The following is a 72,089-nucleotide window of genomic DNA, read 5'->3' as shown; positions in this document are numbered from 1 at the left end:
GATACAAGTTAATCAGGTTCAATTCAATAGTATTTACTGAGCGCTTACTAAGTGCAGAGCACTGTACTAAGTGCTTGGAATGTACAATGCGGCAACAGATAGAGACAGTCCTTGCCCAATGATGGGCTTACAGTCTAAACGGGGGAGACAGACAGCAAAGCAAAATAGAACAAAACAAAAACAAGACAACATCAAGATAAATACAATCAAGGAGATGTACATCTCATTAACAAAATAAATAGGATAATAAATAATATATACAAATGAGTACAGTGCTGAGGGGAGGGGAAGGGGGAGGAGCAGAGGGTGGGAGGGGAGGGAAGGGGGAGCAGAGGGAAAGGGGGGCTCAGTCTGGGAAGGCCTCTTGGAGGAGGTGAGCTCTCAGTAGGGCTTTGAAGAGGGGAAGAGACTTAGTTTGGCAGATGTGAGGAGGGAGGGCATTCCGGGACAGCATTAGGACGTAGGCCAGGGGTCGAGGGTGGGACAGGCGCGAACGGGGGACCATGAGGAGGTGAGCGGAAGAGGAGTGGAGTGCACGGGGTGGGCAGTAGAAAGAAGGGAGGTAAGGTAGGAGGGCGCAAGGTGATGGAGAGCTTTGAAGCCAAGAGTGAGGAGTTTTTGTTTCTTGAGAAGGTTGATAGGCAACCACTGGAGGTTTTTGAGGAGGGGAGTGAGTGACATTCATTCATTCATTAGTATTTATTGAGCGCTTACTATGTGCAGAGCACTGTACTAAGCGCTTGGAATGTACAAGTCGGCCACAGATAGCGACAGTCCCTGCCCTTTGACGGGCTTACAGTCTAATCAGGGGAGACATGCCCAGAGCTTTTCTGTAGAAAGATGATCCGGGCAACGGAATGAAAAATAGACCGGAGTGGGGAGAGACAGGAGGAAGGGAGATCAGAGAGAAGGCTAACACAGTAATCCAGTCGGGGTATTATGAGAGCTTGTACCAGCACGATAGCAGTTTAGATGGAGAGGAAAGGGCAGATCTTGGCGATATTGTGAAGGCGAGACCAGTAGGTGTCAGTGACGGATTGGATGTGTGGAGTGAATGAGAGAGCAGAGTCACGGATGACACCAAGGCTGTGGGCCTGTGAGATGGGAAGGATGGTCGTGCCGTCCACAGTGACAGGGAAGTCAGGGAGAAGACTGGGTTTGGGAGGGAAGATAAGAGCTCAGTTTTAGACATGTAGGAAGACAAGGAGCTCACTTTTAGACATGATGGACACAGTCCCGGTCCCTCGTGGGGTTCACAGTCTTAATCCCCATTTTACAGAGGAGGGAACTGAGGCACAGAGAAGTGAAGTGACTTAGGAGTACTTCCAGGTTAAAGGCCACTGCTGCTGCTCTCTGCCAGGGGACACACATGTTACTTCCAGGTTAAAGGCCACTGCTGCTGCATTGGTTTTTCAGGTGAAAAATTTGTTAAGTACTATGTGAGTACTATGTGATTCTATTTATTGCCATTGTTCTTGTCCGTCTGTCTCCCCCAATTAGACTGTAAGCCCGTCAAAGGGCAGGAACTCTCTATCTGTTATCAATTTTAACATTCCAAGCGCTTAGTACAGTGCTCTGCACATAGTAAGTGCTCAGTAAATACTATTGAATGAATGAATGTGTCAGGGGCCATCCTAAGCGCCAGTGTAGATATTAGCTAATCAGATTGAACCCAGTCCCTGTCCCACATGGGGCTCACAGCCTCAATCCCCACTTTCCAGATGAGGTAACTGAGGCCCAGAGGAGTGAAGTGACTTAGCCAAGATCACCCGGGAGACGAGTGGTGGAGCCGGTACTAGAACCCAGGTCTCGTAGGCCCGGGCTCTATCCACTGGGCATTCTGCTTCTAGGTGGTCCCAGCAGGGCTGAGGTGTGGCTGGGAGGGAAAACCTGAGAGTGGGGTGCAGTGCTAAACATCCATTCATTCATTCATTCATTCAATTGTATTTATTGAGTGCTTACTTTGTGTAGAGCACTGTACTGAGCGCTTGGGAGAGTACAATGCAACCATAAATAGACATATTTATTTACTGCCCACAACAAGCTAGTTCCCTGTGGAACCTGTCTAATCTGTGCTTTCAACCAGGGTACATACAAAGCTCGTAACAAACACAGTGATGAGAGCACTGCTGTTGAAGTCGGCTGTGTGCCAAGCTCTGGGACAAATACAGGACAATCGTGTTGGACACAGTCCCCGTCCCACACAGTGCACACAGTCTAAGTAGGAGGGAGAACAGGGATTGAATCCCCATTTTACAGATGAAGAAACAGAAGCCCAGAGAAGCTAAGAGATTCACCCAAGGTCACAGAGGAGACGGTAAATATCATTAGCGACAGGCTGATTAATGACAGGCAAGGCATATTCATGGGCTTGAGCTGTGACTGACACCTGCAAGATGGATAATCTGTTTGGAAATTCCTGAAGTGGTTTCAGTTGAATGCCTATAGCCCGTAGCTCTTTCAGCGGGCTCCTTGACCAAACGCTCCAAGCTGAACAAAAGCTACTTTCTGTGGAATTAGTTAAGCCACTTATAAGAAACAGCAACTTAACCACCAATTGCAGATACTCAGACAAGTGATGAGGTCTAAGATAAATGAGGAATGTGGTGGGGTGTCTAATATATGAGGTTTTTAGATGAGGCCTACACTAGCAAATTCTATGTGTCAAAGGGGAGAAAAAAACTTCTTACCTTCCAAGTCCAGGAATTGAATTTTTTGACCTCAGTTAGTGGAATTATTGGCTGGTTCAGGTCTTTTCCTCCCTTCTTTCCCTCTACGTGACCACTAAAGACATTGAAACAGGAAGGAGATTCTCTGAAAACATGGTGAAACCACCCTCTTCTTATCACTCCCCTCTCTTTGGAGAGTGGAAGTCGGTGGGGGGAGAGAGAACGTAACCTTGTGTCCGATAAATAGAAGCAGAAAGCCAAGTGAACAGAGCTCGGGTCTGGGAATCAGATGGATTCTAATCTTTGCTCTGCTGATTGCTTGCTTTGTGATCTCGGGCAAGTCACTTCACTTCTCTGGGCCTCCATTTCCTCACCTGGAAAACTGGGATTACTTGTTCTCCCTCCTACCAAAACTGGGAGCCCTGTCTGGTACAGGGTCCTTGTCCAACCAAATGAACCTAAACCCAGCACTTAGAACCGTGCTTGACATATAGTAGGTACTTAACGAATACCACTGAAAGAGAAAAACACCATGCCTTCTCCCAATCCAGGTGCTGGCCAACTCAGTGAAGGAGCGCACGGGAGTCGAGATCTTCCTTGATGTACTGGAGGCAGCCAATAAATCCTTCCTGACCAAAACAGTGTGAAGCTTTGGTGAAGTTTAGTGAGAGGTGCAACAGGGCTAGGATACTGGACATCTACCTCAGGTGGGTATGGTCGTCTGAGGCTGTTCGGGCCTGTCCCCAATTCTGACACTATTTTTTTATGGTGTTTGTTAAGCACTTACTATGTGCCAGACACTATGCTACACACTGAGGAAGATACGCTCATTGGGTTGGACATCATCCCTGTCTTATATGGGGCTCACAATCTTCATTCCTGTTCTACAGATGAGATACTTGAGTCCCAGAGAAGTGAAGTGTCTTGCCCATGGTCACACAGCAGACAAGCGGCAGAGCAGGAATTAGAACCCAGGTCCTCCTGATTTACAGGCCCGGCCTCTTTCAGCTCTCTCCCTCCAGCTTTTCCTTATTCTTCTCCCCATATATCCCAGTCCCAGTTGGCGCATTTGATTCTTCTCAAATAGGTGGCTTCAAGGGAATCAGTGTGGTCTGGGAGTCAGGAGGACCTGGGTTCTAGTCCTGATGCTTCCACTTGTCTGCTTTGTGTCTTTGGACAAATCACTTCACTTGTCTGTTCATCAATACCCTCATCTGTAAAATAAATCAACTGTATTTATTAAGAGCTTACTTTGTTCCTTCCCCTCCCCCATCCCTCATCCCCAACCATCTGGCCACCTACTTCATTACGAAAATTAACACAATCAGGTCTGATCTCCCCAAAGTCACCCCTCCCACTTCTCCATCCCCTCCCACTCCCAACACTCTCCCCTACTTTCCCATCCTCCCCTGAAGTATCCTCAGAGGAGACTACCTCCCTCCTCACAGGTGCCACCCCCTCCACCTGTGCTTCGGACCCCATTCCCGCTCACCTTATAAAAACTATCACCCCTTCCCTCCTCCCCTCCTTAGCTTCTTCTTCACTCACTTCTTCAACCACTCACTCTCCAATGGCTTCTTCCCCTCTGCCTTCAAACATGTCCACGTCTCCCCGATCCTAAAAAAACCCTCTCTCGACCCCACTTCCCCTTCCAGTTATCATCCTATCTCCCTCCTACCCTTCCTTTCCAAACTCCTAGAATGAGTCGTCTACACTCGTTGCCTTGAATTCCTCAACTCCAACTCTCTCCTGGACCCCTTCCAATCTGGCTTCCGTCCCCTCCACTCCACCGAAACTGCCCTCTCAAAGGTCACCCATGACCTCCTTCTGGCCAAATCCAATGGCTCCTACTCTATCTTAATCCTCCTCGACCTCTCAGCTGCCTCTGACACAGTCGACCATCCCCTTCTCCTCCACACTTTATCTCACCTTGGCTTCACAGACTCCTTCCTCTCCTGCTTCTCCTCTTATCTTTCTGGCCGTTCATTCTCAATCTCCTTGGGGGGCTCCTCTTCCCCCTCCCATCTACTAACTGTACAGGTTCTTCAAGGGTCAGTTCTTGGTCCCCTTCTGTTCTCCATCTTTACTCACTCCCTTGGTGAACTCACTCACTCCCACAGCTTCAACTATTATCTCTACACAGATGACGCCCAAATCTACATCTCCTCCCCTGTTCTCTCTCCCTCCCTCCAGGCTCGTATCTCCTCCTGCCTCCAGGATGTCCCCGCCCAGATGTCTGTCCGCCACCTAAAACTAAACATGTCTAAAACGAGCTCCTCATCTTCCCTCCCAAACTCTGCTCCCTGACTTCCCTGTCACTGTGGACGGCATGACCATCCTTTCCATCTCACAGGCCCGCAACCTTGGTGTCATCCTTGACGCTGCTCTCTCATTCACCCCACACATCCAATCCGTCACTGACACCTGCCGGTCTCACCTGCACAATATCATCAAGACCCACCCTTTCCTCTCTATCCAAACTGCTATCGTGCTGGTACAAGTTCTCATAATAGCCCGGTTGGATTATTGTGTCAGCCTTCTCTCTGATCTCCCTTCCTCCCGTCTCTCCCCACTCCAGTCTATTCTTCATTCCGCTGTCCGGATCATCTTCCTACAGAAAAGCTCCGGGCATGTCACTCCCTTCCTCAAAAACCTCCAGTGGTTGCCTATCAACCTTCGCATGAAACAAAAACTCCTCACTCGGGGCTTCAAAGCTTTCCATCGCCTTGCCCCCTCCTACCTCACCTCCCTCCTCTCTTTCTACTGCCCACCTCATACACTCCGCTCCTCTGCCGCTCACCTCCTCACGGTCCCCCGTTCACGCCTGTCCCGCCGTGGACCCGGGCCCACATCCTACCGCTGTCCTGGAATGCCCTCCCTCCTCACATCCACCAAACTAACTCTCTTCCCCTCTTCAAAGCCCTACTGAGAGCTCACGTCCTTCAGGAGGCCTTCCCAGACTGAGCCCCCCTTTCCCTCTGCTCCCCGCCCCATTCCCCCCCTCCTGCCCTCTGCTCTTCCCCTTCCCCTCCCCTCAGCACTGTGCTTATTTGTATATATTATTTATTACCCTATTTATTTTGTTAATGAGGTGTATATCTCCATGATTCTATTTATCTTGATGATGTTGTCTTGTTTAGTTTTGCTCTGTCTTGCTTTGCTGTCTGTCTCCCCCGTTTAGACTGTGAGCCCATTATTGGGCAGGGATTGTCTCTATTTGTTGCCAAATTGTACATCCCAAGTGCTTAGTACAGTGCTCTACACATAATAAGCACTCAGTAAATACTACTGAATGGATGAATGAATGCTGGGGGGGGCAAGTCACTTCGCTTCTCGGGGCCTCGCTTTCTCCTCTATAAAATGGAGTTTGAATATAATAATAACAATGGTGGTATTTGTTAAGCACTTTCTATTTGCAAAGCACTGTTCTAAGCGCTGGGGGATACAAGGTGATCAGGTTGTCCCACGTGGGGCTCACAGTTTTAATCCCCTTTTACAGAGGAGGTAACTGAGGCACAGAGAAAATAAGTGTCTTGTCCAAAGTCACACAGCTGGTAAGCGGTGGAGCCGGGATTAGAACCCAGGACCTCTGACTCCCAAGCCCGGGATCTTTCCACTGAGCCATGCTGCTTCTCTAATTCCTGTTCTTCCTTCCTCTAAGACTGTGAGACCAATGTGGGACGAGGGCTGTGTCGAGTCTGCGTATTGTTCCAGGGGCTCCGTAGAGTGCTGGGCACATAGTAAGCCCCTCACAAATATCACAATTATTATTACTATGGTTGGCCCCTTTTTAAATGGAGAAAGGGTGAGGATTCGAGTTTAGGGGAGCCATTGACAATGTGTTTCATGTTTAAAATTGTCTCCTCTGTGGGATTGTTATTATTATATTTGTTAAGTGCCTATTCTGGATTAAGCACTTTTCTATGTGCTGGGGTAGATGCACGTTAACCAGGTTGGGCACAGTCCCTGTCCCACCCGGGGTTCACGGTTTAAGCAGGAAGAAGAATAGTTACCACTCATTTTATAATCAATCAATTGTAATTGTTGAGCACATGCTCTGTGCAGAGCACTGTACTAAGTGCTTGGGAGAGCACAACGAATTAGCAGACACGTTCTCTGCCCACTACGAGTAGACAGTCTATGGGGGGGAGACATATTAATATAATAATAATGATGTTAGTATTTGTTAAGCACTTACTATGTGCCAAGCACTGTTCTAAGCGCCGGGGTAGATACAAGGTAATCAGGTTGTCCCACATGGGGCTCACAGTCTTCAACCCCATTTGACAGATGAGGTCACTGAGGCCCAGAAAAGTGAAGTGACTTGCCCAACGTCATACAGCAGATAAGTGGCAGAGCCGGGATTAGAACCCACAACCTCTGACCCCCCTGAATGAAGAGTTTACAATTCAGGAAAGAGGAGGCCCAGAGAAGAGAAGTGACTTGCCCAAGGTCCCACAGCAGGCAAGAGGCAGAGCAGGGATTAGAACCCTGGTCCTCTGACTCCTAGACTCCTCTTTCCACTGGGTCATGCTGCTTCTGGGATCACCTCAGAGTGCAAGATCAACATGAAAATATGACTTGATATTTTGTTGAAAAAAAAACAACAACAACCTGGCATCGCTTTGGGGATGAGAAACCCAGAGAAGCTGAAGAGAAACGCAGGCCACATTATTCCCCAGAAGGTCACCCATCGGAATAGACTCAGTCAGTTATTGCTCCCCTAGCTCAAATTCTTAAATATTAGGCAAGTTTGAGAATGAGATTATACATTCTTCAGAGCCAGGGGCAGAGCCTTTCACTGCCGGGTGGCCTAATGGATAGAGCACAAGCCTAGGAGTCAGAGGACCTGGGTCCGCCTCCGTCTCCGCTACTTGTCTGTTGTTTGAACTTGAGCGAGTCTCTCCACTTTTCCGGGCCTCAGCTCCCTCATCTGTAAAATGGGAATTCAATATTTTTTTTAACAGTATTTGCCAAACTCTCCCAGTGTGCCAGGAATTGTTTTAAGCACCGGGGTAGATACAAAGTAATTAGGCTAGATGGAATCCATGTCCCACATGGGGCTCACAGTCTTAATCCTCATTTTACAGATGAGGTAACTGAGGCCTGGAGAAGGGAAGAGACTTGCTCAAGGTCACCCAGCAGACAAATGGTGGAGGTGACATTAGAATCCAAGTCCTTCTGACACCCAGGACCGAGTTCTATCCACCAGATAACACTTCTAATGCCTGTTCTCCTTCCTATTCAGCCAGTGAACCCCCTGGCTTAGTGGGAAGAGCACGGGCTTGGGAGTCAGAGGTCGTGGGTTCTAATCCCGGATCGGCCACTTGTCCGCTGTGTGACCTTGGGCAAGCCACTTCACTTCTCTGTGCCTCAGTTATCTCATCTGTAAAAATGGGGATTAAGAATGTGAGCCCAACGTGGGACAACCTGATCAGCTTGTATCTACCCCAGGGCTTAGAACAGTGCTTCACACATAGTAAACGCTTAACAAATACCATAATTGTTATTATTATTATTCCCTGGGACCTGATTATCTAGTAGCTAAACCCCCGAGCTTAGAACAGTAACGGACACATAGTAAGCGCTTCACAAATACCATAATGATTATGACTGTTCTATTGTATGTGTTTAGATGGTGCAGATTACCTATCGTGTAACTACAATCCCATGTCTCCTGCCTCCAGAACATTTCCACCTGGATATCCCACCGGCACTTGAAAGTCAAAATGTCAAAAGCTGCACTAAACCCACTCCTCCTCCCTTTCCCATCTCTGCCAATTAACACCTTCAGCCTCCCTGGACCAGAAACCTGAAATCACAATATCATCCTGGACTCTTTATCTTTCAACTCTGCTACGTAATATCTCCCGGCTCTATCTCTTCCTCTCCACCCAAACAGGTACCATCCTGCTTCCAGTTCTTCCATACCAGACAGGGAACATGTCGATCAACTCAGTTATACTATACTCCCCCTCGTGTTCTGCACACAGTAAGCGCTCAATAAATGCCACCGCTGGTGATATTGCAGCTAGACTATTGCGTCGGCTTTTTTATCGGCCTCTCTCCCTCCAATCAGTCAATCGCATTCACTGAGTACTTACTGTGTGAAGAGCACTGTAACTAGCACTTGGGAGAGCACAGTACAAAGGAGGAGGTAGACATGTTCCCTGCCTGCTGGGAGCTCACAGTCTAGAGGGGAAGATGGACATTAATATAAATAAATTAGAGATATGGACCTAAGTGCTGTGGGGCTAAGGGAGGGGCAAAAAAAAGGAGCAAACCCAAATGCAAGGGTGATGCAGAAGGGAGTGGGAGATGGGGAAATGAAGGCGTAGTTGGGGAAGGTCTCTTGGAGGCCTCCTCAGCCTCCCCTACTCTCGCTACTCGCTCCCCTCGCTAGTTTCCTAGTGCAACCCAGACTGCACACTTCGCTCCTCTAAGCCAACCTTCTCGTTGTACCTCCGTCTCGTCTATCTCGCCGCCAACCTCTCACCCACGTCCTGCCCCTGGCCTGGAACGCCCTCCCTCCCCATGTCCGACAATGACTCTCCCCACCTTCAAAGCCGTGCTGAAAGCACGTCTACTCCCCTTTCTCCTGCCTCCCCCCACTCTCCTACTCCACCCTCTCTCCTCCTCAATCCCCATTCCCTGACTAAGCCCTCTTTTCCTTTTCTTCAACCCCCTTCTACGTCTGGGTTCTGATCCCGGCTTCACTGCTTGTCTGCTGTGTGACCTCGGAAAAGTCACTTCACTTCACGTTGCCTCAATTATCTCATCTGTAAAATGGGGATTGAGACTGTGAGCCCCACGAGGGACTACGACCAACTTACTTGTACCCATTCCAGTCCTTAGTGCAGTGTGTGGCACATAGTGTTACGGAATTAATCAGAGAAACGATTCTGATCTCGTAATCGCATGAGAGGGTTACGTGACCTTGGTGTAGAAATGAACAGGCTCAAGAGAGCAAGCCGAGAGAGAGCAGGAAAGGGCACAAAGTGGGTGCCCACCGGTTCACCTCAGGGGGGTATGAGTGAAGAACAGCCCCGAGCCGTCCCAACCTGGTACCTTCATCTGCGAGCATTTCCACGTTCCATCGACCGCAACTCTTCCAGCGTGCGCGAAATCCTACCCAATCCCCTTCACTGCCCGTACTCCAGCCTCCAATCAGAACCCCATTCTTAGGAGTGGTCCATATAAGGTAAGGTAATTGGCACATCGCTGCCCAAACTTAAAATGATTGATCTCCCACAGAAGGAGATAAAACGAGACAGGATGTCTAGGACAATATTGGAAGGAGATAGAACGGAGACAGGATGATCAATCGTCTAGTACAATCCCCCCCTTTGATCCACGGTGAACTAAACAACGTAGGATCCCAGGTCATTCCGATAATGGCAGGCGAAGGCCTCCTGAGTCTCACGAGATCGTCCACCCAGTCGAGGACCATCTGAGACGTAGAGCAGGAATTTGAGTGGGGGGTTGTTGATTCTCCGTGGGGTCAGGGCCACCACCCGCAGATCCCTCGCCCAGAGAACCATCCACGACCACTGGCTTGACCTGCGAGTGATGAATCCACGACGACCGCTCGGCAATGCGTATTGCCGAGAATGCGGTGAGGAGGACCTGGAAGGGGCCTTCCCAGGAAGGAGGGAGTGAGAGTTTCCCCGTCATCTTTTTAACCCAAACCCAGTCCCCAGCCTCAAAGGGGTGTAGGTTACCGTCTAAGGGTACCACTTGGCAGCCGATGGCTTCCCGCTGGAGGGCGTTCAATTCCTGCTGCAGGGAGACGAGGTACTTTGCCAGGGTTTTGTCACTTCCCATGAGAGTGATAAACTGATCCAGTCTTGGGACCTCCGCAGCGGGAGGGGGGTGACCAAACAGTAACTCATATGGGGAGACCTTCAAGTCCCCTCGAGGATGGGAACGCGATCGTAACAGCGCAATGGAGAGGACCTGAGGCCACTTTGTGTATGGAGACATATTTAATTTCCCTAACACAGTTCTCAGTTCCCGGTTAGACCTCTCAACTTTAGCTGAGCTCTGGGGATGGTAGGGAGTGTGCAGGCTCCTCTCGATACCTAGACAGCGATAGACAGCCAAAATGGACTCGGTAAAATGGGAACCCTGATCCGAATCAATGATGTAAGGGGGCCCAAAACGCGGAATAACCTCCCGTAACAACACCTTAGCAACTCATGCAGCAGTTGCGTGCCGGGCCGGGAAGGCCTCTAACCAAACTGTAAGGCGATCGACGATGGTTAGAACATAAAGGTACCCTTCAGCCCTAGGAAGGGTAATGAAATCCATCTGGAGCCCCTCAAAGGGATGGTAAACCCAGGCTCGGCCACACCGGGGAAGGGCCCGAGGTCGGTTGGCATTAAAGCTCTGGCAGACGGGACAGGCCGTCACTCTCTTGGCTACAGGATAGATAGCAGGAGCAAACCAGTGATGTAAAACCGCGGCAGCCAGGGCACCGGCTCCATAGTGGGTATTCTGGTGAACCTGTAGACAAACGACTCTAAGGGCACTTGCAGGAAGTGTAGGGCGGCCATCCAGAACCCAGAAAAACCCATTACGCTCGACAGCCTAGTATTTAGTGGGCCATTCAGATCGCTCCCTCTCTATAATCAGAAAACCGGGCTGAGGCGCGGTGACCATGGTGTTGAGAGCCTCCAGAGGAGGCTCGGGCGCATGTCGCGCAGCCCAGCGAGATGCTTGGTCAGCTTTATGGTTTCCCAGACTGAGTCCTTTCCCCGGGTGTGCGCTCTAACATGGATAATAGCGAAAGCAGTGGGAAATCTGATGGCAGCTCAAAGGCGGGCTGCTCGCTCACCATTAGCTACCAGCTTTCCTCCAGAAGTCAAGAAACCTCAGCTCTGCCACAAGGCACCGATCATATGACAAATGCCAAAGCCATACTTGGAATCTGTGTAAATAACAGCGCGCAATCCCTTAGCCAGGTGAAAGGCCTGAGTCAAAGCCTCGAGCTCAGCCGCCTGACCACTATAAGGGGAAGGGAGAGATCCGGCCCATAAAACAGAATCGTGAGTGACCACCGCAGCCCCAGTGTAGCGTTTACCCTGGTCCATAAAAGACGAGCCATCGGTGAACAAATCCACATCTGCCATCTCCAAAGGAGTATCCCGGAGATCAGAGCGGACCACCACCACGGTTTGAACAACCTCCTCGCGATTGTGTTCCTCCCCACCCCTAGCCAGGAGATCTGGGCCCATGAGTGCGGTGGGGTTCAAAACTCTGCACTTGAAATCACCAACTGCCGGAAACAGAGAGGAGATTTATGGAACTGTACTGAGCTTAACCGGTTCAGTTCCCTTCAGAAAACCCACGTCTGCACTCAACGAGGATTTTGTTTTCCAAGAACCCAGAGGTTCTTTGATCCACCTTTCCACAGGCTTTCAACCTGTGAGGCTGGAAAGCGTTGGCACGATACCGATGAGTTGTTTCTTTTTCCAGATTACTCGAACTTGGGGATTTTCAAGCAAGGCCAGCTCATACCGGGTTAAACGAGAAACTGACAGGGATTGTATAGCAGCACCCGTAGCAAAAGAACTACATCCTGCGGAGTGCACAGAATGACTTTGTGGCCCAGAAGGGTGTCCTGCGCCTTTTCTAAAAGCAGGACCGCTGCAGCAATACAGCGTATACAGGGGATCAGTCCCAACATCACTGGGTCGAGCTGGACCAAATAATATGCAACTGGGCGGCAGTGCGATCCCAGTGTTTGGCAGAGGACGCCGGAGGCCACCCCCATCTTCTCATGCACATAAAGTAAGAAGGGTTTTTCGTAGTCCGGCAACCCTAGAGCAGGGGCTGACTTAAGCTGACTTTAAGGATGTGAAAGGCAGACTCTGCCTCTAGGGACCCATCAAGAGAGTCAGGGGACTCCTTCTTCAGGAGCTGAAAGAGCGAACGAGTTAACAGTCCGAATTCAGGGATCCCAGCCCGGCAAAATCCTGCCACTACGAGGAAACCCCGAAGCTCACGCTTGGTGGTGGGCCGGGGCAAAGCCTGGATGAGGTTGGCATGACTAGGGGCAATCGCTCTCTCTCCTGCCCGAAGAATGAACCCCAGATATTTTACCTGCTTTTGGCACCACTGAACCTCTTACGGCTAACCTCGAGGCCAGTAGCAAACAAATGCTGCAGAAGCATCGGAGAGCCCCGCCTGCACAACTCCTCAGGTTCCCCAGTAATCAAACTATCATCTACATATTGAAACATTCCCACTCCACTGGGAAACCGGACCGGTAAAAGAGCTCTGGAAAAGATAGGGGAATGCACGAACCCCTGGGGCAATCGTGTCCGGACCAGCTGACGGTTATCCAAAGTACAGGCAAAAAGGTACTGGCTTTCAGGAGATACTGGGATAGTGAAGAATGCCCCGGTCAACTCAGTACAGGTAAATGCCCGAGCCCACGACCTAATTCTGCTAATTACTGAGGTTGGGCCAGGGACTACTACGTGAATAAGGGGGACATAAGCATTAATGGCCCTCAGGTCTTGTACGAAACAGTAAGTCGGGGGGTTCCTTGGCTTTCGTACTAGCAACACTGGAGTGTTGCAGGGAGAATTGCACTCAACGACGATTTTGTTTTCCTAGAACCCAGAGCTAATTGGATCCAACCCTGCACGCCCCTCAGGGGACACAGGATAACGCCGGACCCAGAGAGGAGATTTATGGAGCAGGGTACTGACCTTAAGGGGTTCAGTTCCCTGGAGAAAATCCCCGTCTGTCTGGCCAAATTTCCAAAGGCCTGGGGGCAAAGTAAGCAAAACGGGGTCATCGGTTTCCACGGGGACTTCAGCAACTGCCATCGGGGAGCCTTGGCTCTTTGGGCTCAGCAGGTCCCGTTTGCCAAGGAGACTCCCGATAGTTAGCGAGATTCCCCCCTCCTCACATTTAAGCGTTCCCTGGAGTTTACACTGGGGCTAGAAGGGCGGAATCTGCCGGGAGGGTAGAAGGGGCACCATAAACTGGCGGGAGCGGAGGAGGGGAGACCGGCGGAGGTGGATATAAGGAAGGTCCGAGGACCGGGCAGTCCGGGGGTTTTATCGGGACTGACGGGATTGCCGAGGACTGACCACAACTTAGGTAGCAAAGGTCGCTCAACGTCTGCCTTCTCTGGCGCGTTCGAATTAATTTTAGTAAAGGGGTTTTTATCTTCGGTTTACATGGGACCCGGCAATCTCTCTGACAGTTTTGCTCAACAATACCAGTAGCACATCTCATCGGGTCTTAAGTAGATCAGAATTTCATGTAAAGTCTGCAGGGCCGTAGGATCCAAAGTACCCCCTTCGGGCCAAAAATAGAGACCCTGTCGATCAGTTAAATTGAAGCAGCGTGGCTCAGTGGAAAGAGCCTGCGCTTTGGAGTCAGCTGTCATGAGTTCGACTTCCGGCTCTGCCACTTGTCAGCTGTGTGACTGTGGGCAAGTCACTTCACGTCTCTGTGCCTCAGTTCCCTCATCTGTAAAATGGGAATTAATTGTGAGCCTCACGTAGGACAACCTGATTACCCTGTATCTACCCCAGCCCTTAGAACAGTGCTCTGCACATAGTAAGCGCTTAACAAATACCAACATTATTATCTCAGTTGCTTTTTTGTCATTCCTTTTTCTTTTTTTAATGGAAGGTGACCTTGATTCCAGGATCGGGAGAACCTTTGAAGTACAGGAACCGTCTCTAGACTGACGAGACCCCATCCTTCCCTGTATCGGGAAGCCCCTTCCCTTAAACCAGGAAAAACCCTCTAGGCCGTCTCCCAGAGCCCCCTAGGACATCTCCTAGAGTGATCCTCTTCTCCGAACCCGGAAAAGTCCCCTCTCTGCGGGAACAGCGCAGAGAGTCCCCTCTCTGTGAAACACAGAGAGAATCCTACCCCATTACCCGCTCAACCCTCAGGCGCTCCAAATTAGACTCGAGAGATCTCAAGGAAGGGGTGTCCGGACCCTAAAAGCGGGCTTACTTACGGTTTTCCTGTAGGCGTGCTCGGGCACCTGGTTCCTGGAGATTCTCGAACTGGTCTGCCCAATCCTGAGCACAAGGGTCTCTTCGTGGTTGCCAAAACTGTTAACGGAATTTATCAGAGAAACGACTCTGATCTCGCCATCGCATGAGAGGGTTTCGTGACCTTGGTGTAGAAATGAACAGACTCTGGAGAGCGAGCCGAGGGAGGGCAGGAAAGGGCGGAAAGCGGCTGCCCGCCCGTTCACCCCAGGAGGGTACGAGGGACGAATGGCCCCGAGCCATTCCAACCTGGTACCTTTATTTGTGAGCATTTCCGCGTTCCACTCGACCACAACTCTTCCAGTGAGCGCCCCAAATCCTACCCAATCTACTTACGTTGCCCGTACTCCAGCCTCCAATCAGAACCCCGTTCTTAGGAATGATCCCTATAAGGTAACGTAATTGACACATCGCTGCCCAAACTTAAATGATTGATCTCCCACAGGACGGAGAAGAAATGGAGACAGGATGATGTCTAGTACAATATTGGAAGGAGATAGAACAGAGACAGGATGGTCAATTGTCTAGTACAGTATAGGAAGGAGACAGAACAGAGACAGGATGGTCAATCGTCTAGTACAGTCCCCTTACCTGTACAATGGGGTTTATGACTGGGAGTCCCAAGTGGGACAGGGACTGTGTCCAACCTGACTAACTTGTATCCACCCGAGCGCTTAGTACAGTGCCTGGCACAGAGTAAATGTTTAGCAAATACCATAGGAAAGAAACCATTAGGAAAGGGATGTGGAAAGCAGCGTGGCTCAGTGGAAAGAGCCTGGACTTCGGAGTCAGAGGTCATGGGTTCGATTCCTGGCTCTGCCACTTGTCAGCTGTGTGACTGTGGGCAAGTCACTTCATTTCTCTGTGCCTCAGTTCCCTCATCTGTAAAATGGGGATTAACTGTGAGCCTCACGTGATTACCCTTTATCTACCCCAGCACGTAGAACAGTGCTCTGCCCAGAGTAAGCGCTTAACAAATACCAAGATTATCTATTAATATTGTTTTTGTCCACCTGTCTCCCCTGATTAGACTGTAAGCCCGTCATTGGGCAGGGACTGTCTCTATCTGTTGTCGATTTGTACATTCCAAGCGCTTAGTATAGTGCTCTGCACATAGCGCTCAATAAATACTATTGAATGAATGAATGAAAGGCGGTATGAAGAAAAACAAATCCTGACCGTTTGTGGATCAGCCCAGAGAGCCTGGCATGTCGCTGCTGCCTCCTTCTGACATATTTCCCGCATGCAGTTACAACATATAACAACAATAACAACAACAACAATATTAACTGAGCACTTACTATGTGCCAAGCACCGAGGTAAACACAAGATGTATACGTTGGATCCGGTCTCTGTCCCACGCGGTGCTCACAGTCTCAGGAGTAAAGAGGATCTTAGACCCATTTGACAAATGAGGAAAGTGAGGGCCGGACAAGTTACGTGACTTACTGAGGGTCTCCCAGCAGGCAAGCGGCAGAGCCAGAACTGGAACCCTGGTCTCCTACCTCTCAATTTAGTGCCCATTCCATTAGGCCACTGCTGAAATCGCTTCACATACAGACTGGGGGCTCAGAAAGGCAGCGGAATCACCCAGGGAGGCAAGGTTCCCGCAATTCTCCAGCATCACATCCTAGTACAGGTTGCACCGGGCAGGATCCAGATGCTCCCACTCCTCCCTGGGGAAGGACACGGCCATGTCCTCGAATGTCACCAGTCCCTGAAATGCCATGAAACCTCTCACTCACTTCCTATTGCCTCGAGAACCAGCAAGAGAAGAGCGGGTGGAGGCCGAGGGAGGGGAACTGGCCAACTCAGGACTCTGAGTACGGGGAGTAAACACAGGGTGTTGGGTAGAGAAAGACAAGGAGGGAAAAGGGCTAACGGAACAAGGAGAAAGCAAACCGGACTGAGACCTGACAGAGGAAAAGAGGTAAGTTTCCGGGGTGAGAGTCTGCTTAAGAAATTCTAGGCTGTGGAAAGGATCCAACGGCACTCCTGGGCAAAAGGGAGTGGGAATGAGGAAAGACAGAAGGAATCACCACTCCCCTGAGCCCCGGCTCCCTGAAGCGCAGCTGTCATTGCCTGATTTCTTGGGCTTCCCTTGAAAGTGAAAGGGCGGAGACCTGGGAAGCAGACAGAGCTGAGAGAAGTACAAGTGAGACCAGTGACAACTGGCTGAATCCCTAAGTAAACAGGCCTGGGAGTCCCCATTCCCTTAGGATGAGTTTAATTCTAGGCAGCTGGAGAGGTAAACGGAGGCAAAGTGAGGGACAGGGAGAAAGGTGGAACAGGAGAGGCAGGTGCTTAATTCCCTGCTTCCAACTGGGTGAATGACTCAACCATCTGGGGCCGAAGATTTAGTCTTACTCTTACATTGACTCATTCCAAGAGATGGGACAGAAATCAATGGATCCGTCATTTTACGAAGTTTGGGGGAGGTGGAAAGCAGACTAGAATCCTAAAGGAGGGGAGTTTACTTTCCAGTAATGGTTGGAGGAGGTCTGGGTTGAGAAGAAAGACTTGCTACACTGAAACACAAGGTGTGAGAAAATTGAGGCTGAATGACACGACTTCATATCCTTCATGACTTGGGAAAGCAGCATGGCCTAGCGGAAGGAGCGTGGTCCTGGGAGTCAGAGTACCAGGGTTCTAATCCTGGCTTTGCCACTTACCTGATGTGTGAAGTTAAGTCCCTTAAGTGATCTGTGCCTCAGTTACTCATCTGTAAAATGGGGATAAAATATTTGGGAAGCACTTAGACGGTGGAGCCCTGTGTGGGCCAGGGACTGTATCTGATCTGATTGTCTTGTATCTCCCCCAGTGCTTAACGAAGTGCTTGGCACATAGTTAAGCACATAGTTAACGCCACAATTAGTATTACTATTCAGATCAGATTTATTTTTCCAAATTCTCAACTGAGCAGCATCTTAAAAATCTTAAATTCTTTCAAAAGTAACTGGGCGGTAGAGCTAACGAGAGAGAAGGCCAGAGGTTAACTTGAATCGCCGTTATGTTCGTGTGGTGTGAAAACTGAGAGAGGAGTGCGGAGGTGAAGGAAAGGGGAAGGGTGAGGTAAGGCTGAAGGAGAGAAAGTGCAAAGGAGGCTACAAGGAGCCAGGGAGGAGGCTGAAAGGGAGAAAGAGTTTTTCTCCAAATTCCTGAGAGAGGACATGATTAGAGTTTACAAAACCACGGAAGGTGGAGACAGGATCAACCAATTTTTGTGGTATTTGTTAAGCGCTTACTCTGTGCCAGGCACTGTTCTAAGCGCTGGAGTAGATACACGCTCATCAGGTTGGGCACGGTTGGAGAAGCAGCGTGGCTCAGTGGAAAGAGCCGGGCTTGGGAATCAGAGTCCGTGGGTTCGAAGCCCGGCTCTACCACTTGTCAGCTGTGTGACTGTGGGCAAGTCACTTCACTTCTCTGTGCCTCAGTTCCCTCATCTGTAAAATGGGGATTAACTGTGAGCCTCACGTGGGACAACCTGATTATCCTGTATCTACCCCAGCACTTAGAACAGTGCTCGGCACATAGTAAGCGCTTAACAAATACCAACATTATAATTATTACATGTCCCACATGGGGCTACAGTCTTAATTTTACAGATGCGGTAACTGAGGCACAGAGAAGTGAAGTGACTTGCCCAAGGTCACAAAGCAGACAAGGGATGGAACTGGGACTAGAAGCCAGGTCCTCCTGACTTCCGGGCCCGTGGTCTATCCACTAGGCCACGCTGCTTCTCAGGTTGATGGTACTTCTCTAGCAGAAGGTGGGAGATTCAAGAAGGAAACTTTTCTTCAACAGCCAGCGGAGAGCATATGGAATTTTCTATTATACAAAAGCTAAGCTGGCCTAAACTAACAGGAGGTCTACAAGGGAGTTGGATAAATTTATAAACAACAGGCACTTCAACATCCCAAAGCCACTGGAGTTCCACCACTGTTGGGAGATGACAAAATTCTGAGTTGGATGGACCTTCGATCTGATCCAGTATGGGGGATCTTAGGTTCTTATTTGAAGAATGGCTCTGCCCTCTATGCATTCGAGAAGCAGCGTGGCTCAGTGGAAAGAGCACGGGCTTGGGAGTCAGAGGTCGTGGGTTCTAATCCCGGCTTCGCCACTTGTCAGCTGTGTGACCTGGGACAAATCACCTATCTTCTCTGTGCCTCAGTTTCCTCACCTACCCAAGAGGGACTAAATACCTGTTCTCCCACTATTTTAGACTGTGAGCCCTACACCGGGCAGGGGCTATGAAAAGGAAGGTGGGGGGAGGGAAAGAGAGGGGATGGGGGAGGGAAGGAGAAAGAGGGGATGAGGAAAGGAGGGAGAGCATGGGGAGGGAGGGAGAGAGGGGATGGGGAAAAAAGGGAGGGAGAGGGAATGGGGAAAGGAGGGAGAGTGTGGGGTTGGGGTGGGGATGGGGGAAGGAGGGAGGGAGAGTAGATAGAAGAGGGAGGGAGAAGGGATGGGGATGGGGAAGGAGGGACCACCCCACCCAGCTCCCCTAAGGGGTCACGTTTACACTGTGCCCAAGTTTTCCACTGCCTGCACCAACCAGCAATTTCCCCTGCCCCAAACTGTCTGAATTCATTATACTCCTCAGATCTCCAGGCCTCCACATCCAAGAATGTTTCCCAGCCAGAGCATTCCAAATCACACCACTAAATGGCTGCCACACAGTCGAGGACTTTAAACATGAGTGGCAGAGAAGAGAACAATAGCAGGAGGGAGCAGTGGAGTCGGGAGAAGACATTTTTGGTATTGCCGCAGTGGGTTTCAGTGTGTGTTTTCATTAAAACAAGATTAGGGAAGAAGGACTCGTTCTTTCAATAAAGCAAGACCAAACTCAGCCTGCTGCATTAGCAGAGAAACTGCTGGTGAGCATGTTGTGGGCATCAGTAATACTACAGAGTAAGCTTTTCTGAATGTGTTTTGGAAAAAAACAGCGTGTTTTTCAAAGAATAAAGGAGAACTAAGTGGAACTGGGGAAGTTCCGAGTATTTATAAGTCAGAGGTGAAGAAGCACAGAGAAGGAAATGGTAAGAAAGGCAGAGTTCTGGAATCCCTACTACTATGCTGTGATCTTATTATAAAGTTTCCTGAAATGGGAGACTAGAAGTCACTGAAAAAGGAGGAAAGGGGTCGCCAAACTGAGAGGGCTGGCTTAGCATCTCGGTTGCTCACTTTGCCTCAGTTGTTCACTGGGCAAAGTCACTCAGCAGGCTTTAACGCCACATACTAGGTGACGTGCTGGGATACATGCAGTAAAAGGAGTCTCATTCCTTAAGCTTGATGAGCTAGCAATCTAACAACAGGCTTCTTAAGCCCAGGGCAGAAATTATTTCTCAAAAAGGATCGTGTGTGTGTATGTTGGGGGGTGGGTGAGGCTGGGGGGGGGGATGCTGGCATCTAATTTGGGCTCACCCTGCAGTAATAACTCAGCTATCTGTTGCTTATTATCTACATCCAGTCACACCAGTAGAATGTGCAGCACTGCTTCGGTTGCTTAATACTGAGAGACGGCATTCACCCAGAACCGTGTGGGTGGTGATCTGGTCCTGATCCTGGGTGATAACTCACGGGTGACGGATGAACTGGTTCTACAAACTGCCATCTGGGCAGTAGATGTGAGTACCAGACCCCTGAAACATTTTTTACTTATCTCGATCAAGCTAACTGTACTTCATCTTCGAAGAGGATGCCACGGATGGGGACATTCACTCATGAAATTGACTGAAAAGGTACTGACTCACTGGGTACACAAAATGGCTGCCCCTTATCCTGTTACCTCCCCCTCCTACCTTACTTCCCTGATTTGCTACAACCCGGCCGGCTCGCTTCGCTCCTCTGATGTCAACCTCTGTACCTTGATCTCGTCTATCTCGCTTTCGACCTCTCGCCCACGTCCTGCCTCCGGCCCGGAACACCCTCCCTCCTCATAGCCGACAATCACTCTCTCCGCCTTCAAAACCTAATTAACAGCACATCTACTCCAAGAGGCTTCCCTGACTCAGCCCACGTTTCTTCCTCTCCCACTCCCTTCTGCGTTGTCACTGCACTTGAATCCACACCCTTTATTAATCCCTCCCTCAGCCCCACAACACTTATGTGCAAATCTTACTTATTTGTACTAATGGCTGCCTCACCCTATAATAATAAAAAAGTAATAATTATAATAATAATAATATAATGGTGGTATTTGTTAAGCGCTTACTATGTGCCGAGCACTGTTCTAAGCGCTGGGGTAGACATAGGGGAATCAGGTTGTCCCACGTGGGGCTCACAGTCTTAATCCCCATTTTACAGATGAGGGAACTGAGGCACAGAGAAGTTAAGTGACTTGCCCACAGTCACACAGCCGACAAGTGGCAGAGCTGGGATTCGAACTCATGAGCCCTGACTCCAAAGCCCGTGCTCTTTCCACTGAGCCACGCTGCTTCTCCATGATGATATTTGTTAAGCACTTACTATACGCCAGGCACTGTACTAAGCCCCTGGGGTGGACACAAGCAAATCGGGCTCACACAGGGCTGTCTTCACCCCCATTTTACAGATGAGGCAACTGAGGCACAGAGAGGTGAGGTGGCTTGCCCAAGGCCACACAGCAGACAACGATGATGATAATGATGATGGTATTTGTTAAGCGCTTACTACGCGCCAAGCACTGTTCTAAGCGCTGGGATAGATACAAGATTATTAGGTTGTTCCACGGGGGGCTCACGGTCTTCATCCCCATCTTACAGATGAGGTAACTGAGGCACAGAGAAGCGAAGGGACTTGCCCAAAGTCACACAGCTGACAAGTAGCGGAGCTGGAATTAGAACCTACGACCTCTGACTCCCCAGCCCGGGCTCTTTCTGCTAAACCACACTGCTTCCAAGCGGCAGAAGGCCCATGCTCTATCTTCTCCACCACACTGCTCTTTCTAGACTGTAGACTGTAACCTCGAAATGTGTGTCGACCTATTGTTATATTGTACTGTCGTGCAAAGTAAATGCTCAATAAACACGATTGTCGTGTTTGGTGTCTGCAGAGTTAGGCCCCATCTTGGCTTTTGGCTCCTTGTCCCTCGGACAACTGGATTAATTGAGCACTCACGGTATGCAGAGCACTTTGCCAAGCGTTCGGGAGAGTACAATGTAACAGTTAATACTTCCTGACCATAACGAGCTCATAGTCCAGGGCTTAAGTCGTACATTAATACAAATAAATTACAGATATAATACTGCTCCCTATGAAGCTTTCGCTCAGAAAGTACTACTCCTTTCTCGAAAGCGAGACCCCACGCTGGTCTACTTTTGGCCAAAGATTCTGTTCGGGGCTGAAAGACAGCATTGCCTGAAGGGTAGTTTTACTGTGTTCCTGAAAGCATTTCCTCTGTCCTCCTTAGTAATTAGCAGCACGCGGTCAGCTCCTTACGTCTGATTCTTGAGGCCCATCTTATTTTTATTTTCTGTATCTTAAAAGGCATAAGTAGCTCAGGATTCCATTGTAATGAATACAGATACTTCAAATACGTTTGAACTGAGAGAATGTATGACACCGAACTCCTTTCAGGGTTTCTACCCAGTGTGCATTTCCTGATACGGTACTAGCTCTGTGGTGGGGGGAGAACCAAAATAAAACACGAAAGGATCCCCCCATCTTCACTAAATTCATGACCTCTGATATTCATTTGATACTTGGTAGGTTGTGAGTTCTCTCTGGGCGAAGGCTTTCATTTTGGTGCAGATCTCACTGCAAATTTAGTGCTGAGAGTTTGTAAAACTGAAGGCTGAGAGGTGACATGAAGGGTTTGGGCCACGCTCTCCTGGAACCTCTTGTTCACCAAACCCCACCACCCCAGGATTAGTGGACCTCCACCACAGTGGGATGCTGATGGCTAAAATAATCTGGAATCAATTGTTCAGAAGTATTTATTGAGCACCTACCGTTTGCGGAATGCTCTACTAAGTGCTTGGGAGAGTAGGACAGAAGTAAAAAAAAAAACAACATGGTTCCTTACCCTCCACGAGTTTACAATCTTAAGGGGGAAGACATGCAGCACAAATTACATACATGTAGTGGGAACTGTTCTTCCAAGGTACAACTGTAACATCAAGTACATGGGAAGACGAATAAATAAGTGAACAGAGTGCAGAAATCGCTATAAACATACCTTGATAAAGAGATTGTTGGGATGATAGAACTTGGGATGGTGCTAATAAATTAGGAAATGCTGCTGGAAGGAGGTGGGATTCCACTGGGATCAGAAACAGGTCAGGTGAATGAGACTCTATCACTGACTTTACCACTTGACATTTGTGACTCCAGTCCTCCATAAAGGGAATTTTTGTCACTTATTCTAACGGAAGGGCTTGCAAAGGTTTTTCTGGCTGCCTAGAAACCGAGCTGAATCCTCATGAAGACTATACGTTTGCCTTGACAAGGCCAACTTGAGACCCACAGTCCCAGCCACCTTGTGTGCACGACAAGATGGGTCAGGGTTCGATTTCCTCTCACACAAATCCACTGATTTTCTTACTGGCCTGGGGTAGCAAAACTGAGCTCAACAAAATATACGGGGGGCGGGGGGGGCGGCTAACAAGGTGAAACCCTACGAGAGAGGGATGGCCTCGGGAAAAGGATTTCTTAGAAATCTATAAGTGGCCAAGATCAGAGCTGGACAAGCCGGGCCAGAGTTGGGCAAGGGGGAAGCGGAGAGGGAATCTTTTGGGATCCAAATATAGACCGGGAGTTCCATATGGGACACTAACTGTGTCCACTCTGAATATACTATATCAGCTCCAATGCTTAATCAGCACTGAACAAATACCACCTTTGGCCTAACATAAAATGGTCTTTCTTATACACAAAAAAGATCAATTAGAGAAATGAATTGTCCATAATCATTTTTTAGAGTTTCTTTTCATTATATACAGTTGTTTTTCATATTCAAAGACAAGAGCGCTGACGACGAAATTGCACACGTGGCAAAAAAGGCCAACGTGAGACCCACAGTCCTAGCTTCATTGTGCAGACAAAATCACAACACTGATCATTTTTAGTTTCTTTTCACTATGAATTCTTTAATGTTGAAAAAATTGTAACTACCCCAGTGCTTAGAACAGTGCCTGGCACAAAGTAAGCAGTTAACAAATACCATTTAAAAAAAAACAACAAAAAACTGGGCATTCAGAGGTATTTCCCACATCCATGACGTTCATCGAGTTTCCCTGTCGTATAACCTCTTCTAATGGGAAAAAACTTCTGACCATTAGCTGAAGACTTTCTATATAGGATTGCCAAGGTTTTTCTGATGCTGATCCAGAGGAAGAGTTAAACCAAATCATGATCAGAAACCACAGCATGTATAATTTAGAATGGAGACCAGTGTTGGGGGACTTGTGAGGAGTGAACAGTTTTCCACTTCTATATTTCATTCTCCTATAACTGGCTCTGAGGTTTAAGTAGGTCTTAACATGATTCAGTGACCTAGACCCGCTCAGAGCGTCCCACAAAAACACCAGACCAACCCTGATACTTCACTTTTTAAGCACTGCGTTTCAGTGTTCTCATAAAAGCTTGCTTACTTACGGAAATTGAAGTCCTGAGCCCAGATCTATATATAGAAACTTCATTTATAGAATTCTGATTAGTACTGAGATTTAGGCAGTGACCGACGGCTTCTCCACGTTCATTACATGTGAAGGGTTTTTGTCCAACATAAATTCTCTCATATGCTCTAAAGCAAGAGGGCCAACTTTTCTTTTGGTATATGGGGACAAACTTGGGGAAACCAGGGAAAAAGAAGGCAAAGGGAGGGAAAGAAGAGGGGGAGAAGACACGGGGGGTTGGGAGGGGTAGAAAGGAGGGGAGAATGGGAGAGAGAGGAGGAAAAAGACATTCATTAACAAGTACCACCGCCCCCTCTCCCCCCACACCGCAACACACTCCTTCAACACCACCATATTCCAGGTCCTCCTGAGGCACTAAAGCTGGCTGAGGGCAGTTACTCTCAGTCCCACCCCAAGCCCCCTTTAAACTGGAGCCTTCTGCCTGCCTCACTCTTGTCCGCTCCGCCCAGGCAGCCTGAAGGGAGCTGCTGGGTGTTGGACATACGGTTGAGCTCCGCGACCTCTGCAGGGTGCCACCCAGCCCACGCAACCCCGTAAGGCCCCAAGAAGGCTGCTGCTTTCGAATCAGGACCCGCGGCTCTCGTGCAGCTCTGAGGGAGGCCTGAGCTGCTGCATCTTTGGCTTCAGGCAGAACTGCTGCTGTGGGGATTGGCTGGGGCGAGGCAAGTGGACAGGTCCTAGTCAAGGGGCTTAGGAGTAAGGTTGAGAAGAGCAGGTCAGCCCAACCCCGATGAAAACCCCAAGAGCAGCAGCCCACTCCCTCCCACCATCGCTGCTCCACTTTCCATCCCTTCCCAGTTCCAAGGGGATAGAGTAGGCTAGCTTCAGCTGCCCCTCCTGCCCTGTAAGAATTCATCCTGGAGAGAAACCCTTCAAATAAGGCCAACCCCGTGGAGATGGCAGCTAGACTCTAAAGGATGATTTCCACTCGCAGCCTTTCCCCTATTCACTGCATTTGCAGGATTTCTCTCCAGGAAAAATTCTCTCATGGGTTCTGAGGTATAAACTCCACCTGGAGGCTTTCTCACATTCATTTCATCTGAAAGATTTCCCTCCAGTATAAACTTCCTCATGGGTTCGAACGTAAAAATTCCACTGAAAGGCTCTCCTCCATTAATTTCATCTGCAAGGTTCTTGTTCAGAGTGAATTCCCGCTCCCGTGCTTTAAGGTATGAACTCCTTTGGAAGGCTTTCCCCAGTTCATTACATTTGTAGGGTTTCTCCCCAGTATGAAGTCTCTGATGTCCAATCAAGACTGGAGTGTTGACTGAAGGCTTTCCCACAACCTTTACATTTGTAGGGCTTCCTCTCCAGTATGGATCCTCTGGTGTTTAATAATGTTCGAATGTTGACTGAAGGCTTTCCCACATTCCTTACATTTGTAGGGTTTCTCTCCAGTGTGAATTCTCTGATGCTCGATAAGACGCGAACTCCATTTGAAGGCTTCCCACATTCATTACATTTGTAGGGTTTCTCTCCCGTGTGTATTCTCAGATGTCTATTGAGGTCTGAATGTTGGTAGAAGGCCTTCCCACACTCGTTGCATCTGAAGGGCTTTTCTCCGATGTGAATCCTTTGATGCCTATTGAGGTCTGAATGCTGACTGAAGGCTTTTCCACATTCATCGCATTGGAAGGGTTTCTCTCCGGTATGAATTCGCAGACGATCAACGAGGGGGGAACGTCTCCTGGAGGTTTTCCCACACTCACAAGACCTCTTCTCCGCGGGAGCTCTCTTACGGACTTCGGCATTTCTGAAATCTCTATCTTGGCTAGGGAATTTCCTCAGTCTCCCATCACTGGGATTCCCACGCTGCTTTTCTAATTTGCTCTCAAGTCCAGATGGTTTGCCATCCACAGAAGCCATGAGAATATTCTGCTGGAGTCTTACCAATAAGGCTCTATGTAAACCTGCTTCTTCACAAGTATCTTGCTTCGGGGGAACTGATGCTTCAGTCTCAGGTCCGCTTTTACAATCTAGAATAAACAGAAAATACAAACATCACCCATCTCTATGTTCTCGTAACGTGAATAACCAGCATAGAAGGACTGACTGAAGGCTTTCCCACATTCTTTACATTTGTAGGGCTTTGTTGGTATCTGCGATGCTCTCTCCAGGGATACCTTCAGGCTCACAGATGTTAGCTTATTTACTAGGGGCGGGCTAGGTGGTGAGTGTGAGGGGAGGGTGTAGGGGGTGGTCCATCAGGGAGGATTGTTCAGGGGTGAGAAAAATGCATCTCCCTTGGCACTTTCCCGACAACATTTTGGACTCCCTGCTTTTGGCTTTTCTGGCCAGTGAACGATCACATGGTTTTTGTAAAAAAAAAAAAAAAAAACAAACAACTTTCTTGAATGAAACTCTTCCTTGATACCTCATTAGATTTGCCTGACAATTCATTCATTCATTCATTCGAATTTATGAAGCGCTTACTGTGTGCAGAGCACTGTACTAACCGCTTGGAATGAACAATTCCGCAAAAGATAGAGACAGTCCCGGCACAACGGGCTCACAGTCTAAAAGGGGGAGGCAGACAGCAAAACAAAACAAGTAGTCAGGCATCAATACCATCAAAAGGGATATACAGAATCACAGATATATACACAGAAAATATATTTATATTAATATCTTTCTTCCCCTCTAGACTGTAAGGTCGTTGTGGGCAGGGAATGTGTCCGCTTATTGTTGTATTGTACTCTCCCAAGCGCTTGGTACAGTGCTCAGCACACAGTAAGCGCTCAATAAATACAATTGAAGAAGAAGAGGAAGAAATACGACAGATTGACTCAATGCTCCTTACTGAGTTGGGTTCTAATATACCACTAAGAGATCGAGGCCTAAGCAATTAAATATCAGGGGCTGCTTCAGCCTCACCCAAAACGACTATGGACACACGACCTCAATTTCCCAGTCTTCCTGATACTTTGAATTCCCCATTCCCTATGCTGGAAGAGAGGAAACACTGTGATAACACAAAGTATCAGGTTCAGGAGGGCTTGGCTCCTATCTGGCAAATTGGTTTCTCGGGAGAAGGGATGTGAGAAAGAAACCTTCTCTCTAGATTTACTGGGGGAAGCTTAGAATGTAGCCATGTTAACACCAACCAGGCTTAAAATGAGGAAAGGGACAAAGGTAGAAGCAGCGTGGCTTAGTGGAAAGAGTACGGGCTTGGGAGTCAGAGGTTATGGGTTCTAATTCTGGTTCCTGTGTGATTTAAGGTAAGTCACTTAGCTTCTCTGTGCCTCAGTTAACTCACCTGGAAAATGGGGATTAAGACTGTGAGCCCCACATAGGACAATCTGCTTACCTTGTATCCACCCCAGTGCTTAGAACAGTGCTTGGCACATAGTAAGTGCTTAACAAATACCGTAATAATTATTATTATTAGAACACATGGTAAATAAAAAATGTGAAAAGCAACATTTGAATTGCATTCCCCTTATGGAAAAAATGGTCGAGTGCATTTTTCCAGTAATTAGATCATACTTCTAATTCCACGCTTCCGCGCAGCTCACACGCTCTGCTCCTCCCAAACTAACGAACTTGCTCTGTCCTGCTTTGAACTCTTGTATTTCCAACCCCTTGTTCATACTCTACCCGTTCAAATCCACCTGATCTCAGTCTCTCCATCTTCATATCTCTCCTGAAAACCCACATCATGCAGGAGGGTTTCCCCAGTGAATTTCACACATACACACACACAAATATATAAATATATATATGTATATTTATATACACATAAGTAACAAATAAAGACATAAATCCATGAAAGCTGAGGCCATTGCTGTGGACTAGTGGAAAGAGCAAGGGACTAGGAATCAGAAGACTCTAGTTCTAGTCATTCATTCATTCAATCATCATTACTAAGTGCTTACTGTGTGCAGAGCACTGTACTAAGCACTTGTGAAAGCACAATACAACAACAGTCCCGCTTCATTACACGGCTTCTGTGTGACCTTGGACAAGTTGCTTTAATTTCTCTGTGCTTCATTTCCCCATCCGTAAAATGGGGATAAAAATATCCGGTCTCCAGCTCTTAAACTTTGAGCCCTGGGTGAGAGAGGTTCTAAGCCCAATCTGATGCAGGAGGAAGGACTTCCTGCCTCCGGGAATATGCCTCCTGGAGGAAAGGGGCCATAGGGGAGGATTTGAAAGCGGAGAGGGATATGGGGTCAAGCTGAGATAAGGTATTCTATGCTGGGGACCAGGTGGGAGAGAAGAAGGCAAGGAAGAATTCTAAGGTTTGCTTGGGAGAAATAAATGAACCCAAACTGGAGTTTAGTGAGAGAAGAGACCAGATAAGGAGATCGCCATCACTTAGCTCCCTCTTACCTAAAATCCTCTTCATCTGCCGAAAGACCTGCCCGATTGATTCCCCTTCCTTCAGGTCTAATGGATAGAGCACGGACCTGGGAGTCAGAAGGACCTGGGTTCTAATCCTGGTTGTGCCACTTGTCTGCTGGTGACCTTGGGGAAGTCACTTCACTTCTCTACGCCTCAGTTACCTCATCTGTACTGAAGGCACATGTCCTCCAAGAGGCCTTCCCTGAGTAAGCCCTCATTTCCCCACTCCCTTCGGCATCACCCTGACTTGCCACCTTTATTCGCCACCCCGTCAGCAGCCCCTCAGCACTTGAGTACATATCCATAATTATATTAATGTCTGTCTCTCCCTCTAGACTGTAAGATGATGTGTCTGCTACACTGTTATGCTGTACTCCCTCAACCGCTTAGTACAGTGCCCTACACACAGTAAGTGCTCAATAAATAAAACTGATTGAGTAAGTAGGTTACCTTGAGGGGAATGAAGAATGGAACCACACATACAACTTCACCATCCATTACATCTTCTTCGGGACACACTGCCCCCAAACACTCATAGAAATTCATATAACGTATTTGGAGTCAAAGATGCCACTGCAGAGGTAATGAGGGTCTGCACCGAGTCACCCCAACTCTCTCGCTCAGTCCCCGTATGCCCAGCCGCTCAGATGGCTTGTAGAGGGAACAAGGCACTCTGTGGTGAGAGCAGCATATGTCAAACCTCAAAAACGACAGACACCACCATGTCTTTAGCGAGAGGATAATCAGATTGACTTTATAAGGGTCGTGGGGGGGGGCGGGGAGGGAGCTTTTCCACTTTATTGGGAAATCCAAGGGAAGAGCCAAAGAGGAAAAAAACCCCAAAACCAACATGAAGAGCAACAATAAAATAATAACAACAATAATAGTAATAATAAACATATGTTCTCCGTGCAACTAGAAAGGGCAGGACTGGAAAAGAGAGGGAACATCAGAATAGTCAGGACCTCGGGGGGAACTATAATTGTAGACTGTAAGCTATTTATGGGCAGGGAGGTTGTTTCAGCAGGCTGTTCAGCATCACTAGATTCTTCCTCTGGACAGATGTGAAGATCCAAACCCAGCAACTGCCGAACTGCAATAACAGCTCCCCAGTCAGCCACAGTGAGGAAAAGCCACAGCCACTTTTCCACAGTGAGGAAAAGACCACTCCCAAATAAGGCCCAACCAAGAGAAGCAGCGTGGCTCAGTGGAAAGAGCACGGGCTTTGGAGTCAGAGGTCATGGGTTCGAATCCCGGCTCGGCCACTTGTCAGCTGTGTGACTTTGGGCAAGTCACTTAACTTCTCGGTGCCTCAGTTACGTCATCTGTAAAATGGGGATGAAGACTGTGAGCCCCACGTGGGACAACCTGATTCCCCTGTGTCTACCCCAGCGCTTAGAACAGTGCTCGGCACATAGTAAGCACTTAACAAATTCCAACTCCACCTCCCGGTGGAGCTTGCCCGGTGCTATGACATCAACCTCCTCACCTGGCCCAACGGATTCTCAATTTCACACAGTGCCCCAGTCAGGGGGGAAACAATATCGATAGGGCACTTGGAGAAAGTGAAGGAACAAAGTGGAAAAAGGTTAAAAATACCGGATCGGGCCAACCGGAAAGTTAAGAACTGGGGGAGGCCCTGATCCTAGAACGTAAACTTCTTAAGGGTAGGGAATGTCTCCCAGGTGCTGAGTACAGTAACTCTGCACAGAGAAAGTACTCAATAAATATCACTGAGTGACTGATTCCCCAGAAACTCCCTTTAATGGGTGAGGTCAAATGGAAACGGGCTCATAAAAAAGGGAGAGTGGCTTATTGCCCTCCTATTGCCTGGATCCAGTAACATTCAGCATACAACATTTTGGCAACTTTGAGGGGTTCAGGAATGGAGGGGCCACTATGCATACTCCATGCTCTTTTCCAGGTCAGCCAAGACACACAGGGAAAGAGCACCCCACTTCCCCAGAAGCCCCCCTTTCCTGGATTAAGTCAATGAAGGAATATGGAGGTCAAAAGAAAAAGAAAGGGGATTTTCCATGCTAGCTGCCCTTCTGAGGCTTAATCTGGAGTCTCTAATCCTAGTCCGCCATTCCAAATACTGGAATCAAATTCGGAAGATGCAGATTCTGCTCCCAGATAATCATTCTCATTCATTCATTCATTCATTCATGCATTCTCTCTCTCCCAAACACACACTCACTCAGTTGACACTTAAGCAATTCAACTGGAAGAACACGAGACTGGTCAAAGTAGTAGAAAATTGAAGACAACTTTGGCAGTAGTTCATCAGTTTGATTGAGGGTTAATCAGCCCAGGCCGAATCAGCCTTCTGAGGGAGGGTGAAGGGGAAGGAGAGCCCAGGCACCACCAGACCACCACCAGGCAAGGGCTTCATTCCAGAGGGGAATCATGAGGAGCATCGCTTCCCGTGGCTGCCGGGGAAGAAGCTTCACTTCAATTAACCCACACATTTTTATTTCAAAATAGTGGGAGGCTGAAGCGCCTGAATTTTAAGGATTATACTTCACTGATGTGCTTTTTAAAAAAATAATCATATTTATTAAGTGTTTACTGTGTGCACTGTACTAACAGCTTGGGAGAGAATAGAACAATCAACAGACACATTGCCTGCCTACGACGAGCTTACAGTCTAGAGGGGGAGATGGGCATTAATGTAAAGAAATTACAGTTATGTACATAATATTTAAGTGCTCATTACGTGTCGGGCACTGTCCTAAGCATAGGGGTAGATATAAGCTAATCAGGTTGGACACAGTCCAATGTCACGTGGGGCTCACAGTCTTCATTCCCACTTGACAGCTAAGGTAACTGAGGCATAAAATAAAGTGACCTGCCCAAGGTCTCACAGCAGACAAGCAGCAGAGTGGGATAAGAACCCAGGTCCTCCTACTCCTAGGCCCGGGCTTTGTCCACTAGGCCAGGCTGCTTCACAAAACTGCCGAAAAGGAATTCCCTCCTGAAGTCCAGAGAAGCAGCAGGGCTCAGTGGAAAGAGCCCGGGTTTGGGAGTCAGAGGTCATGGGTTCGAATCCTGGCTCTGCCACTTGGCAACTGTGTGACTGTGGGCAAGTCACTTAACTTCTCTGGGCCTCAGCTACCTCATCTGTAAAATAGGGATGAAGACTGTGAGCCTCACGTGGGACAATGTGATTACCCTGTATCTACCCCAGCGCTTAGAACAGTGTACTGCACATAGTAAGTGCTTAACAAATGCCAATATTATTATCATTATTATTATTATTAAGGCCCTAGTGCCCCTCTTCTCACTGTCCCTGACCTCACAGCTATTTTGCAGGTAAAATACAAACCATCAGGTCTGAACTTCCCTAACTCCACCTTGCATCTCCTCAATGCTCTCTTGCTCAATGTCCACACTTTCCTCATTACCAGTTGTTTCTCAAGAGACAATCTCCCGCTTCCTTTCAAAATCTCCCCCATCCCCTCACTTCTTAAAACACTACCCGCTCCTCCTTACTGCCTTCTTCGACCTTCTCCTCTGCTTTGAAACATGCGCCTTACTCTCCTCTATTAAAAAAGACTTTTTTTAGGTCCCACTGCACATTCCAGGCTTCACCATCTCCCTACTCCTGTTCTTGTCTAAATTCTTTAACTGGGTTATAGTAATATTAAAAATTATGGAATCTGGTACGTGCTTACTATGTAAGCTGGGGTAGAGACAATACAGTCAGGTGGGACACAGCCCCGATCACATGGTCTAGGAAGGAACAGTTATGGACTCACAATTACACAGATGAGGAGTGGAGGTACAAGGAGCCTGGAAAGCAGTGTTAACGAGTGGATAGAGCACGGACTTGGGAGCCGGGGGACCTGGGTTCTAATCCCGGAGTCCCCAGTTGCCTGCTGTGTGACCTTGGGCAAGTCATTTAATTTCTCTGCACCTCAGTTTCCTCAACTGTGAAATAGGGATTCAATATCTGTCCTCCCTCCTACTTGACTGCGAGTCCCCTATGGGACAGAGACTGTGTCCCATTTAATTAACTTGTACCTACACAAATGCTTAGAACGGTGCTTGACACATAGTAGGCGCTTAAATACCACACCAAAAAAAAATAGACAAAGAAAAAGTGAAGTCACTTGCCCAAGTTCACACAGCAGGCAGATGATAGAGCCAGAATTAGAACCCAGGTCTCCCAACTCCCAGGCCAGTGCCCTTCCCACTAGACCTCCCTTTCTCCCACTGCCTTCACTTCCTCTACAACCTCTCTCTTTCTGATGAACTGCAACCTGATTTTAGGCCCTCTTCACTCCATTAAAACCACATTTACCTGGGTCTCTCAAAGGCCTCTTCATTTCAAGTCTAATGGGCTCTCCTCTGCCCTAATCCTTCTTGATCTCTTAGCTCATTTTGACCACTTCCTTCTCCTAAAAACTCCATCAGACTGCAATTTCACTAACCGTACATTGCTTGATGTTAGCCTTGCCATTATGACTGCACTTTCACTGACCTGGCTTCTGCCTCTCATCCCTTAACAGACAGGGTCCGCGAGATTCTACTTTAGGTCCCCTGTTCTTCTTCCTTTATAATCACTCTTTCGGGGAGCACATACCCTCCCGGAGTCAGCTAACCCCTCTAGAGGGCTGACTCCCAAATCTACCTCTCTAGCCCCAAACCTACCGAACAAACTTACATTTCCACCATTTTCACATTGTTAACACTGAACTTCTCATTCTCTCTCCGAAACCCACTCCTCCTCCTAACTTACCCATTCCCAGGCCTTGGTGTGATCTCTGACTCCCTACTATGCTGTGATGATATCGGTGGCATTGGTTAAGCGCTTACTGTGTGCAAAGCACTGTTCTCCTATGCAATCTGCGGCAAGAACCTGCCGTTTTTCCTCCTCAGAGGAACATAAGAACAAAAACTGTACTCCTACGTCAGACCAATGGCCCATTCGGGGAAAATCTTCTGACTGATAGTGCCAACAGGATGCTACGAGACAGTGCGTGTCAACCCTTGACTGCCACACTAATTTTTAGGGAAGCACTGCCTCCCATCCCTAACTTTTCTCTCTATATTCCGAATTTTTCCTTCCTTTATTATTACTGTTAATGTTGGTATTTGTTAAGCGCTTACTATGTGCAGAGCACTGTTCTAAGCGCTGGGGTAGACACAGGGGAATCAGGTTGTCCCACGTGGGGCTCACAGTCTTAATCCCCATTTTACAGATGAGGTAACTGAGGCCCAGAGAAGTTAAGTGACTTGCCCACAGTCACACAGCTGACAAGCGGCAGAGCCGGGATTCAAACCTCTGACTCCAAAGCCCGGGCTCTTTCCACTGAGCCACGCTGCTTCTCCACTATAGTACTGTTGCTACTATTAATAATACTTGTACTTGGTAAGCAATCACTATACGACATACACTGTACTGAGCGCTGGGGTAGATACAAGATAATTAGGTTGGACATACTCCTTGTCCCACACGGGATGGAATCCCATGAGTCTGAGTAGATGGGAAGAGAATTTAATCCTCATTTTACAGGTGAGGAAACAGAAGCACAGAGGAGTCAAGTGATTTGCCCCCCCAAAATCGCACTACCGACAAGTGACGGATCTGGGATTAGAACCCAGGTCCTCTGAGTCCCGGGCCCACTGTGATCTGTCCACTAGGCCAGGCTGCTTCTCATACCCTTTGTGGATTCATCTCATACTGTCATCTCCAGCAGGGCACGAATGGTGAGAAGGAATCCCTAGACCTCTGGAGCGGAGCTAAGCGAAAAAATGAATTTGTTTTCAAGTCTGCTTTGCTCCTTCGGGGAAGGTCCTGGTAGTGTGAATTTTGAATTCCTGAATATGACCTGTTTGCTCCCTTGAAACTCACTGTTCTGAAGAGATCACCACTGGAATTCCGTGAGACTTGCATAAGTCATCGTAAAAGAAAGCTATGCTTCTCCGCTAAGTGGTGCTTGCAAGAACGGGAGCGAAGTAGCCTCAAATCAAAAGCCCTTCTCTCATTGCTGTTTTCTCCTGGGTTGTTGCATACTGAACATGGAAAGGAGACCACCTCCTTCCCCTGAAAAGTCCACAACCTCTGAAGTGAACACCCTTCTCTTATCCTGGTCTCCGTCCCCTCTGACACATGGAGCAGGATTCCCAAAGGCCTGTATTAGTTTCCCTCGAGGTTCCTTACCAGCCTGATCTGATTTGAGCTGGATAGTGGGGAGCCCAAGCAGGCTCACCTGTAATTTATTTATGTTAACCTCTGTCTCCCCATCTAGACTGTCGGTGCACTGTGGGCAGGGAAGCTGTTTATTGTTATTCGGTACTCTCTCAAGCACTTAATTCAGTACTCTGCACACAGTAAGCGCTCAATAAATACGAATGAATGAAAGGCTCAATCCTGAGGCCTCCCTCCAGATTGTAAACTCACTGTGGGCAGGGAACTGTTTGATCCCATGGCAATCAATCCTGTCTGTGCCACCCCACCCCTGGGTTCTCCATTTCAGACTCTTATTATTTTTTTTTTACTCCCTTTCCACTCACTCACCTGTGCAAACATCTCTCAGGGTCTTTCTGCCCTCAGCTTCCTGCAGACCCAGGCTTCGTGGGTCTGCCCCTTCTTCCAGCTGGGAGATCACATCAGACGGGGTAAGTGAAAATCCTGTTTAGAGAGGAAAAGATTTTAGACATGCTATTGGCAGAAATCCAGGTCCCAGGCTGACTTCTGCCACCCTCACTTGCTGTAACCGCGCCCTTCCGCTCAGCAACATTACTTCCCCCAGCATGCCCTCTGCCCCCAGTTATTCCAGATCTTTAACTCCCTTCTCAAGCCCCAGAGCCCCCAACCCACTTCTCTTGCCTCTGATGGCCTCACCCACTACTGTAACAAAAATGAAGCCGTCACTTGTGAGCTGCCTGAAGTTTCTCCCCCATCGCCTCGGCCCCTACGTCAACTTGTTCATCTTTTTCAGCTGTCTGAAGAGGAGATCTCTGCCTGTTTTCAAAATCTATTTCCCCTACCTCGGCTTCAGGGCCCGCCCTGCTCACCTTTTAAAGTCACTTGCTCCCTCACTGCCATGTTCATTCCCCTCCTCTGTGGATTCCTTTCCATCTAACTTGCTCAAATCTCGCCACACACTAAAAAGCCTTCTCTGGATCCCACTGTACCTTCTGGCTATTGCCTCATCTCTCTATTCACATTCATGTCCCAATTCCTCATACCTGCTGCTTCCACTTCCTCTCCTCCAACTCCTTTATTGGCCCACTAGAATCTGGTTTCCACCCTCTTCACTCCACTGACGTTGCACTTTCCAAGGTCGTAGGTGACCTCTTCCTCACCAAATCTAAATTTCTATTCCACCCAGTTGGCTTTGACCTCACAGCCAGCTCTGACACTGGGGACCACTCCCTCCTCCTGGAAAGCTATCTTCGTTCATTCAATCGTATTTATTGAGTGCTTATTGTGTGCAGAGCACTGTACTAATCGCTTGGAAAGTACAATACAGCAATAAAGAGAGACATTCCCTGCACACAACAGACTCACAGTCTATCTCGGTTACCCCTTCCTGTCTCTTTGGCCACTCTTTCTCAGTCTTCTTCATTGGCATGTCTTCTGTCTCTCAACCTCTAACTGTGGGTGTCCCTAAAAATTCTCTTCTGGAACCCCTACTCTTCTCAATTTTCACTCAATCTCTTGAGAAGTTCATCCACTGCCACGACTTCAACTCTCACCTCTCTGTGGACAACTCCAAAATCTACTTTGCTAGCCATGACTCCACACCTCCTCTGCAATCAATCAATTATATTTATTGAGCATTTACAATGTGCAGAGCACTGTATTAAAGGCTTGGGAGAGTACAATGCAATGGTGTTGGTAGACACATTTCCTGCCCACAACAAGCTTCCAGTCTAGAGGGGGAGACAAGACATTAATATAAATTACAGATAGGTACATAAGTACTACGGGGCTGAGGGAGGGGTGAATAAAGGGTGTGAATCAGGGCAACACAGGAGTGGGAAAAGAGGAAATGACGGCTTAGTCAGGGAAGGCCTCTTGGAGGAGATGGGCCTTCAATAGGGCTCTGAAGCAGGGGGAGAGTAGCTGTCGAATATAAGGAGGGAGGGCACTCCAGGCAGGTGGCAGGACGTGGCCGAGAGGTCGGCGGCGAGTTAGACGAGATAGAGGTACGGTGAGTAGGTTGGCATTAGAGGAGCGAGGCGTGTGGGCTGAATTGTAGTAGAAAATCAGCAAGGTGAGGTAATAATAATAATAATAATGTTGGCATTTGTTAAGCCAACGCTAAGCACTGTTCTAAGCGTTGGGGTAGATACAGGGTAATCAGATAGTAGGGGGCAAGATGATTGAGTGCTTTAAAGCCGATGGTAAGGAGTTTCTGTTTGATGCAGAGGTGGATGGACAACCGCTGGAAGTTCCTGAGGAGTGAGGAAATACGGACTAAATATTTTTGTAGAAAAATGATCTGGGCAGCAGAGTGAAGTATGGACTGGAGTGGGGAGAAAAAGGAAGCAGGGAAGTCCTCAAGGAAGCTGATACAGTAATCAAGGCAGGATAGGAGAAGTGATTGGATTAATGTGGGGATGGAGAGGAAAGGAGGGATTTTATTGATGTTGTTAAGGTTGACGGGCTTTAGCGGTAGGTTGAATAAGTGGGTTGAATAAACCACCATGGTTACGGGCTTGCGAGACAAGAAGGATGGCACTGTTGTCTACAGTGATGGGAAAAATCACGGGGAGGACAGAGATCGGGTGGGAAGATAAGGAGTTCTGTTTTGTTTGAACACGTCACGTTTGAAGTTGAAGTCGGCGGGACATCCAAGTGGAGATGTTTGGAAGGCAGAAGAAATTGTGAGACTGCAGAGAGGGAGAGAGAGCAAGGCTGGATGAGTAGATTTGGGAATCACCCGCACAGAGGTGATAGCTGAAGCCATCTCTGCAATCTCACATTTCCTCTTGCCTCCAAGTCATCACCACAAGGGTGTCCTGCCAGCATTTTCAGTTCGATAGGTCTAAAAGTGAACTATTTATCTTTCCTCACAAAACCTCCCCTTCAATTAACTTTCCCGTAAGCCTGGCATTACCCTTGATTCCTTTTTTTTTTTTACATGTCAACTTTTTCCTCCATTTCCTGCCATGGATTTGCCCCTTCCTCTCTACCCAAATGGCCACTCCCCTGGTCCAACTGTTCATATCTGGACTAGGCTACTACATCGGTCTCTCCTCGCTGGGGTAATTGTGGTATTTATTAAGCGCTCACTCTGTGTCAAAACCGTGCTGGGGTCAATACAATATAAGCAGATCAGATACAGTCCCTGTCCCACATGGGGCTCACAGTCTAAGGCTAAAGGTTCCCTGGTCTCCCTGCCTCCAACCTCTCCTTCTCCGATTGCTTAAGAAGTTCTGTACACGTGTCTTGATTTCTCCAAAACCTCTGTATCAAATACCCGAACTCTGGCTTTAAGACACTCCATTTGGGCAAGTCACCTCACTTCTCTGAGCCTCAGTTACCTCATCTGCAAAATGGGAATTAAGACTGTGAGCCCACGTATCTACCCCAGTGTTTAGAACAGTGCTTGGAACAGAGTAAGAGCTTAACAAATACTATCATCATCATCATCATCATCATTATTTCACTTCCTCTTATGTAACCATTGTGGGACAGGGACTGTGTCCAACCTGATTACATGCCTACCAGCTCTGTTATAGTGTACTCTCCCCAGAGCTTAGTAATAACAATAATAATGTTGGTATTTGTTAAGCGCTTACTATGTGCAGAGCACTGTTCTAAGCGCTGGGGTAGATACGGGGTAATCAGGTTGTCCCACATGAGGCTCACAGTTAATCCCCATTTTACAGATGAGGTAACTGAGGCACAGAGAAGTCAAGTGACTTGCTCACAGTCACACAGCTGACAAGTGGCCGAAGCGGGAGTCGAACCCATGACCTCTGACTCCAAAGCCCAGGTTCTTTCCACTGAGCCACGCTGCTTCCCCTAGTATTGTGTTCTGCACACGGGAAACGCTCCATAAATACGATTGATCGATTTCCTTTTACCTACCTTCAGTACAGTGCTTGGCAAATACTGCAATTTGCAATTTAACAAATACTGCAGTTGTCATTCTTTCCCCACACTTGCCATTCCTCTAAAGTTCACCCTCCCACAGTACCTCGCTGCTGACTCTCCCACCTCTGACTCTTCCTCATGCCTGGAACCCCCTCCTCCTTCAAATCTGCCGCACCTCAATCCTCTCCATCTTCGAAGTTCTTCTAAGTTCCATTTCCTCCAGAAAACTATCCTCCCTTGATTTCTTCTTCACTGGTTACATCTTCCGACCTACCGTCTCAGCATTTTTGCATTCACAACCTCCTGCTGCGCCTCTGTACCTATCGATTTACAGACTCCGACATTAAGACGACCCATTAGACTGTACGGCTAGAGACACTGCTTCTTCTGTTTTACTCTCCCAACCACTTAGTGTGGAGGTCCGCGCCACCAAGGCACTCGCTGATACTACCGATGGATCGGCCTGTGCCAGTCTCACAGATTCTCCTGAGCTCATTCTTGCCTCCTGTTCCTGCGGTGATTGACGGGAAGACAAAGAGGTACCCACGGAGGCTAAGAGGCCCAGAAAAGGAGTCACGGGATCCTTGGTAGCCAACTCAAAAGTACGCTCCCACAAAAGTTAAGGAAAAGTAGAGTAGTAGTAATCACTTCAGTCACAGAAAACTTAAATGATCTTAACGACCTACACACAGCCCTTGATATTCCCCCCACGCAGCACTAATATAGTACCCCTATGTTCTCCAATTTCCCCTACCAGAAATTTATTTTAGTGCCTGTCTCCCCCTCTAGATCGGAAACTCCTTGTGCGCAGGGAACGTTTCTACCGACTCTACTGTGCTGTACTCTCCCAAGCACTTAATACAGTGCTCTGCACAGAGTAAGTGTGCCGTAAATACCGCTGACTGACTGACAGAAAACAATGTGTTTGTCTCCCTCCTCCCTGCTGGAGGATGGAAAAGAGAAATACGGAACGGGATTCTGCAAGGAAGTACGACGTGATGTCCTCCTGGCATCTCAGCGAACAGCGAAGTGGAAGAATCAGGCAAAAGACAAAGGCCTTAGTGAGTACAGAACCCAACAATATTAGAATATAATATCTGTGGCAGAGGAACCAGAAACATCCTTCTCTGAACCAAACGGACCTCTCGGCTCTTCCTCCTCTCCCCTAAATGACCCCGCAACAGACCAGCAGGCTCTGAGCGTGTTCACAGAGCTTGGATCCATAACCCATCTCTGCCCTTCACAAGGCTCAGAGATAATAAAATAGGATGATAGCATTCTACGGTAGGGTTTGTTTAGATACTTTTGCTGCTCTGCCTAGAATAATGTGAAATAGAATTGAAATTAACCTGATCTTTTCATTTTGGCCTGAGCCTAGGTCGGCTTTGACGTGCATCTGACGATAGGCATGCAGGGAACCGATGACGTCCTAGAACCGCAGGGCTTAGTGGAGTCCGGGACCTGAACGTGCCTGACTAGACTGTAAGTTCCTTGTGAGCAGGGTTGTACTGTACTCTCCTGAGCGTTTAGTACAGGGCTCTGAATAGGCATAAGCTCTCAATAAATATCACTGATGCCTAAAGTAGACCTTTACACTCTGAAGTGCAGCACAGCTGCCCATCTGAGAGTCGATACCTCGGGGATAACGTCGGTCTGTTTCTATTAATAAAAAAATGATCCTTCCATTACTAAATATCACCCCACAATGGCTTTGATGAACCCGCCTCCGAAACCTAGTTAAATCGGATGAAATGAAACCGATACACAAACAGACTCTGACCCCAAAAGGCAGAGGACTTATCCAGTGAGGCGAGATTCCCATAATTTTCCAGCGTCACATCCCAGTACAGGTCACGCTGGGTGGGGTCCAGGTGCCCCCACTCTTCGTGGGTGAAGGTCATGGCCACGTCCTCGAATGCTACCGATCCCTGAAATGCCACGAGATTCTCTACTCAGTTCCCAACGTCCTGAGAACAGACCCACCCATTCACGCCTCCGGTGAGGGGGATATCTGGCTGAGCTGGGCTGGAAGCAATGGGAGAAATCCGGCACGGAGAAAGGATTTTAAGCGGAGAGGAGAAAAACAAAGGTCAAGAGGCCAAGGGAACCCGGGACCAACCAGACTGGGTCCAAGCCCCAGGCATTCATTCATTCATTCATTCAATAGTATTTATTGAGCGCTTACTATGTGCAGAGCACTGTACTAAGCGCTTGGGATGAACAAATCGGCAACAGATAGAGACAGTCCCTGCCGTTTGACGGGCTTACAGTCTAATCGGGGGAGACGGACGGACAAGAACAATGGCACTAAACAGCGTCAAGGGGAAGAACATCTCATAAAAACAATGGCAACTAAATAGAATCAAGGCGATGTACAATTCATTAACAAAATAAATAGGGTAACGAAAATATATACAGTTGAGCGGACGGGTACAGTGCTGTGGGGATGGGAAGGGAGAGGTGGAGGAGCAGAGGGAAAAGGGGAAAATGAGGCTTTAGCTGCGGAGAGGTAAAGGGGGGATGGCAGAGGGAGTAGAGGGGGAAGAGGAGCTCAGTCTGGGAAGGCCTCTTGGAGGAGGTGATTTTTAAGTACGGTTTTGAAGAGGGAAAGAGAATCAGTTTGGCGGAGGTGAGGAGGGAGGGCGTTCCAGGACCGCGGGAGGACGTGACCCAGGGGTCGACGGCGGGATAGGCGAGACCGAGGGACGGCGAGGAGGTGGGCGGCAGAGGAGCGGAGCGTGCGGGGTGGGCGGTAGAAAGAGAGAAGGGAGGAGAGGTAGGAAGGGGCAAGGTGATGGAGAGCCTTGAAGCCTAGAGTGAGGAGTTTTTGTTTGGAGCGGAGGTCGATAGGCAACCACTGGAGTTGTTTAAGAAGGGGAGTGACATGCCCAGATCGTTTCTGCAGGAAGATGAGCCGGGCAGCGGAGTGAAGAATAGACCGGAGCGGGGCGAGAGAGGAGGAAGGGAGGTCAGAGAGAAGGCTGACACAGTAGTCTAGCCGGGATATAACGAGAGCCCGCAATAGTAAGGTAGCCGTTTGGGTGGAGAGGAAAGGGCGGATCTTGGCGATATTGTAGAGGTGAAACCGGCAGGTCTTGGTAACGGATAGGATGTGTGGGGTGAACGAGAGGGACGAGTCAAGGATGACACCGAGATTGCGGGCCTGCGGGACGGGAAGGATGGTCGTGCCATCCACGGTGATGGAGAAGTCTGGGAGCGGACCGGGCTTGGGAGGGAAGATGAGGAGCTCAGTCTTGCTCATGTTGAGTTTTAGGTGGCGGGCCGACATCCAGGTGGAGACGTCCCGGAGGCAGGAGGAGATGCGAGCCTGAAGGGAGGGGGAGAGGACAGGGGCGACGAGGTGAATTTCATAGGTGGGAGTTTGCCGAAGAAGAAGCTTCGGGTTGAGGGCAGTAGCCAGGGTCACACTTGGACAGAAACAACAGGATCGCGAGAAGGACAGAGGAGACCACGGAGGGAACCAGAACTCACCTGAGTCCTGGTTCTCTGAAGGACAGCTGCCATTCCCCTCTCTCCTGAGTGTCCCTCTGGGGGAAGGGAAGGTTCCTGGGGAGCGGCCAGAGCTAAGGGAGAAGAAAAATCGCTATGAGAGCAGTGTCACCCCCTGAGCCCTTAAGTAACCGGGCCTTAGAGTCTCCCCTCCCTCGTGGGGTACCTAATTCTAGGTGGCAGGCAGGCAGCCAGACAACAAAGTAGACATGACCCAGAGCCAGGGAGAAACATGAAACCAGAGAGAAGCCATAATTAGAAATTGAGATCTCAAAGTCTTCAGCTTACAGGCCGGAACTGAAGCCACGTGAGCCGATGCTAACGGAGTTTCCCGTTGGAGAATGATGCTCCTCGGCCAATCAGGGCACAACGGGGAAGGTAGAGGACACAGCGCTGAGCCTTAGATTCCCTACCCTCCTCTCCCCCTCCCCAATTAAAAAGCAGGACAATAAGGGCCAGCAAAACCCAAACAGAGGAAGTAGACAGACACACATGAGGAGAACCAGGAGAGAACGATGCCTTAATGGGTGAGTCTAGAAAGAATACAAAGGTAATGGATGCAACAGAGTGATCCAAAGGCATAAGAATGGAAAAACCCCATGGGAGTTAGCCAGTTGTTCCCTGTTGGTTTCGGAGAGTGAAGGTTTTGAAGGCCCGTGAGGATTTAAAGCCAGACTGTGGAATATCATTGAAAAAGCCTACAGAGAGGATAGGCAGAGGACACAAATGTTAGGCGTATACCTAGGGAGCCAGAATCCCCAACATAGGACTCCAAGATAAAAGATCTTGAAGTCAGATCAAACACATCAGCCGGGGGTAGGCAAAACTCCAATAAAATGCTAGACTAGCAGGAAGATTGTTAAAAACAGAATGCACTTTTGCCCTAAATACAGCCATTGCTATGCCCAGACCCGTTCTGTAGATGTAGTTTTTGACAGCCCATCTAAGGAAAGACAAAATGGAACAGCAGAAGGTTCAGAGAAATGCAACTAAAATAAATGACCCGAGGCAAGAAACATTAACACACCAGTCTGGACAGACAAAAACTGAGATGGGATATAATTCAAATCTAGAAGATCATAAAATGGGTGTCCATTAAAGCAAAGAACTGTCAGTGTCAAAGCCATGGAACCAAAGAGAACCCATTGAAGCTGAAGTAGTAGGTTCAAAATGAGCCAACAGAAATACTGTTTACCCACAGTGAAGCATATGGAATTTGGGCTGTTAACTATGCAGGAAGAACAGACCGATAGGTTCGAGAAGGGTCCAGAGGTAAGATGATCAGGTGCGAAGTAGAGTAATGGGAAGATGACCGACAACGAAAGTGGAAAACAACCAACCAAACAGGCTGAGCAGTAATAGAGAAGGCTAAGGATGCTGCCTTGCGGTGGTTCGGTGGTCAGAACCATACCGGGAGAGTGCGAACGTCTGGTTCTGTTTGTTTCCTAGATTTCCCCCTGGTATCTCAGTTGCCTGGACTCAGGAGCAGAGAAAGGCAGATATAGGGGATGAGTCTCAGCTGGGATCAGTGCAGAGGATGTTGGGGCAGACCAGACACCTGGGAAGGGCAGCGTTAACTGCGCTGACCGGAGGAGACCCAAGTGAGGGAAACAAGGACCGAGGTGGGAGAAGGGAAATTTTTGCCTGAAAGAGATGAGTGAGGTTCAGAAAGTCCCTGGAGATGGCAATGGGGAAGAGCAGTGACCCGGTGGGAGGAAAGAGAAAGGAGACAATGTGGACACACAAAGAGTTTGGCGGGGAGTACCATATTGGTGATCATGGAGATGGAGCGGCACCTCGGGCTGAAGGGACCCAAGCTCTGTTCCCTTTGGTGAGGACCCGACACGAGGAGAAGTAGGAGGCGAATCTTGGACTGCTCCCGGGGCTATCGGATCCTCCGTAAGCACTTCCTGTCCGGGTGCACAGGCCGGGACCTGAGGACAGTGAACATCACAGCAAAGAAGGGTTGGGATAGTGAGGAGGGGCGTCTCTAGACTTAAGACCTCACAAGTAGACTGCATCCTCCAACTCCCGGTGCCGAACAGCAGGAGAACTAGAGACTCGCTGGCTCCTGAGAGCAGACAGGGATTAGGGAAGCCGAGACAGCTGAATACCAAAGACAGGGATGCTGTTCCCAACTTCTCACCAGTGTCCCTTGTTCTCACCCCTCTCATCCACACTTCTTCCACTTCCTCCCCTATTTTCTTCTGGAGCCTAGCCAGTCTGTAAGCCCGTCAAAGGACAGGGACTGTCTCTATCTGTTGTAGATTTGTACATTCCAAGCGCTTAGTCCAGTGCTCTGCACATAGTAAGCGCTCAATAAATACTATTGAATGAATGAATGTGGTAAAGGTTTCTCAAGGCCGTGTAACCCGAGAGGGTCGCCTGCAAGGGGAAACCAGGGACTCCGGAGGGAGACGCAGGGAGGACACAAAGGAGTCTCTGAGACTGGGAATCCAGCTCTTCTCTCTGGGCAGTGCTTTCACCAGGGCTCGGGACTGGCACTTCGGATTTGGTGGGCAGCAGGGCTGTCTCCACTGATGATTGCACTGTGAGCCCAGGCACATTCCAGAGAAGAAACGGGAGCGGGAGGACAAAGGGACCCCATTAAACTTCCCCCAGGGGAGCTCCCCACCCCATTCCCACACAGGCATCACCACCATCATCCCTCTCTCACACACACACGCCCCGCCTCCCCCTCACCCATGAACTTGTCCTCTCTCACCAATGGCTCCGGTCCATCCAACGCTCCCTGCAAATCCTCCACCAGGGTCAACGCCTCCTCTCCGCTCTCCGGTTTATGGAGCCGCACCCAGGTCTGGATCTCTCCGGGCAGGACGGTCAGGAACTGCTCCAGCACCAGCAGCTCCAGGATCTGCTCCTTCGTGTGCTTCTTGGGCCTCAGCCACCGACGGCAGAGCTCCCGGAGTCGGCTCAGGGGCTCGCGGGGCCCGGACGCTTCCTGGTAGCGGAACTGGCGGAAACGCCGGTGGAAGATCTCCCCGTTTCCGTGACGGCCGGATTCGGTGCCCCGGGACAAGTCCTCCTCTGTGTTCCCCGTCGGAAGCCCCTCCGGCTCTCCGGGAGTCCAGACCTGGGGCGCCGGGGCCGCCAGCCCCCTTGATTCTGCCGTCATCGTTCACGTTCGACGGACAGGGCCGCTCCGGCTTGGTTGAACCCGCTCTGTGCAAATCAACCACTTCCTGTCCTGGGCTCCTGGAGATCTCGCCTTGTGTTTCTCTTCAAGTCTGTTGGGGAGAGAGAACGTAACCTCCCCTCAGAAATCACAACACGAGATACAGGAGAAGCAAGAGCTCACACACAAATATATGCCGATCGGTGGTATCTTTTGACGGTTTACTGTGTGCAGAGCACTGTTCTAAACTCTTGGGAGAGTACAATCCAACAGTGTTGGTAGACACTTTCCCTGCTCACCAGGGGTTTACACCTTCTAATGCCTGCTGTGTGACTCTGAGCAAGCCACTTGACACTTCTCTGTGGCTCAGTTTCCCCATCTGTAAAATGGGGATTCAATACCCGTTCTTCCTCCTACTTGGTCTGTGAGCCTCATGTAGGGAGGGGACCACGGGCCACATGGAGGCAACAGTCTCTGGCTCACAACTCCTGCGGGGGGGAGCTCCAACAACTTCGCCGGTCCCTGACCTTTCCAGGGACCCCTCCGGGGGGGCCCAGGCCACTCACCAATTCGGGTCAGGTAAACCGTAGGATCCCAACAGGGACGGCGATACTCCTCCGGGACGAACCTATTAGGGAATAAAAGCAGTGAGTCTTCATAAGCAGTGCTGGTGACAGCTTAATCAAAGAACATGTTCAGTTTTCTTTCGTGAAATAATAATAATGGCCTCTGTTAAGCGTTTACTATGTGCCAGGCACTGTTCTAAGCGCTGGAGTAGATCCAAGCTAATCAGGCTGGACACAGTCCCTGTCCCACATAGGGATCACAGTTTTAATCCCCATTTTGCAGATGAGGGAACTGAGGCGTAGGCAAGTGAAGTGACCTGCCCAAGACAAGTGGTGGAGCCGGGATTAGAATCCAGGTCCTTCTGATTCCCAGGTCCGCGCTCTATCCGCTAGGCCGTGCTGCTTCTCTACAAACACCCACTCCTGACCCCTAGGGTTAGGCTGATCAGTCCCCTTAGGTATTTACTGAGCACTCACTGCGTGCAGAGGACTGTATTAAGTGTTTCAGAGAGTTTTCTTTCCTCTTGCGTCTTCTCTTCCCCCTTGTCCTGATGTAATCACCGGCCCACTGAGTAGGCCAAGATGGGCTGCCACATCAGTGAGAGGCACTGAGGCAGGCAGGTTGGTGGGGCCCTTGGGTCACTCAGTCGATGGGATTTTCTGAGCATTTACCACGCGCACAGCACTGCCATCGTATTTACTGAGTGCTGTGTGCAGAGCACTGGACTAACTGCTTGGGAGAGGACAGCAAAAAAATATAGTAGACACATTCCCAGCCCACAACAAGCTAACGGTTCAACATTCAGCTAAATGCCCCCAGCAGTTTGACTGGATGAGGAGAGGAAATGGTTGAGCTACACAGTCATATATACTGGTCTAGTCCCAAGGTGCTAGGAATAATAAATAAATGGATCTAAAAACAGCTCGATGAACCCTGGAGAACGCGTCCACCAACTCTGTTGTACACTCCCAAGCAGCTCGTACACCGCTCTGCACACGCTAAAGCACTCGATAAATGTGACGGATGGATTGATAGAGCCACACCACAGTGGGGCTTCTCCTTCCCAGAGATCCAAAGTTGACAAACTTCCAAACCTTGGGAGATTTTGGGGAGGTTTGCCCGGTGACTTTCTAGGCTCCCCTCTTCAAACTCCGAGCCTCAGGACTCCCCTCTGTGATTCTACCTTTTTTTTCAGTGTTTAGAGTCGATTTCTTGTTCTCAGACTTGCTCCCACAATCTGAGGCGAAGAGAAAAAATGTGAAAGCCGATTATTCTTTGGGCTGAAGGGAAGACAACTGCTGAACGGAGGGTAAGATCATTAAAGGGAAACTAATCCCTACCAGGAATATGTGGTTTCAGTCTTTTAGAAAACTCGTCTTGCAAGATGGTGAGACAAGGCGAATTTAAGAAGTAAATCTGTGGTGGGAATGGTGATAACGGTTAAAATGTCTTTCTTCTGTGGGATTAAGCACTCATTAGGTGCCAGGCACTGTACTAAGCACTGGGGTAGATACAAGCTACTGAGGTTGGACAGAGTCCACGTTCATTTATTTATTCATTTATTCATTCAAGAGTATTTATTGAGCACTTACTATGTGCAGAGCACTGTACTAAGCGCTTGGAATGTACAATTCGGCAACAGATAGAGACAATCCCTGCCCATTGACGAGCTTACAGTCTAATCGGGGGAGACAGACATACAAAAACAATAGCAATAAATAGAATCAAGGGGATGTACATCTCATTAACAAAATAAATAGGGTAATTAAAATATATACAAATGAGATGAGCACAGTGCTGAGACGAGGGGAAGGGAGAGGGGGAGGAGCAGAGGGAAAGCGGGGGGAAAAGGGGCTTAGCTGAGGGGAGGTGGGGGGAGACAGAGAGGCAGCAGAGGAAGTTCAGTCTGGGAAGGTCTCTTGGAGGAGGTGAGCGCTCAGCAGGGCTTTGAAGCGAGGAAGAGAGTTAGTTTGGCGGAGGTGAGGAGGGAGCGCATTCCAGGACAGCGGGAGGATGTGGCTCAGGGATCGACGGCGGGATAGGCGGGGACGGGGGACGGTGAGGAGGTGGGCGGCAGAGGAGCGGAGCGTGCGGTGGGCAGTAGAAAGACAGAAGGGAGGAGAGGTAGGAGGGGGCAGGGTGATGGAGAGCCTTGAAGCCTAGAGTGAGAAGTTTTTGTTTCGTGCAGAGGTTGATAGGCAACCACTGGAGGTTTTCCCACATGGGGCTCACAATCTTAATCCCCATTTTACAGATGAGGTAACTGAGACACAGAAGTTGACTTGCCCGAGATCACACAACAGACAAGCGGTGAAACAGGAATTAGAACCCGGGTCCTTCAGATTCCCAGGCCCCTGCTCTATCCATTAGGCCATGCTGCTTCTATGTGAATTTTTCTACAGCATTTTCACATTACTCATCTCATTTCGATTCTCCAATCATCCCTGTGAGGTAGGAATAGGCAGGTATTAGCCCCAGTTGATCCAGGAGGTTACTCGGCAGTCCATCGGCACGACTGGGATTTGAACTCAGGTCTTCTGAGTTCCAGATCCATGCTCTTCCTACTAGACCATGTTTCCACAAGGTTTTGAAACACGGTGGGAAGTATAGTCTAAGGAGCTGGGATTGGAACTGAAACCACACAGCACACAGTCCCACACCAGTTTCATTCATTCAATCGGATTTACTGAGTGCTTACTGTGTGCAGAGCACTGTACTAAACGCTTGGAAAGTACAATACAGCAATAAAGAAAGACAATCCCTGCCCACAACGGGTTTAAAGTAAAGAAGGGGGGAGACAGCCAACCAAACAAGTAAACGGGAGTCAATATAAATAGAATTATATATATACATATATATTCATAAGTGCTGTGGGGTAGGGAGACGGGGGGAAGAGCAAAGGGAGCGAGTCAAGGTGACATGGAAGGGAGGGGGAGCTGAGAAAAAGGGGGCTTAGTCCGGGAAGGCCTCTTGGAGGAGGTGTGTCTTCGGCAGGGCTTCGAAGGGGGGAAGAGTGATTGTTTGGAGGATCTGAGGAGGGAAGGCATTCCAAGACAGAAGTAGAAATGGGCCAGGGGTCGGCGACAAGACAGGCGAGCTCAAGGCACCGTGAGGTTACCACTAGAGGAGCAGAGTGTGCGGGCTGGTACTTAGAAGGAGAGAAGGGAGGTGGAGGGCTTTAAAGTCAATAGTGAGGAATTTTTGTTTGATATGGAGGTTGATAGGCAACCACTGGAGATTTTTGAAGAGGGGGGTGAGATGCCCACAGCTTTTCTATAGAAAGATAATCCGGGCTGCGGAGTGAAGTATGGACTGAAGTGGGGAGGTTGGGAGGTTAGAGGGGAGGCTGATGTGGGAATCCAGTCGGGACAGGACGGGTGATTATACTACTAATAATAATAATAATGTTGGTACTTGTTAAGCGCTTACTATATGCAGAGCACTGTTCTAAGCGCTGGGGTAGACACAGGGGAATCAGGTTGTCCCACGTGGGGCTCACAGTCTTAATCCCCATTTTACAGATGAGGTAACTGAGGCACAGAGAAGTTAAGTGACTCGCCCACAGTCACCCAGCTGACAAGTGGCAGAGCTGGGATTCGAACTCATGACCTCTGACTCCAAAGCCCGTGCTCTTTCCACTGAGCCACGCTGCTTCCAATGTGGTAGCGTCTGGATGGAGAAGAAAGGGGCGATGTTGGGAAGGTGAGACCAGCAGGATTTGGTGACAGATTGGATATGTGGGGTGAACGAGACAGCAGAGTCAAGGATGACACCGAGGTTACGGGTTCACGAGACGGGAAGGATGGTCGTGCCGTCCACAGTGACAGGGAAGTCAGGGAGAGGACAGGGTTTGGGAGGGAAGATAAGGAGCTCAGTCTTGGACACTTTGAGTTTGAGGTGGCGGGAAGATATCCAAGTAGAGATATCCTGAAGGCAGGAGATGTGAGTGTGGAGTGAGGGAGAGAGAACAGGGGAGGAGATATAGATTTGGGTGTCATCCGCACAGAGTTGGTAGTTGAAGCCGTGGGAGCGAACGGGATCTCCAAGGGAGTGAGCGTAGATGGAGAATAGAAGGGGACCAAGAACTGAACCCTGAAGGACCCCTAAAGTTAGGGACTGGGAGGGGGAAGAGGAGCCCACCCAGGAGACTGAGAATAAACGGCCAGAGAGATAAGAGGAGAACCGGGAGAAGATGGAGTCAGCGAAGCCAAGGTTGGATAGCGTATTGAGGAGAAGGAGATGGGCCAAAGGCAGCTGAGAGGTCGAAGAGGAATAGGATGGAGGAGGAGCCGCTGGATTTGGCAAGAAGGAGATCACCGGTGACCTCTGAGGGGGTGGTTTCAGTGGACTGAAGGGGGCAGAAGCCAAACTGGAGGGGGTCCAAGGGAGAGCTGGAGGAGAGGATTTCGAAGCAACGAGTGTAGATCCAGGAGTTCGGAGAGGAGGGGTAGGAGGGAGATGGGGCGATAACTGAAGAGGGCGGTGGGGTCAAGGGAGGGGGTTTTTTTTAGGATGGGGGAGACGTGGGCATGTTTGAAGGCAGTGGGGAAGAGGCCACTGGAGAGCAAGCGGTTGAAGGTGGTAGTTAAGGAGGAGGGGGGGGTGAGAGTTTCTATAAGGAGCGAAGGAATGGGGTCCGAGGCGCATATGGAGGGGGTGACACTTGAGAGGAGGGAGGGGATGTCCTCTGGAGATACTGCTGGGAAGGACGGGAAAGTTGAAGAGGGGGCCGAGAGGAGGGGGAGGGCGTGATCTGGGGGAGCTCACACCTATTGGTGTTAATTTTCTTAATGAAGTAGAGGGCCAGATCATTGGTGGTGAGGGATGGGGGTGTGGGGGATTCATGCATTCATTCGTGTTTATTGAGTGCTTACTGTTTGCAGAGCTCCGTACTAAGCGTTTGGAAAGTACAATTCGGCAACAAATAGAGACAATCCCTACCCAACAACAGGGACACAATCTAGAAGGGTGGGGGGGGGGGGGGAAATAGTATTTGTTAAGCGCTTACTATGGGCCAAGCACTGTTCTAAGCGCTGAGGGGGGATACAAGGTAATCAGGTTGTCCCACGCGGGGCTCACAGATACAGCCGTTCACAGAAGGCAAAGAAAACACACGGACTTTCCCATCATTGTAGAAAACTCCACTCTGCTTCCCATATCACAAACCCAAGGCATTATCCTCGACTCATCTCCACATTCAACCCGTACAGTCTTCTCACCAAATCCCATCAGTTCTACCTTCACAACATCTCTAGAATCCACCCTTTCCTCTCCATTCGAACTGTCACCCCACTGGTTCAAGCACATATCCTATCCCGCTCACTCCATCATCACCGACCTCTCTGCCTCCTGTTTCTCCCCATCCCAATCCGTCCTTCACTCTGCTGCCAAATTCTTCTTCTAAAAAAAAGTTCAATCCATAAAAGACCCCACTCGTCAAAGACCTCCAGTGGTTGCCCAGCCACACAGAAACGCCCCTCCGTCAGCTTTAAGGCATTCGATCAATTCTCCCCACCCTAGTTGACTCGGCTGATCTACGACAACCCAGCCTGCACGCTCTGCTCCTCTAATTTACTCACTATACCTCATTCTTGTCTATCTTGTCGCCGAAACTTCACCCACATCCTCCCTCTGGCCCGGAGCATCCTCCTGCTTTCTATCTGACAGACCACCAGAGAGACGGAGAAGCAGTCTGGATAGAGCACGAGCCTGGGAGTCAGGAGGACCTGGGTTCTAATCCCGACTCCACCACTTACCTGCTGTGTGATGCTGGGCAAGTCCGTTAACTGCTCTGTGCCTCTTACCTCATCGATAAAATGGAGTTTGAGATTCTGAGCCCTAAGCGGGTCAGGGAGGGTGTCCAACCTCATTAGTTTGTACCTGCCCCAGGACTTAGTACATTGCCTAGTACATAGTGTGCTCTGCACTCAATAAACACTAATGAATGAATGAATAGTAACAAATACCCTTTAAAAAATAAAAAAAAACTCTCATCTTCAAAACCCTGCTAAAATCATATCTCCTCTCACAGGCCTTCCCTGACTAATCCCTCATTTTTCCACCCTACTTGTTCTCACTTAATAATGTTGGTATTTGTTAAGCGCTTACTATGTGCGGAGCACTGTTCTAAGCGCTGGGGTAGATACAGGGCAATCAGGTCGTCCCACGTGAGGCTCACAGTTAATCCCCATTTTCCAGATTGCCTTCGGGTCTACACCCCTTCGGCACTTTGATACTCACCCCCGGCCCCAAAACCCCCCCCAGCATTTAGGTCCGAATTGATTCACTCATTCACTCTTATTTACTGAGGGCTTCCCGTGCGCAGAGCACTGTACTAAGCCCTTGGGAGAGTTCAATACGACAATAAACAGTCCCATTCCCTGCCCACAGCGACCTTCGAGTCTAGAGGTGTTTCCTCTATCTGCAATCGATTTCAGCGTCCGCCTTCCCAACCACTGCCGGCTTCCTAAGATCGGGGATCGGATCTATCAACTCTGCTGCACCCTGCTCTCCTAAGTGCTTAGTACAGTGCCCGGTACAGGGTTACGCGCTCACTAAATACCACGGATTGCTCGAAACCATATTCTCCTGAGGCTTGTAAGCTCACTGTGGGCCCGGGACGTGCCTACCACTTCTATTACACTGTACTCTCCCAAGCGCTTAGTAATAATAATTGTGGCATTTGTTAAGCGCTTACTACATGGTGAGCACGGTACTAAGGGCTGGGGTGGGATCCAAGCAGTGCTCTGCACATAATAATAATAATAATGTTGGTATTTGCTAAGCGCTTACTATGCTCATTCAATGATATTGAGCGCTCACTGCGTGCAGAGCCCTGTATTAATAATGTTGGTATTTGTTAAGCGCTTACTATGTTCATTCATTCAATGATATTTATTGAGCGCTCCCTGCGTGCAGAGCCCTGTATTAATAATGTTGGTATTTGTTAAGCGCTTACTATGTGCTGAGCACTGTTCTAAGTGCTGGGGTAGATACAGGGTAATCAGGTTGTCCCCCGTGGGGCTCACGGTTAATTCCCATTTTACAGATGAGGTAACTGAGGCACAGAGAAGTGAAGTGACTCGCCCACAGTCACACAGCTGACAGGTGGCAGAGAGGGGATTCGAACCCATGACCTCTGACTCCCAAGCCCGGCCTCTTTCCACTGAGCCACGCTGCTTCTCTATTAAGCGCTTGGGATGTACAACTTGGCCACAGAGAGAGACCATCCCTGCCCAACAACAGGTTCACGGAGAAGCAGCGTGGCTCAATGGCAAGAGCCCGGGCTTGGGAGTCAGAGGTCATGGGTTCTAATCCCGCCCCCGCCGCTTGTCAGCTGTGTGACCCTGGGCAAGTCACTTCACTTCTCTGGGCCTCAGTGACCGCATCTGTAAAAGGGGGATTGAGACTGTGAGCTCCACGTGGGACAACCTGATTACCTTGTATCTCCCCCAGCGCTTAGAACAGTGCTTGGCACACAATCAGCGCTTAACAAATACCAACGTTATTACGGGCAGTGTGGCTCGGTGGAAAGAGCCCACGCTTGGGAGTCAGAGGTCATGGGTTCTAATCCCGCCTCTACTGCTTGTCAGCTGTGTGACCCTGGGCAAGTCACTTCACTTCACTGTGCCTCAATTACCTCATCTGGAAAATGGGGATGAAGACTGTGAGCCCCACATGGGACAACCTGAAGAACTGGTATCTTCCCCAGTGCTTAGAACAGTGCTCTGCACATAGTAAGCGCTTAACAAATACCAACATTATTACTTCACTTCACTGTGCCTCAATTACCTCATCTGTAAAATGGGGATGAAGACTGTGAGCCCCACGTGGGGCAACCTGATGACCTTCTATGTCCCCCAGCGCTTAGAACAGTGCTTGACACACAGCACGTAACAAATACCAACATTATTATGACCAGCGTGGCTCAGTGGAAAGAGCCCGGGCTTGGGAGTCAGAGGTCATGGGTTCGAATTCCGCCTCTGCCACCTGTCAGCTGGGTGACTTTGGGCACGTCACTTCATGAGATGTACATCAGCTTGGCTCAGTGGAAAGAGTCTGGGCTTCGGAGTCACAGGTCATGGGTTTGAATCCCGGCTCTGCCACTTGTCAGCTGTGTGTCTGTGGACAAGTCACTTAACTTCTCTGTGCCTCAGTTACCTCATCTGTAAAATGGGGATTAACTGTGAGCCTCACGTGGGACAACCTGATTCCCCTGTATCTACCCCAGAGCCTAGAACAGTGCTCTGCACATAGTAAGCACTTAACAAATACCAATATTATTATCACCTTGATTCTACTTATTTGCTATTGTTTTAATGACGTTCATCCCCTTGACTCTATTTATTGCCATTGTTCTTTTCTGCCTGTCTCCCCCGATTAGACTGTGAGCCCGTCAAAGGGCAGGGACTGTCTCTATCTGTTACCGATTTGTCCATTCCAAGCGCTTAGTCCAGTGCTCTGCACATAGTAAGCGCTCAATAAATACTATTGAATAAATGAATAAATGAACGAAGGGACAGGGATTGTCTCTATCTGTTGCCGATTTGTCCATTCCAAGCGCTTAGTAAAGTGCTTTGCACATAATAAGCGCTCAATAAATACTAATGAATGAAGGGGCAGGGATTGTCTCTGTTATCGATTTGTCCATTCCAAGCGCTTAGTCCAGTGCTCTGCACATAGTAAGCGCTCAATAAATACTATTGAATGAAGGGGCAGGGACTGTCTCTATCTGTTACCGATTTGTCCATTCCAAGCGCTTAGTCCAGTGCTCTGCACAGAGTAAGAGCTCAATAAATACTATTGAATGAATGAATGGGCAGGGATTGTCTCTGTTACCGATTTGTCCATTCCAAGCGCTTAGTCCAGTGCTCTGCACATAGTAAGCGCTCAATAAATACTACTGAATGAATGAATGGGCAGGGACTGTCTCTGTTACCGATTTGTCCATTCCAAGCGCTTAGTCCAGTGCTCTGCATATAGTAAGCGCTCAATAAATCCTATTGAATGAATGAAGGGGCAGGGATTGTCTCTGTTACCGATTTGTCCATTCCAAGCGCTTAGTCCAGTGCTCTGCATATAGTAAGCGCTCAATAAATCCTATTGAATGAATGGGCAGGGATTGTCTCTGTTACCGATTTGTCCATTCCAAGCACTTCGTCCAGTGCTCTGCACATAGTAAGCGCTCAATAAATACTACTGAATGAATGAAAGGGCAGGGACTGTCTCTGTTACCGATTTGTCCATTCCAAGCGCTTAGTCCAGTGCTCTGCACAGAGTAAGCGCTCAATAAATACTATTGAATGAATGGGCAGGGACTGTCTCTGTTACCGATTTGTCCATTCCAAGCGCTTAGTCCAGTGCTCTGCACATAGTAAGCGCTCAATAAATACTATTGAATGAATGAATGAAGGGGCAGGGACTGTCTCTGTTACCCATTTGTCCATTCCAAGCGTTAGTCTGCACAGAGTGAGCGCTCGATAAATACTACTGAATGAATGAACTTCACTTTGGTGAGTGAAAAATCTGGAAAATGGGGATGAAGCCTGGGAGCCCCACGCGGGGCAAACCTGATGACCTTTTTTTCTGCCCCAACGCTTAGAACAGTGCTTGGCACACAGGAAGCGCTTCAAAACACCCCCGTGATGATGAGGATTAAAGCTGGGAGGCAACCTGACGGCCTCCCCTTACAGGGGGCGAAGGCGCCGGGCAAGGGGCAGGCCCAAGGCCGGTCCTTGCCCCGACATGGCCCCCTGGAGCAGCCGAGCACCGGAAGCGCGGCCCGACGGGCCCGCGGGAGCCACTTCCGGGTGACGTCTAGGCGGCGGGAGGCTGCGCTGTCTCTATGGTCGCCGAGCCCGCCGGCCAATCGGAGCGCTCCCTGCCCCTTCTCCGGCCGCCCGGGCGGTGCGCATGCGCGCCGGCGGGCCCGGGCCCCGGCAGGGGAGAGGCGCGCTTCATTCATTCATTCATTCATTCATTCATTCATTCATCCAGTCAGTCGGGATGACGGAGCGCTTACTCTGTGCGCAGCGCTGCGCCCTTGCAAAATACCATTCGGCAATAAAAAGAGACAGTCCCTGCGCAACGACGGGCTCACAGTCAGAGCCGGTCCTGGGGAGCACGTGCTCCCCTTCCCCCCATCCATCCATTCATTCAATCAGTCGTGTTTATTGAGCTCTACCTCTGTGCAGAGCGCTGCGTCCTTGCAAAATACCATTCGGCAATAAAGACGTGCTCCCCTTCCCCCCCATCCATCCACTCATTCAATCAGTCGTGTTTATTGAGCGCTTACTCTGTGCAGAGCGCTGTACCCTTGCAAAATCCCATTCGGCAATAAAGAGAGACAATCCCTGCCCAACAACTGGCTCACAGTAATAATGTTGGTATTTGTTAAGCGCTTACTATGTGCAGAGCACTGTTCTAAGCGCTGGGGGAGATACAGTGTAATCAGGTGGTCCCACGTGAGGCTCACAGTTAATCCCCATTTTAGAGATGAGGTAACTGAGGCTCAGAGAAGCTAAGTGACTTGCCCACAGTCAACACAGCTGACAAGTGGCAGAGCCGGAAGTCGAACCCATGACCTCTGAGCACAATCTGAGCTGGTCCTGGGGTACACGTGCCCCTTCTCCCCCCATTCATTCATTCAATCATATTTATTGAGTGCTAACTGTGTTCAGAGCACTACACTGAGCGCTTGAAAAAATGATGGCATTTGTTAAGCGCTTACTATGCACCAAGCACTGTTCTAGGTGCTGGGGTGGATACAAGGTGATCAGGTTGTGCCACTTGGGGTTCAGAGTCTTCATCCTCATTTTACAGATGAGGTAACTGAGGCACAGAGAAGTTGGGTGGCTTGCCCAAAGTCACACAGCTGACAAGTGGCAGATCCGGGATTCGAACCCACGACCTCTGACTCCCAAGCCTGGGCTCTTTGCACTAAGCCATGCTGTATTGAGCGCTTACTATGTTTAGAGCACTGTACTAAGCGCTTGGAAAGTACATTTGGCAATAAAAAGAGACAATCTCTACCCAACAACGGGCTCAGTCTGAGCCGGTCCTGGGGTGCACGTGCCCCCTCTCCCCCCATTCATTCGTTCCATAGTATTTATTGAGCGCTTATTGGGTGCAGAGCGCTTGAAAAAAAAATGATGGCATTTGTTAAGCACTTACAATGCACCAAGCACTGTTCTAGGCACCAGGGGAGATACAGGGTAATGACGATGTTGGTATTTGTTAAGCGCTTACTATGTGCCGAGCACTGTTCTAAGCTCTGGGATAGATGCCAGGTTATTAGGCGGTCCCACGTGAGGCTCACAGTCTTAATCCCCATTTTACAGGTTAGGTAACTGAGGCACCGAGAAATTAAGTGACTTGCCCAAAGTCACACAGCTGACAAGTGGCGGAGCCGGGATTAGAACCCATGACCTCTGACTCCTAAATCCGTGCTCGTTCCACTGAGCCACGCTGCTTCTCTATTCAGGTTGCCCCACTTGGGGCTCAGGGTCTCCATCCCCATTTTACAGATGAGGTAACTGAGGGCGCGGAGAAGTGAACGGACTTGCCCGAGGTCACACAACCAAGTGGCGGGGGCAGGATTAGAACCCATGACCTCTGACTCCCAAGCCCGGGCTCTTTCTACTAAGCCACACTGTATTGAGCGCTTACTGTGTGCAGAGCACTGTACTAACCGCCTGGAATGTACAGTTCGGCAACAGATAGCGACGATCCCTGCCCCACAACGGGCTTTGCTCCCGGCGACCTGGACCGCTTTTCCTAGAGCGATAATTCCGTCTTCACGCTGCTTCAGCCGTCAATGGTCCTGAAATGCGGTTCACATTTTCCACATCTCCACCCTGCACATTAACCCATCCGACTCGAGGCCCTCGATAAATAGACTCGTTAAATAAATCGATGATATTTATTGCGGATTTACTGTGTGCAGAGCCCTTGGGAGACACGATTCCTGCCCTCAAGGAGCTTATTATCGCTGATTATTATTAATTCATTCATTCGATCGTATTTATCGAGCGCTTACTGTGTGCAGAGCACTGTACTAAGCGCTTGGAAAGTACAATTCGGCAACAGATAGAGACGATCCCTAACCGAGAACGAGCTCACGGTCTAGAAGGGGGGAAATGATGGTATTTATTAAGCGCTTACTCTGTGCCTGGCAGCATTTTAAGCGCTGGGGTAGGTGCGAGATAATAATAATGATGGCATTCGTTGAGCGCTTACTATGTGCAAAGCACTGTTCTAAGCGCTGGAGAGGATACAAGGTGATCAGGTTGTCCCACGTGGGGCTCCCAGTCTTAATCCCCATTTTACAGATGAGGTAACTGAGGCACAGAGAAGTGAAGTGACTTGCCCAAAGTCACCCAGCTGACAAGTGGCAGAGACAGGATTTGAACCTTTGACCTCTGACTCCCAAGCCTGTGTTCTTTTCCACTGAGTCACGCGACACAGTCCCTGATCCACACGGGGCTCACGGTCTCCATCCCCATTTTATAGACGAGGGAACCGGGGAACAGGGAAGTTAAGTGACTTGTCCGAGGTCACGCAGCAGACGAGTGGCGGACGGGGGATTATAATCCATAACCCTCTGACCCCTATCTAGTCGGGGAGACGGACATCAAAATTAATTCCAGATAGGGAGAAACAACAATATAGGGATATAAAACTAAGAGCTGTGGAGGTGGGATAAGTATCCTAGTGCTTGGGAGAGAGAGTTATCTAGGAGAGAGTTGGAGAGATGAGGGGTTAATAATAATAATGATAATAATGGTGGTATTTGTTAAGCGCTTACTATGTGCGGAGCACTGTCCTAAGCGCTGGGGGAGATACAGGGGAATCAGGTTGTCCCACGTGGGGCTCACGGTCTTCATCCCCATTTTACAGATGAGGGAACTGAGGCACAGAGAAGTGAAGTGACTTGCCCACAGTCACACAGCTGACAAGTGGCAGGGCGGGGATTCGAACCCCTGGCCTCTGACTCCAAAGCCCGGGCTCTTTCCACTGAGCCACGCTGAGATGGACCCGTGGAGGAGACGAGAGGTTAGATGGGCTTCGAAATGGGGAGAGTATCGGTCAGCTGGATGTGAAGGGGGAAGAAATTCTGGGCAGGAGGGAGGGCGGGAGCCAGAAGCCGCTCTGAGAGGCTGGAGAATGAGGCAACGGTGGGTAGGTTGGTCTGAGAGGAGTAGGTGAGGACCGGGTTGAAGTAGAAGAAGTGTGTGGATAAGGGGCGGGAACGGAATGCCTTAGAGGTAATGAGAAGTAGTTTCTGCGTGATGCAGAGATAACAATAATAAGGTTGGTATTTGTTAAGCGCTTACTACGTGCAGAGCACTGTTCAAAGCGCTGGGGGAGATACAGGGTCATCAGGTGGTCCCACGTGAGGCTCCCAGTTGATCCCCATTTTACAGATGAGGTCACTGAGGCACAGAGAAGCGAAGCGACTTGCCCACGGTCACACAGCCGACAAGCGGCAGAGCCGGGAGTCGAACTCATGACCTCTGACTCCCAGTCCCGTGCTCTTTCCCCTGAGCCGCGCGGCTTCTCTATGAGAAGTAGTTTCTGCGTGACGCAGAGACGAATGGTCAATCATGGGGGGATTCTAAGGAACGGGGAGAGGTGGGTAAAACTAGGTTTCCAGAAAAATGACATTCATTCCATCGTATTTACTGAACACTTACTATGTGCAAAACACACAGAGCAAAACGCTCAAGTGCAAAGCACTTGGGAGAGTTCACTGTAACAACAGACAGACACAGTCCCTGCCCAAAACAACCTTACAGTCTAGGGTAGACATTAATATAAACGAATAAATTATAAATCTGTACATAAGCGCCGTGGGGCCGGGAGGGGGAAATGAATAAACTGCCGTCTACAGTGATGGGAAAGGCACGGGGAGGACGGGATTTGGGTGGGAAGATAAGACGTTCTGTTTTGGACATATTAAATTGGAGGTGACGGAAGGACATCCGAGTGGAGATGCCTTGAAAAAAGAAAGCGACGCAGAAGGGAGTGGGAGAAGGGGAAAGGAGAACTTAGGGAAGTTCTCTTGGAGCAGATGTGCCGTCAATAAGGCTCTGGGGCCCGGACGAGGTAATTGTCAGATATGAGGAGGGAGAGCGTTCCCCGCTAGCGGCTGGATGTGGGCGGGAGGTCAGCGAAGAGGTAGATGAGATAGAAATACTGGGACAAGGTTAGCATTAGAGGAGCAAAGTGTGCGGGCTGAGTTGCGATGGGAGAGTAGCGAGGTGAGGTAGGAGGGGGCAAGGTGCTTTGAAGTGAGGAGTTTTGTTTTTTTAACGCCAAGGTGGTTGGGAAACCACTGGAGTGTCTTGAGGAGTGAGGAAACACAGTCTGAAAGTTTTTGCAGGAATAATAATAATGTTGGTATTTGTTAAGCACTTACTATGTGCAGAGCACTGTTCTAAGCACTGGGGGAGATACAGGTTGTCCCACGTGAGGCTCACGGTCTTAATCCCCATTTTCCAGATGAGGTAACTGAGGCCCAGAGAAGTGAAGCGACTTGCCCACGGTCACACGGCCGACAAGCGGCAGAGCCGGGAGTCGAACCCGTGACCTCTGACTCCGAAGCCCAGGCTCTTTCCACGGAGCCACGCTGCTTCCCCAGGAAAATGATCCGGGCAGCAGAGGGAAGTATGGACTGGAGGGGGGAGAGGCAGGAAGCAGGGAGGTCAGCAAGGAGGCCGATACAGTAACCAAGGTGGGATAGGATAAATGCTTGGATTTAATAAAATCACTCATCCTTTCCCACCTAGATTCCTGCACCAGTCTCTCTGCTGACCTCCCGGCTTCCTGTCTCTTCCCACTCCAGTCCCTCCTTCCCTCTGCCGCCTGGATCGTTTTTCTACAAAACGTTCAGGACACGTCACCCGCCCCCTCTTCAAAAAACTCCAGTGGTTTTCCATCCGCCTCCGCATCGAACAGAAATTCCATTGGCTTTAAAACAGTCCACGAGCTTGCTCCCTCCTACCTCACCTGGCCGCTCTCCTTCTACAACCCGGCCCACATATTTCGCTCTTCTCACGGTGCCTCAGTCTCACCTGTCTCGCTGCCAACCCCGAGCCCACATCCTGCCGCTGGCCTGGAACGCCCTCCCTCCTCTGATCCGACAGAAAATTACTCGCCCCCTCTTCAGAGCCTTATCGAAGGCACATCTCCTCCAAGAGGCCTTCCCAGACTAAGCCCCAATTATCCACATCTCCCGCTCCCTTCTGCGTCGACCTGACTTGCTCCTTTTGCTCTTCCCCCCTCCCAGCCCCAAAGCACTTAGGTATATATCCCTAGTCGTGTTTATTTGAACTGATGTCTGTCTCCCCCGCTTAAGACTGTAAGCCCATTGTGGGCAGGGAATGTTTATTGTCGGATCGTACTCCCTCAAGCGCTTAGTACGGTGCCCTGCACACAGTAAGCGCTCAATGTATGTGATCAAATAATGAATGATTAACATGGTAGCTGTTCGGATGGAAAGGAAGGGGCAGATTTTAGCGATGTTGCGAAGGTCTGACTGTGTAGATTGAATATGTAGGTTGAATAATAAGCGTGGTATTTGTTAAGCGCTTACTATGTGCAGAGCACTGTTCTAAGCGCTGGTGTAGATACGGGGTAATCAGATTGTCCCACGTGGGGCTCACATTTTTTAATCCCCATTTTTACAGGTGAGGTAACTGAGGCACAGAGAAGTTAAGTGACTTGCCCAAGGTCACACAGCAGACAAGTGGCAGAGCCGGGATTAGAACCCATGATCTCTGACTCCCAAGCCCGGGCTCCTTCGAGGAGTCAAGGATAACACCAAGCTTACAGGCTAATGAGACTGGAAGGCCGGTGGTGCCGTCTACAATGTTGGTATTTGTTAAGCGCTTACTGTGTGCAGAGCGCTGTTCTAAGCACTGGGGGAGATACAGGGTCATCAGGTTGTCCCACGTGAGGCTCACAGGTAATCCCCATTTTACAGATGAGGTAACTGAGGCACAGAGAAGTTAAGTGACTTTCCCACAGTCACACAGCTGACAAGTGGCAGAGCCGGGAGTCGAACCCATGACCTCTGACTCCGAAGCCCAGGCTCTTTCCACTGAGCCATGCTGCTTCCCCATCTACAGTGATGGGAAAGTCATGGGGAGGACAGGATTTGGGTGGGAAGATAAGACATTCTGTTTAAGTTGGAGGTGACGGAAGGACATCCAACTGGAGATGTCTTGAAGAAAGAAAAAAGTTGATATTTGTTAAGCACTTACTATGTGCAGAGCATCGTTCTAAGCACTGGGGTAGATACAGGTTGTCCCACGTGAGGCTCACAGTCTCAATCCCCATTTTACAGATGAGGTAACTGAGGCACCGAGAAGTGAAGTGACTTGCCCGCAGTCACGCAGCTGACAATTAGACTAGATTAGATCAGACTGTAAGCCCGTCAAACGGCAGGGACTGTCTCTATCTGTTGCCGACTTGTTCATCCCAAGCGCTTAGTACAGTGCTCTGCACATAGTAAGCGCTCAATAAATACTATTGAATGAATGAATGACAAGTGACAGAGCCGGGATTTGAACTCGTGACCTCTGACTCCCAAACCTGGGCTCTTTCCACTGAGCCACGCTGCAGGAGACGGGAGACTGCAGAGAGGGAGAGAGATCAGCGTGGCTCACTGGAAAGAGCACGGGCTTTGGAGTCAGAGGTCATGGGTTCGAACCCCGGCTCTGCCACTTGCCAGCTGTGTGACTTTGGGCAAGTCACTTAACTTCTCGGTGCCTCAGTTCCCTCATCTGTAAAATGGGGATTAAGACTGTGAGCCCCACGTGGGGCAACCTGATTCCCCTATGTCTACCCCAGCGCTTAGAACAGTGCTCGGCACATAGTAAGCGCTTAACAAATACCAACATTATTATTATTATTATTATCAGGGCTGGAGATGTTGATTTGGGTATCATCTGCGTAGAGCTGGTAGTTGAAGCCACTTGAGTGAATGAGTTCACCAAGGGAGTGGGTGTAGATAATAATAATTATTACGGTATTTGTTAAGCACTTACTATGTGCCAAGCACTGTTCTAAGCGCTGGGGTGGATACAAGGTAATCAGGTTGTCCCGCGTGGGGCTCACAGTCTTAATGCCCATTTTACAGATGAGGCAACTGAGGCACAGAGAAGTTAAATGACTTGCCCAAGGTCACACTGCAGACAAGTGGCAGAGCCAGAATCAGAACCCACGTCCTCTGACTCCCAAGCCCGGGCTCATACCCCTAGGCCATGAAATGGAGAATAGAAAGGGACCCAGAGCCGAACCTTGAGGGACCCCTTACAGTTAGGGGATGGGAGGAAGAAGAGGAGCCCTCGAAAAGAGGTAGAGAATGAGCAGCCAGAGAGAGAGGAGGAGAACCGGGAGAGGACAGTGTCAGTGAAGCCGAGGTGGAAGAACGGAGAAGAGGGTGGACGGCAGCGTCGAAGGCAGCTGAGAGGTCGAGGAGGATTAGGATGGAGAAGAGGCCGTTAGGTTTGGCAAGAAGGAGATCACTGGTGACCTTTGAGAGGGCGGTTTCTGTGGAGGGAAGGGGAGGGAAGCCAGACTGGAGGGGGTCACGGAGAGAACTGGAGGGGAGGAACTTGAGGCAGCGGGTGCAGACAGCTTGCTCAAGGAGTTTGGAGAGGGATGGTAGGAGGGAGGTGGGGCAATAACGCAGGGAGCCGTGGGGTCAGGGAGTTTATTTTGTGGGTTTTTTTTAGGATAGTGGAGATATGGGCGTGTTTGAAAGCAGAGGGGAAGAAGCCATTTGAGAGAAGACAGACCAAGATGGCTGTTACGAAGGTGCGAAGGAATGGGGTTGGATGTGCGGGAGGCGGGGTTGGATTTTGAGAGAAGGCTGGAGATCTCCTCTAGAGATACTGCTGAGAAAGATGAGAGAACTGAAGAAAGGGCAGGATGGAGAAGGACTGGGGAGGGACGGGGAGATTTTAGGGAGATCATGCCTGATAGTGTCAATTTTCTTCTCCTCCCCTGTTCTCTCCCCCTCCCTCCAGGGTCGTATCTCCTCCTGCCTCCAGGACGTCTCCACCTGGATGTCCGCCCGCCACCTAAAAAACTCAACATGTCCAAAACTGAGCTCCTTATCTTCCCTCCCAAACCCTGTCCTCTCCCTGACTTCCCCGTCACTACGGACGGCACGACCATCCTTCCCGTCTCACAGGCCCGCAACCTTGGTGTCATCCTTGACTCTGCTCTCTCATTCACCCCACACATCCGATCCGTCCCCGACACCTGCCGGTCTCATCTGCACAATATCGCCAAGATCCGCCCATTTCTCTCCATCCAAACTGCTACCGTGCTGGTACAAGCTCTCATAATTTCCCGACTGGATTATTGTGTCAGCCTCCTTTCAGACCTCCCTTCCTCCGGTCTCTCCCCACTCCAGTCTATTCTTCATTCTGCTGCTCGGATATCTTCCTATAGAAACGCTCTGGGCATGTCACTCCCCTCCTCAAAAACCTCCAGTGGTTGCCTATCGACCTTGGCACGAAACAAAAACTCCTCACTCTTGGCTTCAAAGCTCCCCATCACCTTGTCCCCCTCCATCTCTCCTCCCTTCTCTTTTTCTTCCGCCCACCCCGCATGCTCCGCTCCTCTGCCGCTCACTTCCTCACCGTCCCCAGTTCGCACCTTTCCCGCCATCGACCCCGGCCCCCGTCCTACCACTGTCCCGGAACGCCCTCCCTCCTCACATCCACCAAACTAAGTCTCTTCCCCTCTTCAAAGCCCTACTGAGAGCTCACCTCCTCCAAGAGGCCTTCCCAGACTGAGTTCCCCCCTTTCCCTCTGCCTTTCCCCCTTCCCCTCCCCTCAGCACTGTGCTTATATGTATATATCATTTATTACCCTATTTATTTTGTTAATGAGGTGTATATCTCCATGATTCTATTTATCTTGATGATGTTGTCTTGTTCTGTTTTGTTCTGTTTCGCTTTGCTGTCTGGCTCCCCTGTTTAGACTGTGAGCCTGTTATTGGGCAGTCTATTGGACATGCCTATTGTCTCTCTCTGTTCCCTAATTGTATATTACAAGCGCTTAGTACAGTGCTCTGCACATAGTAAGCGTTCAATAAATATTATTGAATGAATGAATTCATTAATTTTCTTAATCAAATAGGTGGCTAGGTCATCGGACGCAAGGGATGGGGGAGACGTGGGGACAGGGTTTGCGGAGGGAGTTAAACATCTGGACCAACCCGAGAGGGAGACGGGCATGGGCGTCGATAAGGTTGGGAAAATAATTTTGCCGGGCAGAGGAGAGGGCAGAGTTAAAGCGCTCAAGAATGGATTCGAAATGGATGAAGTTGACCCGATATCTAGATTTCTGCCAGCAGCGCTCTGTGGCTCGGGCACAGGGGTGAAGGAGGCGGACCGCGGAGGCGATCCAGGGCTGTGGATTGGTGGTAAAAGAACGACAGAGCGATAGGGGAGCGAGCGGGCTGAATTCAGTAGAAAGGGTGGTGTTGAGAGGGTCACTTTGGTCATCAGGGGAAGGTAGTTGGGGTATGGAGGCTAAATGGGGCTTGATGAGTTGAGAAAATTGGAAGGGCTCAAAAGATCAGAGGTCTCCGTGGGGGAATAGTGCAGAAATCCGGGGAGGAGGTGTGTGGGAGAGAAGGCAGGTGAGGAGGTTATGGTCAGGTAGAGGGATTTCAGAGTTGGTGAGGGTTGAGATGGTGCGGTGGCTAGGGATGTTGAGATTGTGTGTCCAAGCTGGTGAGTGGGTGACGTGGAGAAAGCCCCAGACTAGCTTCCTCCGCCCGCCACCCCGACTTGTTCCCTTTGCTCTACTCCCCTCTCCCCATCCCACAGCACTTGTGTAGATATGTACATATTGATAATTCTAGTTTTATATATAAATACATATTCTATCAATATATAAATATTGATGCCTGTTTACTGTTTTGATGTGTATACGTCTATAATTCTATTTATTTATATTGATGCCCGTTTACTTGTTTTGATGTCTGTCTCCCCCCCTTCTAGACTTTAAGCCTGGTGTGGGCAGGGATTGCCTCTCTTTATTTCTGAATGGCACTTTCCAATCGCTTAGTACAACGTTCTGCACTCAGTAAGCGCTCAATACATGCGATCGATCGAATGAATGAATGGAGAGGAAGGAGTGGTATACCGGAAATCCGTCAGTTAGTGGTATTTACTGAGCGCTTACTGGGTGCGGAGCGCTGTACCGAGTGCTTGGGAGAGTACGATCCGACGGAGTTGGTAAACACGCTCCCTGCCCACAGTGAACTTACAGTTTAGAGGAAATATGAAGGAAAAACCAGTGGGATTTAGTGACAGCCTGAATCTGAATCTTTAAAAGCTGGAATCCGTCGGATCTGGTGACTGACTGAATGTGTGGGTTGCAGGAGAGAGATGAGTCAAGGATAATAATAAAAATAATTATGGTACCTGTTAAATGCTTACTAGGTGCCAAGCCCTGTTTTAAGCACTGGGGTAGATACAAGTTAACCAGGTTGACACAGGCCCCATCCCACGTTGGGCTCACATTCTTAATCTCCATTTTTCACAGACTCATTCATTCATTCAGTAGTATTTATTGAGCGCTTACTAGGTGCAGAGCACTGTACTAAGGGCTTGGAATGTACAATTCGGCAACAGATAGAGACAATCCCTGTCCACTGACGGGCTCACAGTCTAATCGGGGGAGACAGACGGACAAAAAACAAGACAACTTAATCACGATAAATAGAATCAAGGGGATGCACATCTCATTAACAAAATAAATAGGGTAATAAAATATATACAAATGAGCACAGTGCTGAGGGGAGGGGAAGGGAGAGGGGGAAGAGCAGAGGGAAAGGGGGGAAAGGGGGCTTAGATGAGGGGAGATGAAGGGGGAGCAGGGAGGGAGCAGAGGGAAAAGGGGAAGCTCAGCCTGAGAAGGCCTCTTGGAGGAGGTGAGCTCTCCGTAGGGCTTTGAAGAGGGGACGAGAGTTAGTTTGGCGGAGGTGAGGAAGGAGGGCGTTCCAGCACAGCGGTAGGACGTGGGCCAGAGGTCGACGGCGGGATAGGCGTGAACGGGGGTCGGTGAGGAGGTGGGCGGCAAAGGAGCGGAGAGTGCGGGGCGGGCAGTAGAAAGAGAGAAGGGAGGAGAGGTGGGGGGGGCAGGTGATGGAGAGCCTTGAAGCCTAGAGTGAGAAGTTTTTGTTTCGTGCAGAGGTCGATAGGCAACCGCTGGAGGTTTTTAAGAAGGGGAGTGACATGCCCAGAGCGTTTCTGCAGGAAGATGAGCCTGGCAGCGGAATGAAGAATAGACTGGAGCGGGGAGAGACAGGAGGAAGGGAGATCAGAGAGAAGGCTGACACAATAACCCAGCGGGGATATTATGAGAGCCTGTACCAGTAAGATAGCCGTTTGGATGGAGAGGAAAGGGCAGATCTTGGCGATATCGTAAAGGCGAGACCGGCAGGCGCTGGTGACAGATGGGATGTGTGGGGTGAATGAGAGAGCTGAGTCAAGGAGGACACCGAGGTTGCGGGCTTGAGAGATGGGAAAGGATGGTCGTACCATCCACAGTGACAGGGAAGTCAGGAAGAGGACAGGGCTTGGGAGGGAAGATAAGGAGCTCAGTTTTGGACATGTTGAGATAACTGAGACACAGAGAAGTGGAGAGATTTGCCCACGGCCACACAGCAAACTGGTGGAGCCAGGATTAGAACCTACGACCTTCTGACTCCCACACCCATGCTCTAGCCACTACACCACGCTGCTTAATAATAATAATAATAATAATGATAATGTTGGTATTTGTTAAGCGCTTACTATGTGCAGAGCACTGTTCTAAGCGCTGGGGCAGATACAGGGTAATCAGGTTGTCCCACGTGAGGCTCACAGTCTTCATCCCCATTTTACAGATGAGGTCACTGAGGCACCGAGAAGTTAAGTGACTTGCCCACAGTCACACAGTTGACAAGTGGCCGAGCCGGGATTCGAACCCATGACCTCTGACTCCCAAGCCCGCGCTCTTTCCACTGAGCCACGCTGCTTCTCAAGGATCGTGCGAATGTTGTGGGACTGTGAGACTGGAAGGACGGCGCCGTCGTCAGTAGTGGTGGGAAAGTCAAGGGGAGGAGAAGGTTTGCAGGGAAGAAAGATGAGTACCGTTTTGGACACGCTGAGCTTGAAATATGCCCGAGCTTTGGGCGATCTCAGAGCTTTATTCCCAGGAGATCCCAGGGGAAGGACAAGGAGAGGGGTCACCTCCTTCCCCTGCTCCAGAGCGACTGCATCACATTCTACTCCGAGGTCTGTAGGAACTCTAGTGTCGCATTGGAAGCATGAAACCTGGTAGCAGGAGCCACAGGAGAGGAGAAATCTAAAACCCGGGCCTAAAAGCATCCGGCAGGTCTCTGAGAAGCAACGTGGTCTAGTGGAGTAGAATCTGGGAACCGGCGGACCTGGGTTCTAATCCTAGTGGCCGGGTGACCTTGCACAATAATAATAATAATGATCTTTGTTAAGCACTTACCGTGTGCCGGGCACTGTATTAAGCGCCGGATGCAACTTCTCTGTGCCTCGGTTTCCTCCTTTGTAAAATTAAATACCTGTTCTCCCTCTTACTCTGAACGCGAGCTCCATGAGGAACGGCAACTATGTCCAACCCGTAACTGCCCCGGCTCTTCGTTCGGTGTTTGGCACATAATAAGCGCTGAATAAATACCAAAATTATCATCATTATTATTAGTTCCAAATTAGTGCTGGACAGGGAAAGAGCAGCCGAATATTGGACGTCCTGGTGAAAAACCAACAAAAGAAGAATGGTCATGTTAGGTTTGGGTGCTGGGTGTCAGGGTCCTCCTCAGACAGGAAGCAAAGTAAGCAATTGTTTTATGACCGGGGTAGCCACATGCCTCCTGATGGCCACTGCTTTGAAAATTCAAGATGGCACCTGTAACAGGTAGCCATTACTCCTGAAAAAGGTCCCCATCATCCCCACTGCCGTCCAGCTTGCAGGACAGCCATTTTTAGTTTTCCTTTATGCACGTGGTCTTGTCTTCCCCATCTTGCCCAAACAGCCTTCGGTCCCCCCAAATGAAGGATCATTTTATCACTCAATCATTCATATTTATCGAAAAGCATCACAGCTTAGCGGAGAGAGCGCAGGCCTGAGAGGTAGAAGAACCTGGGTTCTAATCCCGGCTCTGCCACATGTCTGCTGTGTGACCTTGGGTGAATCAGTTCACTTCTCTGGACCTCAGTTACCTCATCTGGAAAATGGGGATTAAGACCGTAAGCCTCATATGGAACAGGGACCGTGTCCAACCCGGTTACCTTGTACCTACCTGTCCCGAGGTGAACCCGGGGGACACACCACCTCAAGGTCAAATGCTATGCAAGACGGAATTCGGAGGTGCGGGTGGGATACCGTCCCCACAACCTAAACCCTAGATTGACGGCCCAAGACGGGACTGCAGAAAGTGTCCCTCGGCCCGTGCCAATCAAATGAGGTGTGGAGGAGGGGAAAGGGCGGAGATTGGATAAACTGAGGCCAGTAGCTGGAATGGCCTAGGAGCTCAGGTAATATATCCCTGCGGCCTCTGACCCTCCGTGCAGCGGATCGAGACTCGCAGCGGCCGGCTGCGGGTCACCTCTGCCCAGAGCGTGGGATGCCTGCTCTGCCTGCACCAAGTGAGGAGCCGTGGGATAGGTGAGTATCCCGTCCTGGGGCTGGGAGCTAGGCCGCTTCGCCACGGGTGTGGAATGCATAAATGGATTCCTCCCAAGTGGGAAGCGTTCGTAGGTGGGAGCTCGCCACCTCACCACGCGGGAATAAAGCATAAGTGAATTCCTCCTGGGTGGGACCTGGGTGCTTTGCCACGCGCGGGTAACACAGAAATACATTCCTCCCTATAGGGAAGCTCTAATGTCATTAAATAATCATATTCTTCCTGAAAGGGGCCTCCCGAAAGGGAGGTTCAGTTCACCGCGTCCAAAATAATCAAATGATTCAATTCGCCTCGCGGAATAGATTTTGTAGAAAACTCAGCCTTTCTGACCCCCGTCTCCCTCTCTCTCGCCGTGCCAATTCCCGCACGAACCCCTCCCCGGCGGCGGGTAGCTCCACCCCAGCGCTCAGTACAGTGCCTGGCACACAGTAAGCACTTAACAAATGCCGTAATTATTATTATTATTGTAATTGATCGCTTACTGTGGGCAGAGCACTGTACTAATCACTTGGGAGAGGACCACAGAAGAGAGTTGGTAGATACATTCTCTTTCCACAACAATCTTGTAGTCTGAAGGGGGAGACAGACATTAATATAAATGAATAAATTATGGATAGGTACATAAGTGCTGTGGGGTTCAGGGAGGGATGAATAAAGGATGCAAATCCAACTGCAAGGGCGATGCAGAGAGCAGTGGGAGAGGAGGAAAAGAGGGCTTAGTCGGGGAAGGCCTCTCTGAGAAGATGTGCTTTTATTAAGGTGGGGGAGAGTTGTGGTCTTCCAGATACGAAGGGCGAGGGAGTTCCAGGTCAGAGACAGGATGCGGATGAGGCGTTAGCATCGAGATAGTATGAAGTTCTAAGTGAGTAGGTTGGCATTAGAGGAGCGAAGCGTGCGGGCCGGGATGTAGTAGGAAATCGGCAGGAGGGGGCATGGCGACTGAGTACTTTAAAGTCGACGGTAAGGAGTTTGTGTTGGAGGCAGAGTGGATGGCCAACCACCGGAGGTTCTCGGGGAGGGGGGGGACACGGACCGAGCACTTCTGTAGAAAAATGATCTGGGCAGCAGAGTGAAGTATGGCCTGGAGTGGGGAGAGACAGGAAGCAGGGAGGTCAGCAAGGAGGCTGATGCAGCAATCCAGATGGGATAGGATGAGCGATCGTATTAACGCGATAGCAGTTTGGATGGAGAGGAAAGGGCAGATTTTAGCGATGTGGTGAAGGTGGGGCCCACGGGATTTAGGGATGGATTGATATATGGGTTGAATGAGAGAGAGGAGTCAAGGATAACAGCAAGGTTACGGGCTTACGAGACCGGAAGGACGGCGTGCCGTCCACCGTGATGGGAAAGTCGAGGGGAGGACGCGGTTCGGGTGGGAGGATAAGGACTTCTGTTTTGGACACGCTAAGCTTGAGGAGACAGGAGGACATCCAAGCTGAGATGGCTTGAGGCAGGAGGAAATGGGAACCTTGAAAGGGGGATCAGGGCTGGAGATGTAGATTTAGATATCGTCCACATAGAAGTGGTTGGTAGTTGAAGCCATGGGAGCGAAGGAGTTCTCCAAGGGAGTGGGTGTAGATGGAGAATAGAAGGGGACCCAGAACAGAAGCTTGAGGGACCCCCACCGTTACGGGGTGGAAGGAAGAGGAGGAGTCCATGAAGGAGAGTGAAAATGAACGGCCAGAGAGAGAAGGGGGAGAGGGCACTGTCAGTGAAGCCGAGGTTGGATAACGTTTCCAGGAGGAGGGGCTGGTCGACAGCGTCGAAATCAGCTGAGGGGTCGAGGACGAATAGGATGGAGTAGAAGTCACTGGATTTGGCAAGGAGGAGATCGTTGGTGACCTTAGAGAGGGCGGTTTCTGTGGAGTGAAGAGGAGGGAAATCAGAATCCAGGGCGCCATGGAGAAGATTGGAGGGGAGGAAGCAGAGACAGCAGGTGGAGACAACTCGCTCAAAGAATTTGGAGCGGAATGGTAGGCGGGAGATGGGGTGATAAGTGGAGGGAGCCGTGGGGTCAAGGGAGGGTTTTTTTTAGGACGGGGGAGACATGAGCACGTTTAAAATCAGAAGCGTATTCCCTGTCCACAATGCGCTTACAGTCTAGAGGAGGAGACAGACATTAATACCAATAAACAAACGATAAAGAAATAAATCACAGATACGGACATAAGTGCTGTGGGGCTGGGAACAGGGATGCATAGAAGGAACAAGTCAGGGCAATGGAGGAGGGCGTGGGAGAAGAGGAAAAACGGGCTTAGTCAGGGAAGGCCTCTTGGAGGAGGTGGGCCTTCAATAAGGCTTTGAAGGTGGGGAGAGGAATTGTCTGTCTGTCTGGGCCTGCAGGATGCTGCCCCGGAGCTGTGAAATCCCTGCAGGGAGGTGCCTGATGGATTAGTTAGTAATAGATGAGGGGCGAGACCTCTGAG

The 72,089-nt window shown here is 49.6% G+C and overlaps 1 protein-coding gene across 1 annotated transcript; it reads right to left on the bottom strand.

Moving 5' to 3' along the window:
- Nucleotides 1-24,634: 24,634 nt before the first annotated feature.
- Nucleotides 24,635-45,995, bottom strand: LOC100089032 (zinc finger and SCAN domain-containing protein 23-like). The gene is given in 9 exon segments (XM_039914590.1): nt 24,635-25,758; nt 25,761-26,291; nt 35,186-35,299; nt 39,150-39,230; nt 40,500-40,647; nt 42,212-42,303; nt 44,026-44,163; nt 44,933-45,477; nt 45,932-45,995. Coding segments are annotated over 8 exon segments (1,692 nt in total). The 5' UTR covers nt 45,366-45,477; nt 45,932-45,995; the 3' UTR covers nt 24,635-25,603.
- Nucleotides 45,996-72,089: the final 26,094 nt, after the last annotated feature.

This window comes from Ornithorhynchus anatinus, chromosome 2, assembly GCF_004115215.2.
Source record: "Ornithorhynchus anatinus isolate Pmale09 chromosome 2, mOrnAna1.pri.v4, whole genome shotgun sequence".
In the NCBI taxonomy this organism is placed as follows: domain Eukaryota; kingdom Metazoa; phylum Chordata; class Mammalia; order Monotremata; family Ornithorhynchidae; genus Ornithorhynchus; species Ornithorhynchus anatinus.
Note: the sequence above shows the minus strand (reverse complement) of the source record. Positions and strands in the feature narration are given on the sequence as shown.